This window comes from Solanum tuberosum, unplaced genomic scaffold (genome assembly GCF_000226075.1).
Source record: "Solanum tuberosum cultivar DM 1-3 516 R44 unplaced genomic scaffold, SolTub_3.0 scf00013, whole genome shotgun sequence".
In the NCBI taxonomy this organism is placed as follows: Eukaryota; Viridiplantae; Streptophyta; class Magnoliopsida; order Solanales; family Solanaceae; genus Solanum; species Solanum tuberosum.
In genome coordinates this window covers 2,016,949-2,081,874 of record NW_006238940.1, presented here as the reverse complement: position 1 = coordinate 2,081,874, position 64,926 = coordinate 2,016,949, and the positions used below count along the sequence as shown (strand labels likewise).

At 36.3% G+C, this 64,926-nt stretch overlaps 2 protein-coding genes across 2 annotated transcripts; one reads left to right on the top strand and one right to left on the bottom strand.

Moving 5' to 3' along the window:
- The first annotated feature begins 36,386 nt into the window (after positions 1 to 36,386).
- Positions 36,387 to 39,486, top strand: LOC102602651 (tetraspanin-6). Its single transcript, XM_006339970.2, has 3 exons — positions 36,387 to 37,002; positions 38,253 to 38,566; positions 39,214 to 39,486. The coding sequence occupies exons 1-3, from the start codon at positions 36,511 to 36,513 to the stop codon at positions 39,251 to 39,253; spliced, it is 846 nt and encodes a 281-aa protein (XP_006340032.1). The 5' UTR covers positions 36,387 to 36,510; the 3' UTR covers positions 39,254 to 39,486.
- Positions 39,487 to 40,510: 1,024 nt separating this feature from the next.
- On the bottom strand, positions 40,511 to 41,337 carry LOC107063032 (MLO-like protein 12; the record flags this gene model as incomplete). Its single annotated transcript, NM_001318704.1, is given in 5 exon segments — positions 40,511 to 40,530; positions 40,628 to 40,744; positions 40,840 to 40,997; positions 41,087 to 41,144; positions 41,224 to 41,337. Coding segments are annotated over 5 exon segments (467 nt in total), but the record flags the coding sequence as incomplete, so codon positions are not given.
- Between the last annotated feature and the right edge of the window lie 23,589 nt (positions 41,338 to 64,926).

Here is a 64,926-nt window from a genome sequence, read left to right as displayed (position 1 = left end):
TTTTGGACTTGTACTCATTTTGTTAGTAGCTCTGTACTAGTGACTTCCAAGTTCTGGGAGGGATCTTTATTGTTATATATATTTTGGTTTGCTTCTGCCTGTTTATGTTGTTATCTTAAATTTTGCCTACTCTTGTTTAGCTTCTGCCCTCAAGCTCATTACTTGTTGTTTCGGGTTACGGGTTGGCTTACCTACTGGTGGGTTATAGTAGGTGTCATCATGATTCGAGGAATCGGGTCATGACAGGTATATTATGATACTTGCTCATTTAGTCTATAGTCTTTCATACTCTGTACATTATTTTGTACTGACGCCCCATTGCCTGGGAGCGCTGCATTTATGTATGCAGGTCCCGACAGATAACCACCAATCATGAATAATGATGGGGAGATTGGTCATCTTCTAGCTTACTCTGCTACAACTACTATAACTTCCATGGCTGCTACTAATCTAATAAGATCGAGGGGCTGTAGGCGGTGATTAAAAAATGTTTATTTTATTTGATAAGTAATCAAGGAGCTAATAGTATATAACACTCAGATGAGGCTTAGTGAAAAACTAAACTGATTCAAGTTAGCCCAACCAAAGGACCAGTAGACCTCCTCAGCGGCAGGATTGACTTCTATCTGGTTGGCTAGCCCCTTTCCTTCGGAGCTGCTCGAGTTGGGAGGTTTGTTAGCTTTTGTTGTATATATTTTTATGGGTAGGCTGGGGCCCTATCCCGCCAATCTTTACTACTCTTAGAGGCTTGTAGACTAGTGTGTGGGTGTATAGCTACGTTATGGCCATGCTGGCCTAGTTTATTGGTTTGCTCAAGCTTGTGAGTTGTTTGATGTATTGTCTTGATATATACCTGCTTTCAGTTTTAATATAGAGATCATGGTGGCCTTCATGGCCCAATCAGGACTTCTGTGCTAGTTGACTATTTCTTTATATAAACTCTTGGGAGTAGCTATTTCTTTTATAGATCTGTTGACAGGGGCCTTGCCGCCCAAGAGCTTAGTTTTAAGTCGAGATATACTTGTTTGTTTTCTTTATTGCGTGTGGCTGCCATGCGCTAGCACTACTACAAAAGTAAACTTTAGCGACAATTTTTTTGCGGCAGTCGGCTAATTGCCGCTAATATATTTACGCGAGGCAAAATATCAACGGCTAATGTATAATTGCCAAAAATAAGTATACTTTTAGTAGCAATTAGAAACAATAGCCGCAAAAAAATCTCTTTTTTTCTAAAAATAAAAACTCCCACCTTTCTCTAAATTATTTCCCTCAACCTTTCTCCAAATTCTGAAGAAAAAAGGTTTCCAACACTTTAAGGTAAAACCATAATAACTAAAAAATCTCTCCTACACACATAAGGAAAATAGTTGTACTAAAAAGATCTCCCACGCACATAAGGATTCCTCAACCTAATTCATAAGATTAGCATGTCCAGCAGCCTATATTTCTCTCACAACAACGACGCCCAACAACATTTTTTTTTGCACAGCAACGACGTCCAGCAACAACAACTTTTCAGAAGTTTTCAGGTATGTAGATCGCTTCTCTCGACTCCTCTATTTCTATTATGTTCAATTATCTGTGTTTGCACTATAGATCTTCATTGAGAATTCAGCCCTACAATTTATTTTCTACCATGTTCAGTAGCGGTATTTAGTCATTAATTTGGAAGAAAACAGAAAATACACTTGACAAACTAATCAGTTTTTTGGCATTGATTGTGATTTTAAAGTGATTTAAGATTCATAAAAGTATATTTTGTGTTTGAGTTCTCTTGTTTCTGTTGGTTTGATTGCAATTGATCGAATCGATTCCTCTATTAATATATTTAAAGGTGTGTGGCTGTTACGTTAAGGCGAGTGGTTGTTTATATATTATGGCGCGTAACTGTTTATATACTAAGGCGCGTGGGTGGCGGATGCAGGATTTCCATCGAGGGGGTTCAAAAAGATAAGTAAGCACACTATTAGTATTCATATAAGCGGGGTGGGTGGGGCGGGGCGGGTCAAATATAAATGGGTCGGATCAGATATAAGCAACTAAAAATAATTCAACTCTACCTCAACACAAACAATAAAATCGTGTAATTATATGTTTGACATAACATTAAAATAAGTATGAGAGAATGTATTTTTAATTTTAATTATGAAAACAACGTTATAAGTTTACTTAATTTTATAAAAATGGAAAATAAATTTATTTTTTAATATCTAATAAAATAGTATAAATCTCAATAGGTTTTCAAACAAAACAAAATTTTCATTTATTTAGAAAATTAAATGAAAATCGGCTGAAATATGGGGGAAAACGCTGTTACAGGGAGTCGAACCTGCGACCCAGCACTTATATTGCGAATTCTTGAACCCCCTTTACCACTGAACCAAGCCCTTAGCTTATGTTCAGGGGGTTCATCACTTGGTATTTACATATAAATCGAAAAATTGATCCTATATATACCGTGTAATTTTTCCAACGAAGGGGGTTCGGATGAACCCCCTTGGATCCATGTAGATCCGCCCCTGCGCGTGGCTGTTAATAAATTAAGGCGTGTGATTGTTAATCAATCTGTTTGTTTTACTAAATCTCTTTATGTTAATGATACATTGTAATGTTGAAGCCAATCTTTATATTTCTTGATTTGTTTCATCTCTCGTTTATCAGTTAAAGTTTTTCATCGAACTCTCTCAAATAATAAACACGTTATAACTGTAGGATCCTCAGTTAAAGTTTTCTTCGAACTCTCTCAACTATAAACACGTTATAACTGTAGGTTCTTGCTAACAATGTTCACTAGAATTTGGTCAATGCTTGTTATTTACAATCTCATATAGGATTTGGTTGTATGGTAATCCTACATCACATATCAAACATATACTATACACACAAACTAGTGACAGAAAAAATCAGAACAAAAAAGATCAGAACAACAAAAACTTATCTCAAAATCTCAAAAACTGTACAGATGTATGTTTGTTTTGATTAAACAATAGCTAAATTCTCTCATCCAAAGACTTATCAACAATCAGCTGGTTAGTACAAAAGGAAAGAGACAACCTGGTTCAGATTGTTGATAAGTTAGATATGCTGATGTCATTATTAAACGGGGGTAGTTGCAGCTTGTTACCCTCTTTTTTAGTTTGCTATTTCATAATTGATACAGATTTTCTTTATAATTGTCCCTTTAATATATATTGTTTTTTGTTTTTTTACATTATCAGTAGTAATGTGAAAATTTATGAATCCCCTTATTTAGTAGTAGTTCACTTGCGCAGACACATCATTTGATACTGTTGCTCTAATAGCATGTTTTTTGTTGACAACAGCTCCATAAGACTTGAGCTACAGTACTATTTGTTCATTTCAATCTACTGCTCTAGATGTTTATCAAATGAATAGCACATGTGAAATCTATTGATGATTATATCAACTAAATGGTTTCACTAATAAGTGACGAGAGTAATATTCTTTCCTATAGATCGATTTCTTTTGATTCTGTATAAGGCTTAAAAAGAAACTATGATTAACACCAATATAGTGTTAAAATGGAAACATTTCTTGGTGAAAACTGCATCTTAGACTTCTTTATTTTCAAATCATATTGATTCTCCTCTTATTTTTTAAGTTGCTTCAAGCCGGTCGGTCATATTCATTATCTCTCCCTTCCACATTCTAATTCCAAAGAATATCCATTATTGATTTTGGAAAAGAAAAAAAGAGTTTCCTGGGGGGTGGGGTGTTCTGCACGCCTTATAGATCAGAAATTCATTGTGATATCTAAGAATTACCTGGCCGCTACTAAAATTTTTAGTAGACTGGTAAAAACATGCACCTACTCTACATTCTGCATGTTAGACATCCTGATCTCCATGTCCTTTATTTCAATTCTTTGCTGATCATGATTTAGCATTCAGAAACCAGTGGTGGGGTACTGTCGTGGAGGTTCGGCCAATGGAAGTAATCCCTAACTTATGAAACTGAAGACATGCTATTTTCTTTTATAGTCACCCAAAACATTCCATCCATAGTAGAAAACTAGGTCTATGCTACATACATGCTTGCTTTTAGAGTGGGGCACAAATTTAGCGGATGTGAAAATGAAAGGCAGTGAAGCTTCCCTATCGAAAAACTCATAACGTTGAAGTTTTTTCCTCCACCATTTGCAACTAGTGAAATCTAAATGCTACATGGAAATATGCAATACATAGTTCCGTAAAAGCAAAAGGGAAAAAATATTCAAAGAATATATCTCCTGTATCCTATGTATTTTCATTCTCGTCGAAATCCAAAAAGGTCCTCTTGAACTACTAACAATTTGAAGAGATTCTAATCATTGAATAAATTATGCAACATACCAAATAGTAATATCCTATTCCTAGAAGCCTTCCATCTAGTTTTCCTTTGTGCAGAACTTCTACTAAATTCCCCACGACAATTCCCCAATTCTATTAGAAATCCAAGACACCTAAGTCATCCAAGCAGAAGTTGAACTCCTTCTGCCGGCCTGGTCTCACTAAAAATCAAAATTGTAATCAATCTCGATAGGTGCTTGCTGCTCCATTTGCTGCAAACCTTCCAACGTGTTGCCATCTGCATCGTCCAACTGATATGATGGATTTGAGAACTGATCATCTGCATTTTCACACTTGTATGATGGATTTGAGAACTGATCATTGTCATAGGTAGCATTCTAAAATTGATACGAAGGATCATAGGCATACTGCTCTTGTTTAGGAGGAACAGAGCCAACATCTTGACTTGGAGCCGAGGCATATAGTGGAGTTGAATCTATCATTTCTAACAGCTCCTTTACATCAAACATTTCATCATCCAAACACAAGTTGCCTAGGTCCTCTTGTCTGATGTCCCCCGTATCATAACTACAAGCTACATGCTCTTCTTTAATTTCAAAGGTTTCACTTTTATCGAACAACTCCTAACATTGTCTCTAACTCTCATCATGTCATCAACACATCAGAGAAAGTAGATGATGTATTCGAGTCTGAATGAGATACAGTAGGCAACCTCGGCCAGTCACGTCTTTGGCTTTGACGATTTAATTTTCTTTTATGAATCTCCGTTTAAGCACTCAATCTTGTCCAGTGACGTCTTTGGCTTCCTGCTCCATTTGAGCAAGAAGGTACAATATTAAATTGGTTTATATTATTCCCACGAGTAGAGGTAGTAACAATAAGAGTGCCACTATGGTAAAAAAAATAGAGCAGATATAGGACTGGTGTGCTCCCTGAATTGTGATATAACTGCTCAAGAAACAAAATCCTTAATGATAACCTGCATTAGAAAAGTTGCAAAGAAAATTCAGATCTCATCACCACCATACTGTGAACAAAGTTGATGCAATCATCAATGTATAAGCTAAAGTAGAGAGAAAAATAAGAGGGCATTTGAAGTGGTTGAACAAGATTTTGTTAAATCACAATGTAGTCTTTTGTTTCTAGTTCCTTTTTGGAGGTGCCTATGAGGTCCCCCATCCCCATTTATACAGAAGATTGTGTTCATTTTCTAGAGAGACATACTTAGTTGTAGGTTGTCTTCTTTTCATTATACGGCTTGTATAGGTTTCACTCTAACTATTAGTAATATTCACCTTACCAAAAAAACAATTTAAGAGCTAAAAATAGTTTCTTAGAGCTTAGTATGTAACATATGGAGAACAAACTACTCTCGTTCAGAGAGAGATCGAGAGAATTGTCTTGCTCATATGATGACATGTAGTACATGCTTCTTAGTATTATAGAGCTTAATTTGAATAGTGCAAAAGCAAGAAGGTAGCATATGCTTCTTCTTAGTAGCCTGAGTTTCTACGCTTGTCTTATCTTTAGTTTCCTAAGTTGTTCAAGAGGCCTAATCCTTAGAAGTCATGAGCTGCTCCGCTCTTCTTATCCTTAATTTTCTAGGCTGCTCAACTACCTAAACAATAGTTAGTGTCTCCTATCCTGAAACCCTACAATTGCACTCTATCTTTAATAAGTAATCTACCCTGCCCAACAAGCTAATTGATGAATATAAGTTAGGAACTTTGATTTTGTTCTAGACGGAAAAATAAGGCTAAAAACACTCTAGCCAAGGTCCTAAGGTATTTTCCTTTAAAAATGGGTATGTTCATGGTTTAGGACTTGGTCCAACTCGTTCAGTTCTATGGGGTAGTAGATCGTCTGTAGGAAATATTAATGCAGAGGATTCATCTAATGAGGTTGTACAAAGGTTAGAACATGACATAACTTAGTTAAAGGAAAAACAAAATAAAGAAATAGACCTGATGAAACAAAATAACGATAAGCTGCAATCAGAATTCCTCTAAATGAGACAATTCATGCAAAAGTATGCTCCTAGTGAATCTCTTCTTTCAGATATCAATGGCACATCAAATGAACATGTAACTAAATTTTACAAGTTTTAGACATTTTTAATGAAATTTTAATTACTATAAGTGTATTCCTAATTAACATCGTCATACTTATAGGTTCCCGACCATGATAGTGGTCAAGAATGAGTACTAAAATCATCAAGGATATCTAGTAATGCTGAAATTACACTACCTCAAGTACTACCTCATCTTTATCATTTGACGCTATTGTTTGAGTTTTCTTGCTTCGTAAAATTTTTGGGTTGATGAATCAAATTACTTATGTTGTACTTCTTACTTCCTTAATTTAGTGAATGCTCTTACTTTATTTTGATGAATAGATTTCCAAATATAGTAAATATTTTGTTGAGCTAAAGAATTGAAAGAGACGAAAGATAATAAGGAGAGCATGTGAACTCAATAATTTTGGATGTGAGTATAGTTCACATGTATATATAATCAACCAATCTTAAAGTCTGAATAGTCCCACGTCAACTTTCAGCAATAAGTTGTTGTCCATTTACATAGACTAAAGTACGACCACTCACTCGCTTCTTTTGTATGAAGCAATATTCCTCCTAGAAAGTTAGCTGCTAAAGGAAAATTAATACACTTGTGAAAAATTAATTTATCAATTGGCACCAATTTCCTTGGAACATCTCCTTCTAGAAATGCTCTTTCTTTGAACACAAACTAGCAGTATTCTTTCGATAATTTCTCCAAGAAATGAAAAGATGATGTATTGCTACTTTGGTTAGTCTTATATTTGTATGGCAGTTATAATGAATAGATATTTCTTGAACAAACTTGATGTTGTATGCTTGCGAACAGTGGTGGACCCAGGATTTTCGTTCAGGGGGTTCGAAAAATAAAAGTATAAACGTGTAAATAAGCCAACAAAAAAAATTCAAGGAAGTAGTATATAGTTTATAGGTACAAAAAGTTAGTTTCGTTACAAGAAATCTGAAACTAACATAAGTGATTACAGTGAAACAAAAAGTTAGCCATTTAAAAATATGTCAAATCAACAATAGAATATTATGGGAGATGATTTTAATATTTGAGTTTTTGAGTTTTGAGTGTTGGGGAAGAACAAGAAAGTGATTTAGGGATTTGGAAAGTGAAAAAGTTATTAGCTTTTAGGAGTGGGAGTATGGGACCCTTGAATTTTTTGGGTTTAACACCACATTTTAGCACTTTTTATTTTTTAAAAAAAAACCTAGAAAAAACATGAAAATCGGAACTGTTGTTAAAAAAAAAAAAAAACTGAAAGTAAACAACTAAAAAAAAAACCGCTAGCCCCCAGGGATCGAATCCCTGGACGTCAGGCTTCATATTGAAGGTTGTTGCCGCTGGGCTGTCTCCTTCACCTTGTCATTGAGGGGGTTCAAAATATATATATCCATATAAATCCAGAAAATTCACCTTATATATACAGTGTAATTTTTTATCGAGGGGGTTCGGGTGAACCCCCTGGACAACACGTGGGTCCGCCCCTGCTTGCGAATTGTGATACCAAAGTTTCTTCTAGGAATCAATAGAAATTCACACTTGATTTTTATCTGGATGCTCCTTGCTTATAATTTTTCAAATTAGTTAAACTGCTTGTGATATTTTTATACTTTGTGTTTCATCTATTGACACATTTCTTTTCTTATTTCAAGTATACAATCTGAAGTTCTCAAATTTCATATGTGGGCGATTTTAATATGAATAAGTGTAACAAAACTTATTTGAAGGCATTATTCAATAGGATATATATTAGTTTAAACAATATAAGTTTATTTTTATAAGTTCTGATATTCATATTTTGGATCAATACTTTCTTTTGTCTGTCTAGATTTAAAGAGATATATTCTATTTTATGGATTAATAGTAATATATATGTTTTTAGCATTAGACAAATTTTGTTGGTACTATGAGGCTCTCTTTTGCCAATATGTTTGTTGGATTTCTATATATACATTTTCTCGGTAAATGTAGTAGTTATTATTAATGGTGGTTAAACAATTGTTGTTAAATATTATGATATTTAGCGGCAATTTTAATTGAATTTATCAGCCATAAAATTGATGCTAACAGGGCAAACTAAGACAGTTTTAGAAGGGATATTGTAGCCATTACTCACCATAGTAAAATTGCCGTTAAAACTACTAACTTTTAGCAACTATTTATTTGGATTTATCGACTAAAACAATGGACGATGAAAAACCACAACTAGCCAATATGAATCACCTTTAGTAGCCAACTTAACTGTCACAAACAATTGCCATTAAAACTCGTACATTTTAGTGGCTATTATTTAAATTTATCGACTAAATCAATAGACGCTAATAGACCATAGTTAGCCGATATGAATTACCTTTAGCAGCCAATATAATTGCCACAAACAATTACCATAAAAAGTACTACCTTTTAGCGGCTATATATTTAGATTTATCGACTAAAAAACTGGGCGCTAAAAGACCATAGTTAGAAAATATGAATTACCTTTAGCAGCAAACATAACTGCCGTAAAAGCTAATGGTTTGTAGCGGCAATTCATGCTACCCTTTACCAGCATTTCCCACAATGGCCGGGAAAGGCTTTGCCAACCCCAACATTACCGGCTAAAAACCATTGGCTGGTACAGGTTATCGCGACAAATGTTATTGCCGCTAGAGTCGTATTTTATTGCCACTACAGGGCCCTTTTGTAGTAGTGTAGTAGCAAATGATTCAGCAGGGTCGGCTCGGGCCTGAGTTGTGGTATTAGGAGCCAGTTGCGCCCCTTGAGTTTGGGGCATGACAAACTTGGTATCTGAGCAACTTCGTATCCAGAGAGTCTGCAAGTCGTGTCTAGTAGAGTCTTGTTTATAAATGTGTTGTGCACCACATTCGATAAGCAAGAAGCTACCGGGCATGTTAGAATGACTATCCTTCTTTTGCTCACCTCGTGTTATAGAGCGGTGTCTTAAGGGTTGAGGTTTCTGTCTTATAATTGATATTTGTAGGCAGATAGAGATGGCTGACACCAGACAGACCATAGCTAGCCAGGGGCTAGATACAGCAGGCAAGGGTACTGGCAAGGTAACACAGGTGGAGGTAGCCCATTGTGAGACCCAGGGGAGACATCTTCTCAGCCCTCTATAGCTTATCCCACACTTCAGGAGCCTCCGAGGGCTACAGGACCCCCGACTCCACTAGCAGTACCACCTCTAGTTCCTCATATTCCATTTGACCAGGATTTCAAGAGTGCAGTATGTATGTTAGCACAATTAGTAGCTACACAACGCTAGCCAGTTGCGCCGGATGTTTCCGGGCCTTCTGAAGGGCCCGGACATTCAAGAGTTCGTGAATTTCTTGCCTTGAATCCTCCACAGTTTACAGGGACATATCGCATAGAGAACCCTCAACACTTTGTTGATTAGCTTCATAGGATCTTCAGAGTCATGCATATCTCAGCGACTGAGTCAGTTGAGTTAGCAGCATTTCGATTGCGTGATGTTGTAGTATTGTGGTACGAAAGTTGGGAGAGATCTAGGGGAAAAGATACATCTCTACCCACTTGGGATAGCTTTATAGAAGCTTTCATAGATCACTATTTGCCTCGAGAGATTAGGGATTGCCGGATGGACCAGTTTCTAAACCTCTGACACGGCAGCATGAGTGTTCGAGAGTATGGGCTGAGATTTGATTCATTGGCTAGATATGCACCAGAATTTGTTGATACGATGCATGACAGGGTGCGTAGATTTGTGGGAGGGCTTAACTCAGACTATATCGACATTTGTTCTACAACTGCACTAAATGATAATATGGATATCTCACGAATTCAGGTCTTTGCACAAGGCATAGAGGATCGCCGACATCTACAATATATGAGTGAGAGGGTCGAGAGAGAGAGAGACAGAATAGGGCTAGGCCCGCCGGTTCACCGGGATATTTTTAAGGTGGTCCGAGACCACGATATTCTAGTAGGGCCTAGACCTCAACCACAGTAGTTCCAGGGTAGTAGATTTGATCTTCGGGGATAGTTAGACCCATGTGAGGTGTGACTTCTTAAAAGTTGATAACTAGGAAGAAGCTTAAAAATTGGAAATTTTCATTTTTGGAAAGAATTTTAAAGTTCTGGAAATTTGGTAATGGGAAAAAGGTGAGTTTTTGTCCAACTTTGAGCAGTCATAACTTCTATCTCAGGATGAGTTAGGTGTATTTCCAGTTATGGTTGCGAAGCTCGTGGAATGATCTTTCCAACGCCACCGAGTTTGCTCGATTCCGAGTTTTTATGAGTGAGTTTTTGCCATTTGGAAATTGGGCTGTTGGCAGGGCAGTTAACCCGATTTTGTAAGGGTATTTTGGTCTTTTCCCTAATCAATTGTTTTGGTTATATTAAAGGTTTAGACTGATTTTTAGATCAGTTTTTTTTCCTTTTTAAAAGAGTGAGAGTAAGGGTTTGTGAGTGAAGAGGAGAAGAAGAGGAGAAAGAGAAGATCAAGCAAGGTTTCGTCAAAGATCGTCGTGGATATCGTCGGGGGTGATCCCTACTAGGTATGTGAGTTCATAGTGTTGGGTTGGTTCTTTCCCCCACACGCCAAACTCGTTTAATTTCGAGAAATTGTTGGTTGTATTTGTTGAAGTTGTTGGTTGTGATTTTGTTGAAGTTCTTGTTGATTTGGGACTTGTTTCCGGTGGTGTTTTTGAGTTGAAATCTATTGTATGTTGAGGGGTTTATGATTCTAAGTGTTTGGGGCTGGAACCATTGAAGTTAAGGAGGTTTAGAGTTGGAAAAATGAAGGAGAAAAGTCGAGTTTTCTGGGGAAAGGGGTGGCGTGTCACGCCTGCCAGCGCCCCCCAAAAGAGCTTCTGAGCTTTCTCCATTGGGGCGGCGCGCCTAGCAGTGCGCCCCAGCAGTCCTTCTGAGCTTTGTGGTTTGGCACTCCGCGCCTCTTAGAACGCCAAGGACGCCAAGTTTTCCCTTTCATTCCCTACTTTTTCATACATGTTCCTTGGTAATGTACCTATGTTTTATAGTTGTTTTCACCACTCTAAGGTACATCCTAACATCCCGAATTCATCCGTAAACACGAGATTATTACCCTTGAATCTGTACTCCAATTCGAGGAGAAGTCAAGTTTAGGAGTTAAGAAGCAAGTCAAAGTAAGTTTTTAAAGTTTTTTTTTCAAGAATCTTCATTAAACGTTTTAACTTCGTTTTAAGGCTCAAGTTTCAAGTCAAGTAATGAGTATAGAGTTTCAAGTCAAGTAAAGAGTATAGAGTTTCAAGTCAACTAAAGAGTATAGAGTTTCAAGTCAAGTAAAAAGTATTGAGTTTCAAGTTAGGCCAAGAGTATAGAGTTGAGTTCATTTCTCAAAAGTTATTAGGGAACTATGTATTCCCAAAGAAGTTTCTAAAATGTTTTTACATTTGAGTAAGAAAGGAACTATGTTTCCAAAAGATCCTTTGGGCTAGTTTTCAAGAAAAAGGAACATCGATTCCAAGTGAGCCTTTGGGCTAGATTTTGAGTAATTATCTCAAACTAAAGAAAGTTATGTTTAAAACACTTATGAGCTAAAGTATTTTGGGAGTAGTATTGAGCACCGAATTGGGACGCGAGTTCATAGTTACTCACTCTCCATAAGAACCATGTAGCCAAACATGGGATTTGACGGGTCATACTTTTTAGATGATCACGTAAAGTTAAGCTAGTGGATCCACTAAGTTAAGTAAGGTCCTATATCACGGCAAGGTATAGGATGGTCCTTGGGGCAATGTGAGGTAAAACGTTGTATCATCACTAGGGCTCATAGTGGTGGTTGTCGGTTAAAGAATCTCCCACTAAAGTTATATTACTTTTATATAAGTAAAGTTGAGTTTGTTATTGCTTTAATCATTAACGAGCTAAGTTGTTTTAAATTGTTTTAAAAGATTTATATATATTACATGTGTCTTATTCATGAGTCGAGCAGAGCCAAGGTAAATGTTCTCTTGTACTCCGTTCAAGCTTAAGTTGTGGTTTAGCTTTCCATCTCGCATACTCGTACATTCAATGTACTGATGCCAGTTGGCCTGCATCTTATGATGATACAGACACAGGTACCCCGGATCAGCATCCAGCACGTCGTTGATCCAGCTGAGTACTCCAGAGTCAGTGGTGAGCCTCCTTGTCATCCGGAAGACTGTGTTATTTTGTGTTCTTAATTTTGTTTTGTTAGGATGTTGCGGGATTTGTCCCAACATCCATCTCAGTATTTTAGAGGCTTCATAGAAAGACAGTCAGTCAGTTAGAATTGAGTCTCTTATCTATGTATATATGTAAGTATTCTATTTTGAGACACGAGTTGCCTTTTGGCATGTTATGCATATGCATCAGTTAAGTTGTTTTATAGCCTTGCATGACATTGAGTTATCCTGTTGAGTTAGGTTTCCGCTGAGTTAAGAAAGCCAGGCTAAGGGTTCGCTTGGGGCCAGCAATGGTCTTCGAGTGCCGGCCACGTCCAGGATGTAGGCTCGGGGCGTGACATGAGGGTTCACGAGAATCAAACTCTCAGCAGCAAAAGGGTTTAGGACAGGCTAGGACAACACCGCCGCGTTGCGCTACTTGCGGTAGGACAACATGTTGTTATTCTTGTGGACAATAGGGGCCTGGGTGGAGGAACTAACCGACCATAGGTCAGGGTGGTATAGGTCAGTAGTAGGTTCCTCTTCATCAGCACAGTCTACAGGGCGAGGACCTTAGACTTCAGCAGGTAGAGGCAGAGGCGGAGGCAGAGAGGGAGCATCTAGTTCTGGTAGTGGCCAGAACCGTACATATTCACTAGCCGGCCGACAGGAATCAGAGTCATCACCAGATGTTGTGACAAGTGCATTAATTGTTTGCTCCCATTGTGTTTATGCTTTGATAGATCCTGGATCTATTCTATCTTATGTTACCCCATTTATTGCGGGGAAGTTAAGTATAGTAGCAGAGTTATTAGATCAATCATTTATTGTATCTACACCAATTGGTGAGTCTATTGCTGCCAAGAGAGTCTATCGAGGTTGCACGGTAGAAATTATCAATCGTCAAACCTTTGTAGACCTAGTAGAGTTAGAGATGGTCGTTTTTGACGTCATTATGGGTATGGACTAGTTAGCAACTTGTTATGCTAATGTTGAGTGCCGAAAAAAGATTGTTAGATTTCACTTTCCAGGAGAGGCAGTTCTGGAATGGAAAGGCGATACATCAACGCCGAAAGGTAGGTTTATTTCCTATCTTAAGGTGAGGAGGATGATTACTAAGGGTTGTATTTATCATCTTGTTCGCGTTCATGATATAGATGCAGAACCACCGACTCTTTAGTCTCTTCCGGTAGTTAATGAGTTTCTAGATATATTTCCAGACGACCTTTATAGTATCCCTCTAGAATGGGAAATTGATTTTGCTATCGATATGCTACCTGGTACACAACCCATATCTATCCCTCCTTATAGAATGGATCCTATTGAGCTGAATGAGTTGAAGGATCAGCTGAAAGATTTGCTTGATAAAGGCTTTATCGCGCCCAGTGCTTCACCATGAGGTGCACCAGTATTATTTGTGAGAAAAAAGGATGGCTCACTGAGGATGTGTATCAATTATCGACAGCTGAACAAGGCTACTATAAAGAATAAGTATCCCCTTCCGAGGATCGATGACTTGTTTGATCACCTACAAGGTGCTAAGTACTTCTTGAAGATTGATTTGAGATTAGGGTACCATCAGGTACGAGTTCGGGAGAAAGATATTCCGAAGACAGCTTTAAGAACTAGATATGGGCATTTTGAGTTTTTGGTTATGTCTTTTGGATTGACTAATGCCCCGACAATATTTATGGACCTGATGAATAGTATATTCAGGTCGTATCTAGATACGTTTGTGATTGTATTTATTGATGATATTTTGGTCTATTCACATTCAAAAGCTGAGCATACAGATCATTTGCGAGCAGTCCTTCATGTTCTTCGAGAGTAGGAACTTTACGCAAAGTTCTCTAAGTGTGAGCTCTGGTTGAGATCTGTGGCTTTCTTAGGCCATATTGTATTAGATGCAAGCATTACGGTTGATACAAAAAAGATTGAGGTTGTAAAGACTTGGCCCAGACCCATGACTCCGACTGAGGTTCATAGTTTCCTAGGATTAGCTGGGTACTACAGAAGGTTTGTAGAGGAGTTTTCTTCACTTTCAGCACCATTAACAAAGCTGACTCAAAAAGCAGCTAAGTTCCAATGGATTGAGCATAGTTTCAAGGATCTGAAGGACAAGTTGACATCAACACCAGTTCTAGCATTGCCAGAGGGTTCAGAGGGCTATACGGTGTACTGCGATGCTTCTGGTATTGGGTTGGGATGTGTTCTAATGCAACATGGTAAGGTTATCGCATATGCTTCAAGGCAGTTGAGGAAGCATGAGAAAAACTATCTGACCTACGATTTAGAGTTGGCTGCAGTTGTGCATACGTTAAAAATGTGGAGATACTATTTGTATGGCGTTCATGTTGACATCTTCACAGATCATAAGAGCCTTCAATATATCTTTAGACAGAAGGATTTAAATCTGCGATAGCATCGGTGGCTTGAGTTACTAAAAGACTACGACGTGGATATTTTATATCATCCAGGAAAGGCAAATGTGGTAGTCGATGCCCTCAGTCAAAGATCTATGGGTAGTTTATCCTATTTATGTGTTGAGAAACGTTTTCTAGCACGAAAGCTTCATCAGTTAGCTAGCTTGAGAGGCAGATTGTTAGAGGTAGACGATAGTGGGGTCACAATTCAGGACACAACCGTATCATCTCTAGTTGTGCAAGTAAAAGCACGGCAACAAGAGGATCTTAGCTTAGAGCAGCTCAGAGCCAAGGCTTAGGATCAGCAGTCTTTAGCATTTGATATAGCAAGAGATGGATTCCTCATATATAACAATCGATAGTGCGTTCCGAATGTTGCAGGGCTTCGACATCAGATTATGGAAGAGGCACATCATTCTCGTTATTCTATTCACCCTGGTTTGACGAATATGTACCATGATATTAAGGAGATCTATTGGTGGCACGGGATGAAGAAGGACGTTGTTGAGTGTGTGGCACAGTGTCCTAACTGCCAACAAGTGAAGGTTGAGCACCAAAAGCCTGCTGGGCTAGTTCAGGAGATAGCCATTCCTCTGTGGAAGTGGGAAGCAATTAATATGGACTTTATTACAGGGTTATCTCGATCGCGTCATAAGTTTGACTTTATTTGGGTAATTGTTGATAGACTAACAAAATTAGCCCACTTATTACCAGTCAAGACTACTTTCATAGCTGAAGATTATGCAGGGCTTTACATCCGAGAGATTGTTAGGTTGCACGGTTTCCCAATATCTATTATCTCGGATAGAGGAGCACAATTTACAGCTAACTTCTGGAAGTTTTTCCAGAAAGGATTAGGGACGCAAGTTAATCTCAATACCGCCTTTCACCCTCAGACAGATGGCCAAGTTGAACGGACCATTTTAACACTTGAGGACATGCTATGGGCATGGATGTTGGACTTTAATGGAAGTTGGGATGACCATTTACCTCTTATTGAGTTCGTAACAATAATAGTTATCATTCCAGCATCGGGGTGGCACCTTATGAGGCTTTGTATGGTTGAAAATGTAGATCCCCCATTGGATGGTTTGAGGTAGGTGAGTCAGGGTTGATTGGACCTGATTTAGTACAGCAAACAGTGGAGCAGGTTAAGATCATTTAGAAGAGGTTTCTAACAGCTCAAAGCTGACAGAAGTCATACTCAGATGTGCGACGAAGGGACTTAGAGTTTTGTGTCGATGACTGGGTATTCTTAAAAGTCTCGTCTATGAAATGTGTTATGAGATTTGGTAAGAAAGGAAAGCTTAGTCCAAGATTCATTGGGATATATCAGATCCTTCAGAGGGTAGGGTAGGACGAGTGGCTTATGAGTTAGAATTGCCTTCGGGGCTAGAATCTGTTCATCTAATTTTCCATGTATCGATACTACAAAAGTGCGTAGGAGACCCTTCTAGGGTTGTCCCAATTGAGGAGGTTCAGATCACAGAGGAGTTATCCTACGAGGAAACTCCAGTTGCCATATTAGATCGATAGGTCCGTATATTGAGGACCAAAGAGGTGGTTTCGGTTAAAGTATTGTAGAGAAACAAGAAGAGAGAAGAGGTGACCTATGAAGTTGAAGATGACATGAGGTCCAAATATCCTCACTTGTTTCATACCCTAGGGTGATGGCATATCAGTTTATATTAGTGCAGTGAGGTAGGATACCTATATGATTTTTTATATTATTGCTTATTATTATGTTTGTTGTCGTTGTATTTTGCTCGCACTGTTATTGCGGAGCTATAGTACTTAGCTTTTTATGTCGTTCTGTGAGACGCCTAGGTTAGAATTTTTGCGTTTCAGGTTCTTGGATAGTCACATTTACAAAGGATACTTTGCCTAAATTTTGGCAACTCCTAAGGACTTAACCGCGTGACTCAGATTTTTCATTTGAGGACTAATGTTTCTAAGGGAGGAAGGATGTAACACCCTGACTTTTCAAAACGTCTAAATTAAATTGTACCTTCGTGGAAAGACAAAGAGGGTGAGTAATAAATTAAGAATGATGTGGTATGTCATATTTTAAGTGTTCAAGGATTTTATCTCAAGTTTTGAAGTTAGGTAAGTCGCAAAATAAAAGTTGGCGAAAGTTATCGTAAGTTCTTTTTTAAATATTTCTCTGAAATTTGGGTCAAATGTCTCGGTGGTTTTCTCCCAATATATAAAGATTTATGGGGCCCACAACCTCTAGAACCGAAGGTCTGTGAGTCTAGTTTCCAATTCATCAAACCGTTTGTTCATACGACTTCAGAATAGAGAGATATTTACGTTTTCGTGAGACTGCGCAAGCAGGCACGTGAGGTGGAACCCCTAGGTCGGTGGAACCTTATAAGATAGCATCTTCTTCATTTTTTCTTCTTTCCATCTCGTAAGAAACCCACAAAAATCAGATAATTACTCCTCAAATCATTCTTGTGTGTTCATGATCTCTTCTTGACTCCTTATCGAAAATTGCCCCACGTCGCGAGCTCGTCGTTTTGGTATAGTTTTCATGGTGAATTGAGCGGTGTAGCTCCGTGGAGGTTGTGGCAGCAGGATTTTTTTTCAGTGTTTTGATTTATTCAAGTGTTCTAGGCGTGTAAAGAAAGGCAAGAACCATTTTTTTTCCAGTTTATGGATACCTTAGGTCTTGGATAGTAATTTACAATAGGAATTCGTATCGATTGTTGAATTGTCATAGTAATTCATGTCCTTAATTACTGATTGATTTTACCTTTTTTTAGTGTTGTAGTGGTGCGGATAGAAGTATTTTAAGCATAAATTATAAAGGAAAAGGTATGTTAAGGCTTTTCCCTCCGTTCGGCATGTTTCCTTAGAGCTTGGGAGTGATATAATAGGGTAGTTAATGTTGGCGATCTTGTAGATGTAATTGTGAGTGGTTGACTAATTGAGTGGTTATAAACCCTCATTATAGGGACTCATAATCTGTTAAGAACGACCCTAAGTTAGGACGACTTGGAAACTACATATATATTATTTATAGCAAAATAGCTCGCATTTAGCCTATTCAATTGTTTGTTGTCACCCTTGGGGCTATTGTGGTTAGCTATTGAACTATGAATTGCCTATGGGGGCTATGATGTTGTGTAATAGGACTATGTTATTTCCTAAGAGGACTATGTGTTGCCCACGGGGCTATATTGATGCCAGAGAATGTTATGTGTTGCATACGGGCTATTTTGACACCAAAGAGGGTTATGTGTTGCCTACAGGGCTATGTTGATTCAAAAAAGGGCTATGTGCAGCCCACAGAGCTATGATGTTCTCTAAGAGGGATATGCGCTGCCTACGGGGTTATATCGTTGCCAAAAAGGTCTATGTGACTTCTTACAAAGACAAGGGGCTACCGATAGGGGTATGTAGATTGATTTGCCACCTTCTGGGCTTATGGGGGCCTAGGTAGGTGGTATGTTGTTTGTAGCTACCGAGCTTATGGGGGCTTGGTTTGGTTGTTGTTTGATCATTTTTGTATTTTTAGATTCAGTAGTGGGGTTAGCATGCTTATCTAAATTTTGATTTCCTTACCTAATTGCTTTTGGTATATTATGATACTTGCTCATTTAGTCTATAGCCTTTCATACTATGTACATTATTTTGTACTGACACCCCATTGCCTGGGCGCACTGCATTCATATATGCAGGTCCCAACAGACGACCCAGTAGACCTCCTCAGCAGCAAGATTGACTTCTATCTGGTTGGCTATCCCCTTTCCTCCGAAGCTGCTAGAGTTGGGAGGTTTGTTAGCTTTTGTTGTATATATTTTTATGGGTAGGCTGGGGACCTGTCCCGCCAATCTTTACCACTCTTAGAGGCTTGCAGACTAGTGTGTGGGGTGTATTGCTACGTTATGGCCATGCTGGCCTAGTTTATTGGTTTGCTCAATCTTGTGAGTTGTTTGATGTATTTTCTTGATATATACCTTCTTTTAGTTTTGGTATAGAGATCATGGTGGCCTCGACCGCCCAATCAGGACTTCTGTGCTAGTTGGCTATTTCTTTATATGAGCTCTTGGGAGTAGTTGTTTCTTTTACAGATATGTTGACAGGGGCCTTGCCGGTCAAGTGCTTAGTTTTAATCCGAGATATACTTATTTATTTTCTTGATTGAGTGTGGCTGCCATGCGCTAGTAGCAAATGGTTCAACAGGGTCGGCTCGGGCCTGAGTTCTAGCATTAGGAGCCAGTTGCGCCCCTTGAGTTTGGGGCGTGACACTTGGATGCTTTTTCTCTTTTGACTTTTTCATATTTGTTGAATAGGGGATATGATGATCTCGTGATATCCTTAACCTTCACCCACAAAAAAATTATTAGTTTTAAGCGAACTAATATGTGTTGACTTCTTTGATTGCTTTCTCCTTGTCTCGCCATCTTTGGTTGATTGCTTCCAGTTTCCCACTTCTCGATAGACATAAGACAAATGTATATTTTATACAAAACATTTGATACACACACACATATATATATATATATATATATATATAAAGTTTTAAGGAAAATTGATCTTTGAAAAACCATTTGAGGAGGGTCACTACCATGTGTCATGTCACATTTGAAGTTAACTTGGAACTTCAGACAGTACTTGATGGAATTTTTGAAATTTTCTTAAAGTTTTTTTCCCTAGCTAGACGTCTTGAAATTCATCAAACTGTTTATAAGGAGAGTTGCGAGATTTTTTAGATCTTCTAAACATTTCTGCCTTGCCTCAATTGCATTTTTATGCATCCTCAGTCTTGACTTGTTGGAGAAAGATCTTTCTGTTGACATTTTTTGAGTTCCTCTAAAAAATCCTGCCCTAGTTTCCATTATAAAGGAGTACGGGAATCTTTCAAGGAGTATGACTGAGTCGTTGTTACACCTACATATCCCGTTGAGGCAAAAATCAGGTCAAACGTAGTTTTCCTTTTTGGAAATAAAGAAAATAGGATATTTTAATAAGGAAAAATGACCAAGGTCGACTACGTATCTCATTATTTAGAATTCAGGTCAAACGTAGTTTAAATACAAGGAGTATTAAAAATTTAATAAAAGAGTGAGTGAGGTCAATATAGGCCGCCTATGTATCTTGAGAATTAAAGCAAGATGTAGTTCATTGACATGAAAATATTAAAAATTTGATAAAAGGGTGACCAATGCTGGCTTTGGCCGCCTACATATCTCATTCTTGTTCGAAAACCCTAGCTTTCTCCTCTCGGATCCTTGCTCTAAGTCTTGTGAGCGTGTTAATGAGAGTGTTAGGGGTGAACTATACTAAAAAGAACCTAAAATGGGTGTTAAAACGTCGGGGTTCAGACTTAGAAGAGTTTAGACTTAAAAGAACTAGTACTTCGGCAACGTCCTAAAAGTTCTCCTCAGTCCCACTAAGACATGAATTTTCGGAGTGTTATAGGGATAGTTTGGTAAAATACATATATCAATAATTATTTTTTAATAGGTGTGTCAAGTCAACAGTGACAAGAAACATGAATAGAGGAAGTAGCTTTTATCCTTTTTAAATTTATAGGAGGCAGAATTTTTTTTTAGGAGACAAATGTTTTAATGCTAAGCCTTGTCCATTTAGAGTGTTAGTGACCAATTATTTTAATGCTAAACCTTGTCCATTTAGAGTGTTAGTGACCAATTATTAATAAATTTAGGGACTATATTTTGTCCCTTCGTCAATTAAATATAGATTCAAGATTTACGGACCAAAAGAAATTTGTTCTTACTCTCTCCGTTAATTTTTACTTGTCACTTATGTCAAAAATAATTTTTTATTTTTTATTTTTACTTGTCACTTATGATATATCAAGAAAAGACAATTATTTTTCCATTTTACCCACAACATTAAATATTTTTTCTCCAAATCATTTTCCAAGACCTAATACTCTCTATGTCCCTTACTTGTCCAATTTTCCTTTTTTACTTGTTCATTTTGACAAATCAAGAAAGGGCAATTTTTTTACCTATTATATCCTCAATTAATTACTTTGAAAAATGTAGAACTTCTTGAAAATCTTAAATTTTTATTTTTATCCACTTTATAATTAATAGGGGGAAATGATAAATTCACTATATCAATCATTGGTTTTCTTAATAGGTGTGTCAATTCAAAAGTAGACAAGTAATTAGGAACATATGGAGTACTAAACATTTTTGATAGAGATAGTTTGGTAAAATACCTATATAAATAAAAAAAATTAATAGATGTGTCAAGGAAAAAAGTAACAAGTAAATAATTATAAATGAATCGGGAAATAAATGTATTGCACTTTTAGGGACCATTTTTATACCGGCCGCAAAATATTGGTTACTAATAAATTCTTTTCTTGTAGTGGTTTTTCAGATGTCCATCCCTACTTTGGGGAATGACAATATTACAATAACCCGCATATAATTTATAATAAACCACTTTTTTCTTTATAAGCACTCCCACTATTCTATATTAATTGAATTTTTTTTAAAAAATTATCGTTCAAAATAATTAAATTCTTAAAGTTTAAAATGGATGTTTGAATTTTTTTTCATATTTGTCTGATCACTTATTGAAGTTTTAAATTTTCTAGGAAATAAATTACATTACTTACAAAGCTATATTTATGACTTCACAAAAGACAATAATAAAAATCATGATTTAAATTATGTCCATAAATATTTTTCTTAATACATGTGCATTACCTCATAAATTCAATATGGCATAAACAAAGTATGATGTATTCTAAAATTACTGTGGTTGGTGCTAAACTTAGTATTTGATTAAAGTTAAGAAATGAACTATTTAACCGTACTCCTCGGTGACCATAATGATACACGTGTGCTTGGTATGGAAGAAGATAATTATCTCTATTAGTAAAAATATTTTCTTTCAAAAAAATAATTTTTTTCAAAATAAGAAAAATGATTTATCTAATAAAAATAGGAATAAGTTTCATAAGCAACTTTCATGTTCATTGTCTTATTCTCACCCACCTAACGTCTTCAACCCTCATCTCTTAATCATATTACCACCCCACCCCACTCCCCATCCTATTTCATCTTCATAATGTTTTATTAGCATACATATAAATGTTTTTGAAATATTATCTCTTATTTTTTAATTTATTTTCTAAAAAAATATTTTTGTGAAAAAAATATTTTTCTTCATACCAAACACACCGCACTAGTGGCGTTAAGAAATAGACGGAAACGTCTTTAGTAGGAAAAGCTTGGAATAATATTCTTAAATATGTAAAAGGTTATCCACCATTTGCAGCCTTGAGTACACTTAACTTGACTAAGTAAAGAAAAGTTTAAATGCATTACTTCCTAAAAACAAATTTCTACTACAAAATGGGCCCTAGGAATAGGTGGACCTTAAAAAAGGAGAATAAAAATCTTCTACATACATAAACAAAGGCAAAAAAATGATTGACAATTTTTTTTTTCAATTATTCCATTCCCACTATATACATAATGGAGTTTTTTTTTTTCTATCCTCATTTTGCTTTTAAAAAGGGAGCAATAATGGGGGCCCTTATTTGGAGCTTCTAGTGTTTGATTTGAAGTGACCAAATGGTCCCTTATGCTTTCCTTGCCTTGAGCAATTTGAGTAAAAATTGATGCCTTCTTGACTTCTTCCCATTCTTAATTACTCTCCCCGTTTCATATTAAATAAACATTTTATATTTTATATAGTGGTTAAGAAATTACTCCCTCTATTTTAAATTAATTTAATTGTTCAGATATTTTTTATTTTTTAAATTAACTTAATTGATCAATTTTTAAGACTATTTTTAGAATGTTCTTCCAATTTTACTCCTCATTAGTTAGCATTAGAATTAGTTATTAATTAATCTTCAGTTATTTTAATCATAAATTTGACAATAATTAATAAGGATAGCAATAAAAAGTTATGCCTAATTTATGTTTTAATCTTCTTTTCTTAAATAGTATGAAACACCTCAACAATTCAATTAATTTGAAATGGGGGGTGGGGTATTGATAGACTAATCAATTTTACTATTTTGTTCTTTATTTATACTCCCTCCATTTCATATTAATTGAATTGTTGAGGTATTTCACACCCTTTAAGAAAAGAAGATTAAGACATAAATTAGGTTAACTTTCCATTTTTATCCTTATTAATTATTATCAAAATTATGATTAAAATAGCTAAACATTAATTAATAACTAATTCCAATACTAACTAATGAAGGGTAAAATTGGAAAAACATTCTAAAAATAGTCTTGAAAATTGAGCAATTAAGTTAATTTGAAAAATGAAAAATATCTCAACAATTCAATTAATATGAAATGGAGGGAGTATTAATTAGTCTCTTAAAAAGAGAATTTTTGGATGATCAAAATTTGTTTAAAGTTCCAAAATCATATTAATTGTAGGGATAAAATGAAAAAGAATGTAGTTAAAAAAAAAATGAAAAAGAATTAATTAACTCTATCCGGTTAAGATGTCCATGTAATATGGGACGAAGGTAGGGGTGTCAAATGGGTGGGTTGAGTTGAAATTGGAGAAATTAAAATGGGTTGAAATAGAAATCGGATTGGGTCTTGACCCGCCCAAGTTTATTTTGGGCTCAAATGGGTTAAAAAACGGGTTGGGTCTTGACCCGATTAATCTCAATAATTTTAACATAGTGATATTTAACTTGTATAATCACAATTCGAATTTCAGCTCAAGATTTTTTTTTTAAAAGGTAACAAATGGATAGATAAATCCTAAAAGATGTTAAATAGATAATAATTCATACCTTTAATATAGGAATATATCTAAATAAAAAAATTTAAAACAAATTGAAATTGGAGATCGAATTGAGCTCAATTGAGGATTCTCTTAAAATGAATTAGGCTTGAATTAGTTAAGATTGAACCCAATTTAAATTATGTTGAGTCCAATCCTTAAAATTTTGAACGAATTACCAATGTTTGAGTTCATTTTTGACACCCCTAGACGAAGGTAATATTGTTTCTTTTGGCCCCGTATCTTCTTGGTCAGTTACTTAGCAATAAAGGAACAAAAATTGATCCGACATATATTCTCTTTCTTTTCTTTTCTTTTTCTTTTTTTGTGATTACTTTTTTGAGTATACAATGTTCGACTGCTACAATTATTATAAACTAGCTCTATTGAGCTTAAATATAGATAATTTGCTTAATTCATCTATTATTTTATGGGTTTGATATAAAATAATAAAATTGAGTCAATCAAGTTCTGATCATTTTTCTCTCACTATCAACTCTTTAAGCTAGTGTTTGATCCAAATATTCTTGACAAATAATATTGAGTCAAGTTTTTAGTGAAATTACACAATGTGTTTGGTCTCAAGTTTTCTCAAAAATATGATTTATACTCATAAAGTTTTAAAAATTATTTTAAAAATTCATATATTTATATTATTATTTTATAATGAATATGTCCAGTTAAAAAAGATGACGGAACTACTCTGTCATTTTTTTTCGAGTGTGAATACTCCACCAACATATGGGGTTCAATACTCTTAACATGGATAAAAGGGCCTACACAGATAGGAAATTGGGAGGATGAACTACAATGGGTGACGAACTAGAGGCCATAAAAGTAGACCGCTCGCAGAAATATTGGGTTGGTTGTACGCAACAAGTGTCTACCATATATGGAATGAAAGGAATTCAAGACGATTCTCACAACAGCACACACTTGCTGCCAATCGATTAAAGAAAATTTGTCTCCCCAACTGCACACCAAAGGACATTTGAATCTGAAGTGGAAGCCAATTCTTGATCATTTGAATGCTTACCCTGTCTAGATAAAAAAAATTCTGTAAATATAATATATAGATAGTTAGTTGATCTTTCGAGGACTAGTTCTAGAGTCCAAACAAACTAGCAGTGTACGTATGCTATTTGGTTGAATGAATTATTATTTTTTACAATTTCGTCAAAAAAGAACAATAACAAAATAACAATATAGGCAAGACAATACATTAATCGCATACTCAAATTTTTCATTGACTCGGTTATAATTAAACTCATTAAACACAAATTGTTCTTTTTATTCAATTTTATCACTCAAATTAGAACTCAAACTTTTTCGGAGGAGGTAGTAACAAATATTAGTTGGAATTAATAAATAATGGGTATTTTTTATAAAATATAAAAGCTTGGGATAATTTTTAAATTTTTTAAAATTCCCAAATATTAGAACTTGACTCAAATACTAGTATTTTTTTCTAGTATTTGGGAATTTGATTTGCCAAGTTATATAGCCAAACACCACTTCCCATGTTTTCCCCAAGTTTTCCCAAAAAATTTCCCAAGTATTCTTGGGGTCAAACGAATCCTAAGATTTCTTTTCTTTTTTTCTTTTAGGTTTCAAAGGGTTCACACTTCAATAAGTTTTAGCTGATTTTTTGTTATTTTTATACTAACTAGTTCTCAAGCACGTGTATTTCATGCTACATCATATAAATACTTTAAAAGATCAAGAATTTGGACTAATTATTTTTAGCACAAATAATAATGCAATTTATTTTTATAGAAAATAAGAAGTATTATAGAGAGAGAAAACACACACAAAAAAATAAGAAGAAAAAAATTCAATAAAAAATAAACTAAGATAAAAGAATAAAAAATTGGGCCCACTTAACTCCTCTATTTATAGCCAACAAAGGGTACTATGAACATGTTCTTATTGTGCCTTATCAGAAAAGTCGTAGCCCTTTAGAAAAGTCATAACCCTTCGAAAAAGTCGCAGCTACTCGAAAAAGTTACAACCCATCAATGTGAAAAGGTGTTTATTTTAAATATAATATAATATAATATAAATAAGTATAAATATAAAAAAAAATATAAGATATACTAAATTGGATGTTTTTAGTTGGGGTACTATAGTAATTTAACATTCAACTTAGGGAGTGTTATAATAATTTAACATTCAAGTTGAGGAGTTCATACTTTGAAGGAAATATGTTTAAAAGTGAAAGGAAATTTTTCTATTTATAGTAAAAAAAAAAGGATAGTATGAAATATGGACATATCACATATGCTTATCGTGTCTTATAAGAAAAGTCACAATCTTTCGGAAGTCACAATTATAGGAAAAGTCACAACGCTTTAGAAAAGTTATAATCCTTCAATATGAAATGTGTCTGCTTTTAACATAGTATAGAGATATATTAAATTGTTGTTTTTTTAGTTGGATATTATAGTAATTTAACATCAAGTTAGAGAGTGTTTTTAGTTGGGGTTATTATACTAATTTGACATTCAAGTTATGAAGTTCATATTTTTAAGGTAGTATAGATATAGTCATATAGATTAGAGATCTGTTTACTGTTGGGTTTTGGTTAATTTCAACTGCGCTTGGTTTTAAAATGGATGATTTGAAAATAGAGGACTATTGTATTGAGAATGGGCAATCAACTACTGCTTCAAGCTCATCGATTTCTGAAAATAGAGCAACTAATGTACTAATTTTATGTCTTTGTTTTGTAGATTTTAGCACTTGTTATGAATCATAATAATGAAGCCTCTATTGCAGAGGCTCGAGAAAGTTCTACAAGTTCATCAAAATGAAGGAAAAAAAATTTGAAGCATGAATTTTTTTTGAGAAGTTTCCATCAGATATGAATGAAGATTATAGATTACGAGTAAAATGTAAACATGTGAACTTGTCTTGCTGCATAACTCAACTTTAGGAACATTAAATTTAAATCGACGTCACTGAAAACACTAAAATGAGGCAATCAGTCAAGGTACATCAGTAGATCACGAGCAATATCATGGCTATGGTTAGACATAAGTATCTGTTTAACTTTGTGAAATATCAAGGGATTAGAAATATTCATGTTTTTTTATTCTAGTGTCAAAATCATTTCAAGAAATACTACAAGAGCTGATGTTATTAAGTTGTATGAGAATCATAAAGAAATAGTCTTTGAATGATCATCCTGATATTCCTAATAAAATATGTTTGACATCTGATTATAGACTAGTTAGATTTTTTAAAATAGAGTCTTGATATTTCATTATGTTCCTCCTCCCCATAGTGATCCTATTCTAGGTAAAAAATTAATTAATATGCTTACAGAATGGAGAATTCAAAACAAGATATTTTGATAACTTTAGATAAAGCACGCTATAATGAAGACATCTCATATTGATTGATAGAACATTTTAAGTTGATGAATCCTTTATACTTTTCAATAAAAAATTTATGCATATTCGATGTGCAAATGACATTTTGAATTTGATTGTTAAGCCATGTTTGAAGATAATTTAGACTTTTGTCACATACTTAGACTTCTTTTAAGAACATCATGTAGCACTTGACAACTTGATTACAAATTTTTCACGATCTTGCAAGCTCAAGTAAGCATTTTAATACTAGATCACTAAGAAAATGAAGAAAGACACAAGAGAATTTCTAATAAGGCTTTTATATTGCTTGGAAAATTGCTTGATTTTTTCTTGAAGTTTTACAAATGAATGTCTTCTATTTATACTACTAACTTAGGAGCTAATATGCAAATAATAACTATTATGCAAGTCCCTACATATTTACAAATAAGCCTCCATTCTAGAATGCTCTACATAATTAGAATGTTCTAAGGACTTTCCATGAAATTCTAAGATCTTCCAAGGAAATACTCCACATATCTCTAAAATATTCCATTAAGGCTAGCTTTATTCCTACGTAAGCTCTCCACATGGAAACCTTTGTGCCATGTGGCACCTATAGACATGATGACGTGACGGGTCATGACACTTTGATATGTAACATTAGGAAAATCATAAAATATGTTAAAGGTTCTGAGGCAAAAAAAACAAACTTTTGTAGAGTGTATCAAGAACCTCGGTTAAAAGTTGAATGGGAAGGTGTGTACGTATTGATGAGATGGAATACCATATCCTTGATGCTTAATAGTGTTATTCCTTATCGTGGAGCATTTTTTGATTTCAAGGTACTTGATAATGAGTTTAAATGTTATCCTACACAAAAGAACTAGGTTGAAGCTAAAAGGATGTCACGATCCAAATTATGGGACCATGCAGACACCTACTTTAATCTAACTAGATAGGTTGATCCTTACCATCTTTTCTCATTTAATGAAAAATATTTAAATAAAGTTATCTACATTGACAAGAAAAGCAAATAAGAAATTTCCTTTCAAAAACTTTACAAGAGCAAGGACCTAGTCTAGATAAGTATAAGAGCTTCTAACATAGTACAAACAATATAGAGTATAAATACACAAGAGACAGACACAACTTTCACTTGAGAACAAAGTAAGTAGAAGTTGATGCTATTGTCATTTCACGCTTCAAACAACCTTAAACAAACCTACACCAACAAAAGATGTAGTAAGAATAGTATCAATACACTACACGTACAAAATAGGCATTATAGGTCGACATAAATTAGATCCACATAAAAAAATTACAAATTCAATAGGAACCACAAGCATACATATATCACTTTTAGTTCCTCCTAAATTCATATATTACCCACTTACCTTAATCCTTCGCAAAATAATAAAATTTCATTAATATTTTCTTAGCTCAACTACTAGCCTTGTCATTAATATAAATATATATATATATATATATATATATATATTATAGCGGCATCGTTATTAGTCTCTTAACATGCCATTAGGCATGAGAAATGAACCCAACGTCACAAAAAACCTCGCAATGGGGCTATCGATCTAAGGTGCCGACTAAGGCGCTTCGACCGCGACCCTAGGTCAGGCGGGATTACCCGCTGAGTTTAAGCATATCAATAAGCAGAGGAAAAGAAACCTACAAAGATTCCCTTAGTAACAACGAGCGAACTGGGAACAACCCAGCCTTAGAATCGGGCGGCGCCGTCGTCCGAATTGTAGTATGGAGAAGCGTCCTCAGCGAGGGACCGGGACCAAGTCTCCTGGAAGGAGGCGCCAGAGAGGGTGAGAGCCCTGCTGTGCCCAGACCTTATCGCACCACGAGGCTCTGTCTACGAGTCGAGGTGTTTGGGGATGCAACCCAAAGCGGGCAGTGAATTTCGTCCAAGGCTAAATACGGGCGAGAGACTGATAGCGAACAAGTACCGCGAGGGAAAGATGAAAAGGACTTTGAAAAGAGAGTCAAAAAGTACTTGAAATTATCGGGAGGAAAGTGGATGGGGGCCGGCGATGCACCCCATTCGGATGTGGAACGGTGACGATCCGGTCCGCCAATCGACTCAGGGCATGGACCAGAGTAGATTGGAGAGGGGGGGCAAAGCCCGGGCTCTCGATACGCCTGTGGAACGCGCTAACTATCGGGGTTCCCCCGACCCTTATGATCGACTAACCCATGTGCAAGTGTCGTTCACATGGAACATTTCCCCTCTTTGGCCTACAAAGTTCTCATTTGAATATTTGCTACTACCACCAAGATCTGCACCGACGGCCGCTCACGCCCAAGGTTTTGCAGTGACCGCCGCGCCTTCCTACTCATTGGGGCCTGGCACTTGCCTCGACGACCGGGTGTAGGTCGTGCGCTTAAGCGCCATCCATTTTTGGGGCTAGATGGTACTTAAGCGTGCGACCTACACCCGACTGTTAGGGCAAGTGCCAGGCCCCGATGAGTAGGAGGGTGCGGCGATCGCTGCAAAACCTTAGGTGTGAGCGTAGGCGGAGCGACCATCGGTGCAGATCTTGGTGGTAGTATCAAATATTCAAATGAGAACTTTGAAGGCCAAAGAGGGGAAAGGTTCCATGAAAATGGCACTTGCACATGGGTTAGTCGATCCTAAGGGTCGGGGGAACCCCAACAGATAGCCCGTTTTGCACGTACTCTGAAAGGGAATCGACGTGATGATTGACAACACGTTAGGAAGTCTAGAGACGTCGGTGGAAGCCTCAGGAGAGAGTTATCTTTTTGTTTCAACAGCCTGCCCACCCTGGAATCGACTCAGCCGGAAGTAGGGTCCAACGGCTGAAAGAGCATTGCACGTCACGTGGTGTCTAGTGCACTCCTGACAGCCCTTGAAAATCCGGAGGACCGAATGCCGTCCACACCCGGTCATACTCATAATCGCATGAGGTCTCCAAGGTGAACAACCTCTGGTCGACGAAACAATGTAGGCAAGGGAAGTTGGCAAAATGGATCCGTAACTTCGGGAAAAAGATTGGCTCTGAGGGCTGGGCGACATTGGTCATGGCCTGCACGCATCGACCATGGCTTGCGTGCATCATCTGTGGCCTGCGCGATAAGACAGGCGACATAGGTCGTGGCATGCGCGAATCAGTCAGGCGACATAGGCCGTGGACTGCCCGCATCGGCCGTGGCCTGTGCACATCGGTCAATCGACGTCGGACGTAGCCTACCCGCATTGTCCGTGGCATGCTCATATTGGTCAGCCGACGTCGGACGTGGCCTTTCCGCATTATCCGTGGCCTACACACACCGATCAGCCGACGTCAAACGTGGCTTGCCAGCATCGTCTATGTCCTGCACACATCGGTCAGCCGACGTCGGACGTGGCCTGCACACACTGGTCTGCCGACGTCAGACGTGGCTTGGCCGCATCGCCCGTGGCCTGCACACATCGGTCAGCCAACGTCGAACGTGGCCTACCCACATCGTTCGTGGCTTGCACTCATTAGACGAGTGACGTCGCACGCGGTGACATTGGTCGAGGTCTAGTCTTTAACATGTGGATGCCTATGCTGTACAAAAATCAAAAGAGTGTGAAACACCCTTCATGCATAACAACATATTCATCTATTTTCCATCATCTATTCTCAACATTTTCACCTCACGTGGTTCATTCGTACAAATCTTCATTACTTTTACAGTTCGTACGATATTGAAACATATTTTATTTGTACAAATATGTACTCTATCATTAAATTCACATGTTTAGAAGTGTTTTCACTGAATTTTCTATAATGTTCGGTGACTCGCCGAAACTTCTGTCACTCGCCGAATGGACTGGGCGACTCACCAAATGGACACGGTGACTCGTTGAATCGGTTGGCGAGTTTATCTCTAATATTTTGAGAATTTTGTGTCATTAACCTCATGCAACCGCGTGTATTTTGTTTCTGTGCTTTGACAGTTATGGTCAGACCCAAAGTTCCGGCAAGAGGTCCACCACCCTAGATGAAGGCGAAAGAGGTTTTGATAGCAGTGGAGAGCCTTCCTGAACTACTCGTCCAAAACCCACTCAGGTTGTAGAAAATTATGCCAAACTTTATATATATGAGATAGTTCTCCTACATAGCATTTCTTTTTCCGCTATTCAGATAGAGGTGAACAATTTATAGTGAACTTCTGGAAATCCTTCCAAAAAGATATAGGTATCCAAGTGAGCCTAAGTACCGCATTCCATCCTCGGACTGATGGATAAGTTGAATGCATTATTCACACACTTGATGATATATTGCATAGTTGTGTATTAGACTTCAAAGGAAGCTGGGATGATCATATATAGTTGATTAAGTTTTCTTATTATAATAGTTAACACATGAGTATTGATATGGCCCTTTATGAAGCTTTATATCGGCGAAATTGTAGATCATATATAGTGCAGACCGGTAAATACAGGCCATGGACGATGCTGGCATGTCACGTCCGACGTTGGCTGACCGATGTGTGCAGGCCACGGACGATGCTGGCAGGCCACGGACGACATCGGCTGACCGTTGTGTGCAGGCCACGGATGATGCGGGCAGGCCACGTCCGACGTTGGCTGACCGATGTGAGCACGCCATGGACGATGCGGGCAGGCTACATCCAACGTCGGCTGATCGATGTGCACAGGCCACGGCCAATGCGGGCAGTCCACGGCCTATGTCGCTTGACCGATGCGCATATGACACGGTCTATGTGGCCTGGTTGATGATGCGCGCATGCCACAGCCTATGTCGATTGGCTGATACGCGCAGGCCATGACCGATGACGCCTGGCCGATGCGCGCAAGCCACGACCAATGTCTCCCAACTGATGCACACATGCCATGTCTAATTCGTGCAGGCCTTGGCTGATGCTGCATGTCATTGATCAACGTCGATCGGCCGATGCGCACAGGCCACGTTCGATGCGTGCAGGCCTTGGATGATGTTGCTTGCCATTGGCCGACGTTGCTTGCCCGATGAGCACATGCCACGTCTGATGCGTGCAGGCCTTGGCTGATGCTGCCTGTCGTTGGCCGCCGTCGTTTGTCCGATTCGCACATGCCACATCCGATGCGTGCATGCCTTGGCTGATGCCGCCTGCCGTTTGCTGACATTGCTTTCCCGATGCAGACATGCCACGTCCGATGCGTGCAGGCCTTGGCTGATGCCGCCTGCCGTTGGCCGATATCGCTTGTTCGATGTACGCAGGCTTTGGCTGATACTGCCTGGCCCCGGACGTGGAACTCTCGTGCTGCCTACATAGACCCATATAGTGACGAAGGTATCCCTTAATGGAGTCCTAAAAGCAACATCCACCAATCATTGGTTAACATCGTTTATGGTTGAGACTAGGACGGTATCTGATCGTAGATATTATAATCAAATAACATTATTATTTTACACAATTCATTTCACAATTCACTAACAATTTAATTATCAGAAGTGTTATACTCATAACCCTTATCACTTGTCACGAGATATTCCACTGCCCCAAAAACAATCTTGTACAATAATATTTTGATTAATTATAAAATTTTAGATGATCACAATAATAAAGACACACACATACGTCATAATTATTTCTTGTGGCTTTCACGGATGTCGGTTCAAGGAGACCTCAGACTCATATTTTGACGGTTCCATTGCTTCTGGAACGTCGAGTATAATTTTTTTGCATATGTGGTTTGTGTACGGGGTTTTAAACGAACCTCGAGGGTCCTTTCAATGTTTTTTGCCTAATATTATTTCTAGTGCTGCAGTGTTCGCTTAAGAGGAATTAACCTAATTCTCTTTAGTGATGATCGCTTAAGCGGAACCATGTTTACAAATGTGAGACTGGTCGTTTAGGCGGGGTTAACTTTAGCGATGTTCGCTTAAGCGGAACCTGATTCGCAAAAGTGAGACCCCCAGCTTTTGCGGGGTTCGCTAAGCGAAACCTAGTTTGCTCAAGCGACACCTGAGAGGGTTTTGCTGCCATTTCAGGGTTTAAGCCTCATTTCGCCATTTTTTAGTTATCGGAGCTTTGGGAGGCGATTTGGACTAGGTTTTTGAGTAAAATCTTTTGGGTAACGATTCTTAACTCTAAATCTTCAATTACCCATTAATTGTTTATGGATTTATGTTTTCAAATAAAGCTTTTGAAATGAGAAATTTGGGTTTATCTTCAAGAAACCAAGAATTTAATTAGTAAAATAGTGATTTTGAAGTGGTTTTGATCCCTTTTTCAAAATTATTTTCCCTAATGAGTTCTTAAAGCCTTGAATAATGTCTTCAAATATTGTTTTCTGGATTCAAACCTCCAGTTTTATATTGGTTTAGAGTTGTTTGACTCATTTCTCTATATAATTGAGGTGAGAATTGTTGTTACCGATAGGTGATTGTGAATACTTGATTATTTTAGATTGTTTGACCTTAGAAGTGAATCAGAAAGGGAATGCTCAACTCTTGGAGTGACTGTTTATTGATTTAAGGCAAGTGGCTTTCTAAACTTTGTATTCTAGTTGAATTCGTATACTTCCTTCGTTGCTTGTGTGCTGGGAGTAATGTGGATGACGTGAAGGATTAATTTGTCCACTTGTTACATCTAAATGAATAAAAAGGGGTTGAAATGAAAAAGGTTATGTGTTGAACATGATGATGTGAGTTGCCTTAATGTAACCCTTGTTGATTGATTGATGAAATGCTTGAAAGCATGAATGTGGACTTAAATTATGCAAATTGTTGTCTCTTCGTGTGGTGTGATATTTCTTGCGTGCATTGATTGTGAACACCGTGATGAGTTATGATGCCGATGTTTTTGCCAACGAGTACTATGATGCCGAGGTCTTTTGCCAGTGAATGTTATGATGCCGAGATCTTTGCCGGTGAGTGCTATTATGCCGAGGTCTTTGCCGGCAAATGCTATTAGGCCGAGGTCATTTCTGGCAAGTGTGACTAGCCCAGGTCATTTCTGACGAGTGTTATTTTGCCGAGGTCGTTGACAGTAAGTGATATTGTGCCAATGAGAAATGGTTTCGACTAGAGATTTGATTATGTGACTTTATACCTTGATGCTTATGCGTGACTTGCTTGATACTTGAGATTGATGTACTTGTCTTATGTGACTAAAATACTTGACATTGACATTGACTTATTTGATTAGTTTGATTGTTGAATTATGAAGATTGAACTGTGAGTATTGGGCCTTGTGTGCCGTGTATTGTAGAATTGCTAGGTTTGGCTGATTTCTATGCAGGTTGTAGTTTGAAGAGGTTCGGTTGGTGAGTTAGGGGTATTCGTTTTCTAGCTAGTTACTTTATGTTTAGTAGGTTACTTGTTGGGTAACATGTTGTTGGTACTCACCCCTTGCTTCTACACTTGTGTAGATTCCGAGTCCACACCTGTGTGATCTTCTCCTTCTTCTCCTGACAGTCGAGATTCGTGAAGGATTTGAGAGGTAGTTGCTTGTCATCCTGGCAGACCCTCTTTTCCTTTTCTTTTTAAGCTTTGTTCTACTTGAGAAACAAAGACTCAAACTTGTATTTATCTTTCGAATTCTGTATTTTCATTCGGGGTTTGTAAACGTGACAACCACGTTTTGGGGTATTGTTTAGAATGAATAAGTTTTCCACCTTTGTCTTGTTCCGTTTCATTGCATTTTCGCTTTTTCTTTCGTTTTCGTTGGGTTGAGGTGGGTTGAGGCTGACTTATCTTGGTGGGAATATATAAGTGTCATCACGTCCATTTTTGGGGCGTGACACAATTATAATAGACAGTTCAATAATTTCACATATTTATTCACACAAGCATCATTACTCAATCAATAAAAAATATAGACTATGTCCGAAGACCAATCGATATATTATACAACTCATATCACATATAAGGGACTATGCAAAGTCTAACTCCAAATAAATCTTTAGTTATCAGAGTTTCTTTTCCGATCTTAAAGTAACCAAATCACATTTATCAATTTAAAGAAATTTCTCAATCAAGCTTGACTTAATTTATATATTAAGACTAAACCCTTCTCACTTAATTTTGTTTTCTTTCTTTTTCATGCTTTATCCCTACAACCCATACCACCTCATGAAAATTTTTGATGAAAACCTTACAAAACATGAATGAACAAATTTTAAAAAAATCCACAACACCAGTTTTTTTTTTTGTTTAACGACCCTTGAGGGGGTCAGGGGCTTAGCATAAGCCCCAGGCCATATCATAAATAAAAAGCAAAATTACAAGGAGGTGGCGTAAACCTTACTTCCACCTATGGTGGTTCTGAGTTAGTTATCCTACTAAGGTTAACCTACTCGTCCCCACACTAGTTTTGAATAACTTTATAAAAACATGAAAAAAAAATATATGAATTTATTTTTAAAAAAATAATATATATATATTTGAAGAGCATGTTGTATATCTCATACACATTCAGGCACTTCAAACGAAATGAGTTTTGATAATTTCTATGTTAGCTTGACTAAATTGAGTCCATTGGTAATAGGTAGCTACTAGCTTTTCAGTAAAGTTTTAATTAGCCTTTTATTCAATCACCCTAACTAGTTTTTCAAATTAGTAGAGTTTGATGTTTTAGTTTACTATGTGAAAAATCAGATCTGAAATCAAATTTGTTTGCTAAATTTTGATTGAAATAAACGTTAATCTTGTATTTGAGCTTAAATTATTGATTTTAAGCATTGTTTCATCACTTTTGGATGGAAGAAATTAAGATGAAAATTTGGACTCTATTAAAGCTTATTTGAAGCTTCCTGATATAATAGTTTGTACTTTTTTTAACTCAAAAATCATTGTTTAAGAATTATTTTTGTCAAAAATGTCTAATATCCTCAATTAATTAGACACTTTACACACTATTCCCGAGTATAATATACATTACATAAAAGAATGTCAAAATACCAAAATGACATAGTAAAAGTCTACTACGAGTGTCTAAAAGGTACAAAGCTTACTTGGTAATTTCTTTACCGTATACTCATTACTTTTTTCTTTTTCTTTTTCTTTTTCGATTGGGGGAGGGGGTTGTGGTGTTTTAGAGAAGCTGGTTTTATTCTACTTTTTATCGTTGAGTTTTTGAGTTATTTCCTATGGTTTGGAACTTGTCCGCGCCTACGAGGATAAGATTCTTCACACATAAGCATGAAAAACAAGTTGAATGACTATATTCTATGTGAGAAATATATTTTTACTTAATAGCTAAGAATTCAATTTTTTGTCACTCACTATTATCCAAATAAAAATATTCCTTATTACCCATAAAGTAATCAATCCAATGGCCATGCTCCACTCTAAGGTTCTTTTTATTTAAAATAATTTTCCACCCTTTTAAAAGCAAGTACTAGTAGTTATAAAAAAAGGTGATCAAGAAGAAAAGCAAAATATGTATACTAAAGAAACCCTCCAAACCCAAGCACCTAGTAAACTAGAAAATTAAGTGAAGAAACTATGTATAGATTTAGCAACACAGTAATAGGTTTCTTGAATTTATTCACACTATTAGCATCAATTCCAATCATAGGTGCTGGATTATGGATGGCAAGGAGTAGTACAACATGTGAGAAATTCCTCCAAACACCACTCTTGTTCATAGGTTTCATAATCCTCATAGTTTCATTGGCTGGTTTCATTGGAGCTTGTTTCCATGTTGCATGGGCACTTTGGCTCTACTTATTTGTCATGTTGTTCCTCATAGGGGCATTGATGGGGCTAACTGTTTTTGGTTTTGTGGTAACAAGCCAAGGTGGTGGAATGGATGTGCCTGGTAAAGTATATAAAGAGTATTATCTTCAAAATTACTCACCATGGCTAAGGAAAAGGATTAAGGATCCTCAATATTGGGTCACTATTAGAGCTTGTATTTTGGGTTCCAAGACTTGTGCTAATGTTATTACTTGGACTCCATATGATTATCTTACCAAAGATTTGACTCCTATCCAGGTATGTACTAGTCTCTAGGAACGTGCCTTGAATGTTAACCTCTGACTATTTATTATAAACATCATATCTAAAGATAATAAACTTTTTGTTATGTCTTTGGTCATAAAATATTGTTTCACCTTATCGAGGACATATGACCATAGATTGGAGGGTGTGGGAGTCGTAGATAAGGGTAGATAATTAGTAGGTAGTAGAGAGTTATCTTGCTTCTGATTTTTATCGTCATTTGTTGTTTATGGTGTTTCGATTATTTTACTATTTTGTTGTTGTTACTGTTTTCTTATTAGTTGCTATTTGTTTCCCATTTCATACCTTCTTTGAACTATGTATATGTATATTGATGATTACATGATAAGTATTTACACTAGTATTGGTGAATATTAGCTAAATCCAGCTAATTTTATTACCAAGAACTTGGACAAGTGTTCTTTCTTTTTTCTCCATTTTTGGAAATTATAGGGTGGTTTTGTTTATTTTACCATATAAAAAATGACTGAAGTATATAAAATAACTAGTAGAGGATATATACATCCAAGAAACAAATGAAATTTTTTCTATATTTTGTTTTTATTTTTATTTTTTTGGTTGTTGTCTTCTCTTTTAATTTGTTGAGACTTGAGAAGAAAAATCTTTTGCCTCTTTCCTTGTTGCTAGTATGCTTTTCTCAATATTCTCTACTGGGTGGTGGGGCGGAGGCGATTATATTCCAATATTATACGATTTAAAGTAGATCAAGAATATTATCATCCATCATAGGCCATATCTAATCCAAAATTTTCACTAACAGATTTAAAAAATAGATCAAGAATATTAAATCATTAAGTCAACCTTTATCTTTGTGTTTAGAAAATTCAAAATCTACACATAAAAATTATAAAAAAAAACTTATATATACAATATAATTTTTGACCTAGGGGATTCTGGTGAACATCCTCGACCCCCTTTAAACCCGCCCTAGTAACTGGTATGTATAAAGTGTAAGCGCATTATCTGATTAGAATAATTATATATATTTGCAATTTTACAAGTTCAGTGGACATAATTGGAATTTGATAATATTTACTCCATCTGTCCGGCTGTCCCACTTTATAGGACTTATTTTCTTTTTTTATTAGTCCAAAAAAATGACACTTTAGTAAAAATTTATCTTCACAATGTTTATTTACTCTTATTGAAATGATTTCTAACTACATAAATATTTATGACTTATTTTAGACCATATATTTCAAAAGTGTTTTGTGAATTGACAGTCAGGATGTTGCAAACCACCAACAGCATGCAATTATGGATTGACAACAATGACACAAGAGGCAGATTGTTACCAATGGAACAATGATCCAAATTTGTTGTGCTATGAGTGTGATTCATGCAAAGCTGGAGTTCTTGAAGATGTGAGAAGGGATTGGCAAAAGATATCAGTTCTTAATATTGTCATGCTTGTCTTACTCATTGGAATTTATTCCATTGGTTGTTGTGCTTTTCAAAATACCAAGAGGGCTGTATCTGATTACCCACATGGTGAAAACCGTATGTATAAAGTCCGACCCAGATGGGATTTCTACTGGTATGTCTTGTCACCTACCTTCATTTACCAACATTGCAATTTACTGCAAAATAGTATTATGTTTTCGAACTTGAAAATACTCATCTCTGTCATCTTTTAAGAACTTGCAAAATGTCATTTCTGTTTGAAAAAATATTCATTCATGTAATTATTTGTTAACTGAAAAAAAATCGATTTTGCAAAATCATTTTTCACACGTGGTCAATTATGATTCGGTCACATCATTAATTAAATTAGTTTTTAAAAGGAAAAGACTCAAATATGTAGTATATAACTTTGAGACTAAGCTCATCTATGTCATCCAATTAAAAATTTGGCTCATCTTATGTCATTTCAGTTAACAAATAATGATATGGATTAACCTTTTCTCAAACGGAAATGATATAAATAAGCCAAACTTTTAATGAATGACATAAATAAGCCTTTTTTCCAAAGTTTGATAACGTATTTGAGTCTTTTCCCTTTTCTAAAAAATACTATTTCTGGTAAAACCACTGGAATTGTGATGATCTTGTAGAAACATAAAAATTTCTAAAACTGTTTTTAAATATAACAACAATATGAAGACCCCTCTAAGGGGATATTTATATTCAATGGTGACATTATATTGGTTTAACTTTATTGGTATTTTTGTTTTTGGTTGATAGGTGGAGATGGTGGCACGACAGGAGACATCAGCTTTATTAGACCAAAATATGGCACTTCGTTTGGTGCACATATCGTTTTCCAAAAGCAACATATCATCAAAAGTGATGCTAATTAAAGTGATGCTAATTAGTATTCTCTTTGTTTTCTTTCAATCCCAACAAATATTCCTAGCAGGGTTTTTTCCACAGCTTGCTTTGATCTCCTTTTCTGTACAAAGAAAAAGATTTTACTACTTTATTTCACATTCTACGCCTTCCTTTTCTACCTTTTTATGTTTACTCTAGCTTTTCATTTTTGCAAATAAAAATTAAAGTTTATTGGTACATACATGCAAATTTAAAATGGTTTTGGGAAATGTATGCCTCAATCTTCAAATACAAATCTCTTTAACTGATCGTTTGCTAGATGAGATAAAGGTGGATAATTTCAGATTTTATCATGGGATATTCCATCTTATCCCATTCAACTTATGAATATTTTATCTCAATCTTCTAGCTAGGTGTGATAAATTAATTTAGGAATTAGAATCTAATACTATAATCTCAAGATAATTTAATTAATCCGCCTACCAGACAAGCGCTAAGGTCACATGGTTGGAATCGTAGTAGAGTTTAATGCAATGGTCACAATTAATGATAGCAAATGGGCAAAGGATGAATTGGATTTGGACAGATTAAAATTGAATTGAGTTAATATTGGTGTTTATGCATTTTAATATTAAAATTAAAATACTAAGTACATATGTTAGTGGTATAAGTTGACAAGAAAGTGGTCATTATTTTGGTGTAACTCTTGTAGCCACTATTGCTATGATCTACCACTACGATTCACCCATTATTCTACCTCAGTATACATTATAACTTATGTAACCTTTAGACCACTTATTTACCTACATTATTATCCACATTATTCTTATTCAATACAAAGAAGAATTCCTCCCATATAAATAGTGGTGTTTCTTCCTTTGTGAAGTGTATGTCAAAAAAAGAGGAGAAGTGTGAAAAATATTATAGTGTATAGTGAGGTAAGTATAGTGAAAGAGAGAGTTGAGACAAAATGTGATACCTAGTCCAGTCCCCTTGGATTTCAAGATTTCCTTTAGAGCTTGAAAGGAACTTATGTGATACAAAGATTCTAAACTCCTGTTTGATATCACTACAAGAAAAGACATATTGCCACAAAACTGATTGTAGCTAAATATAAAAAATTTCGTGGCTAAACACTTTAGCTACAATATTTATTTCTGTAGCATTCGTAGCAAGATGTAGCGTGGCTAAAAGTTAGCTACAAACTTTACATGCCCTCCATTTTCTCATCTACAAAATAATTAAGATAGAAAATTACGTATTAAGCAAAGAAGAGAAAGAGAAAAAGAAAATGATATGAATGACGAAAGGTATATAATATACATACCTTTAGTCTGCCCAAAGCAAAAGTTGCTATACAGTACAATACATGAGCAACTGCCAACACAAAGATGAAGATATGGAGCTGGTGTATTGCATATGAAGATGCAAATTGGACTTTTCCCTGCATTAATTTTTAACAACGTAACCCCATAAATTAAAATGAATAATGTAGAGAAAAGCGGTTCATCGAAACCGTTTGAACCCCTACTTAGGTACCTTTTTGTCGCATGAAGTAACCTCATACTCAGACTGGGCGTCTGCCTTTGGCTTACAAGGATGCCATGAATAACCAATACTCTTGGGGACGCATAAGTTAGAAACTGGTTCTTGCAACACTGTCAACAACAGTGATAAGAATCCCAACAGCATAAGTTCTGTTACACACACCAAATATGTCACTATATATATTAATTATTTGATGCATATATATATATATATATATATATATGTATTTTGAATTTACCAGCTTTGATCTTTTCAAGTGCTTCATATAGAGGCTTTTTCCGCTTTTCCAGTAACCACTGCAAATGAAAATCATTCAGATCGATCTAGTAAAAGAAAACAAACAAGTTATATAGTAATAAGAACTTACGTACGTACCTCTCCAATATGATGAATAATTTGTTCAATAAAAATGGAAATAGCGAGCAAGATGAAGCAAACCACAGCAATCGCCCAAGTAGGGGTTGCCTCCATCGACCGTTCTTTAGCCATCAATTCGATACACAAATCAATTAACTCTATAGTACTGTTAAAAGGATATATTTTCTTCCTTTTAAAGAAATTGGAGCATATATATATATATATAATAGGAGTAAGAAGAAGAAGGGGAAATGTCAAATGAAAACTTGTCCAAAGTTTCAAACATTAATTCAAGGACAGCGTAATATTTGCTGCATAGTCTAGTCGCAATAATAATGCAGAAAGAGTCGTATATAAAAAGGTTAAGTATTAAAGTATTTGCATTAAATATTTGTAGGGTATCTCGTTTGACAATTCAACATTTTTTCCTATACGTCCACCTTCAATATAATTCTTTGCATCCCATTTTTTGAGATTATAGAGGGGTAAATATCTTGTGACCTGCTTGAGACTTTCATAATGGAGACCTCATGTTTGAAATTTATTATCAAACAAAAGTAAAGAATTTGTATTCTGGGTGGAATTCATCCCATCGAACTTACCTAGTACGCATTACTTGTTTTGTATGATTTATGACCTATTGCATAGGAGGGGTCTGCTCCTTGTTCACATAACAATTTCTCCATTGAAAAGGGTCAAAACTATCCTTAAACAATTCGAAATAGCTTAAATATACCCTTAAATTATATTTTGGCTCAAAAATATCCTCCCAGTCTAACTATTAGACCACACTTGCCCTTCTGTTTAACAAAAAACAATCCATGTGTGTGCTAAAATGTCACATGGACTCCACATGTGCACGCCAAACACACCCCCACCTCCACATAGACGATTTAAAGCCCCTAATTTCACTCTTTTTCCCTTCATTTTCATCCTTTCCTTATTTGGGTATATCTATATGAATATACAATATACATTGACTCAATTCAGTTCCATTTTATCCCGATACTAATATGTTGCACTTTGAAGATCACAACTTAAACAAAATTTAAATTAATTCTGCTATCTAATCCTTAAATCATCTATATATTGAATGTTTCTTTAACTTTTCACAAAATCTAAAACTTCCTTAACAATCATTTAGAGCATCTTCTAGATTAGGGACCACAAAAGCTCAAAATTTGAACAAAAATAGGGTAATCTGTACAAAAAAAATTAAATTAAGAAATCTATAAAGACTTACTTGGTCTTCGTTGATGTAGTAGCAATCAAAGGTGTCATCCCAACCGTTCGTCAAGTTTTCCTCATTAGCGAAATTGCCGACGTTGATGTGGCGGAGCTCGGTCACCACCTCCAGGGAAGCCATTGTAGGCGTCTTCCTTCTGCCTGGAGTTCCGGTGATAAGTATATTATGTCTCTTACGACAACTGCTATTTTGTGCCATGGCCGTGAGTTGAATCAACAAGAAAGCTTCGCTAAGATTTGTTTAAACAAAATTAATTTATTAAGAGAAATTAAAATAATAATTTAGTGTTAATTGATTAATTAAAATGAGTGTGTTTATATTATACCTTAGATCGTTTCTTTTATTGTGTTTGAAATGGTCATCAAATTGCAATTTTTCTACTTCATTCGGTTACGTATACAAGTTTCCGCAAATATTTTTTCTTTTTTTGGTTCAATATATACTTTACAGGATGAAATGAGGGGAAAAAAGAGTGAAATTAAGGCTCTAAGTCATCTATGTGGAGGTGGTCGGGGTGTGTTTGGCGTGCACATGTGGAGTCCATGTGGCATTTTAGCACACATGTGGATGCTTCCGTTAAACAGAAGGGCAAGTGTGGTCTAATAGTTAGACGGGAAGGGCATTTGAGCCGAAATATAGTTTAAGGGTATATTTAAGCTATTTTGAATAGTTTAAGGATAGTTTTGATCCTTTTTCGTAGTCGTCCATGTGGAGGTGGGGTCTGTTTGACATGCATATGTGGCATCCATGTGGCATTTAACACACACATGGATACTTCCATTAACTAGACGGGTAGGTGTGACCCAATAGTCTGATGAAAAGGGTATTTTTGAGCCGAAATATAGTTTAAGGGTATATTTAAGCTATTTCGGATAGTTTAAGGATAGTTTTGACCCCTTTTCCGTTTTTTTATTATTGTAGACTAGGTTAAGATTGGAATCAATCAAATTTTTGGGTTATTTAATAAGTTTGGAATAAATCAATTGGTCACAATATGTAGCAAAAATTATTTTGGTTTGATATGGATACAGATGAATAAAGAGAAAGAGTATGCATAGCAGTGATAGCACCAATGATTGGATGTATATTTTTGAATATACAACTATACACGCCTCAAGTTTATACACAATTCCCTTGATCTGACGTTTTCATATTCTTTTAAAAGCGGTCTTTCTCTTTTTTTTTTCCTCAACTTTTTGAAGAAGACTGCACTAAATTGTGGGCGGAATGGTTCGCAAGAAGAAAAATAGTAAGAGAATAAATGTTTGTTTGGAAAGAAATGGTAATGGCAAAGGTCTAAATGCTGTGTGTAAAAATCAACGGAAAATGGTCAAATATACCCCTTTACTATAAGAAATAGTTTATATATACCCTTCGTTATACTTTTGGACCAAATATATCCCTCTCGTTATACTTTGGGCCAAATATACCCTTAATCCATTAAATATGTGGGTCCAAACCTTAGAAGAAACATGTGAAAGGTTGGGATTAATTTTAAAAATCCAAATCATTTTTATCTGGTTAATTCCCAAAATATGTAATTATGTGAAGGATTGAGATTAATTAGAAGGACCCAAATAATTTTTGTCCCTGCCAACAACAAAAATAACCCATAGCCCAACCCCAACTTCAAATCTCAACAATGGAGTAATGTAAAAGTTTTTTCTTCAAATCAGTTTTGATCACTTCAATAACAATAATTTTCAATACTCGATTGACTTACAACAACTTTCAATCACAAACTTTAAAAGTTCATCGGCCATAAATTCGAAAGACAAAAATCCAACAACTTTATTTTCAACTTCTCCACCTAATGTGCCTTCTAATTTTAACACATCAATCCAAATCAATGGAGTTTCAAGCACCACCTTAATTGACACGTAGTTTAAAAAAGAAAGACTAGTCAGTCTCAACCCAACGAAAATGAAAGAAATAAAGCAAAAACAAGACAAAGGCGGAAAACTTATTCATTCTAAACTTGATTGTCACGTGTACAAGTTATTAGATACATAAAGTGCGGAATTTAGAAATAAGTACAAGTCACAATCTTTATTTGTAAGAACAAAGTATAAAGAAAAGGTAAAAGAGAGCCTGCCAAAGTGACAAACAACTACCTCTTCAATTCCTCGACAAGCCTTGAAATAAGAATAAGGAAAAATAGGTCACGCGGGTCCGGACTCGAAACCTACACAAGTGTAGAAGCAAGGGGTGAGTACCAACAACACGGTACCCAACAAGAAACCTAATAAACAAGGTATCTAGCTAGAAATCGAATACCCTTTACACTCCAATCGAACCTCCTGAAACTACAACATGCACATAAATCAGCTCAACCTAGCAATTCTATAATACACGACTTACAAGGCCCAATATTCACAACTCAATAGTCACAATCAATGATCAAACAAATCAAGTAAGTCAATCTCAAAGTCAAGTAGCTCAGTCACTCACAACAAGTATATAAATCACAATTAGCAATCAAGTCACGCATAAACATCAAATGCATCAAGTCACACTAATCAATCTCTTGTCGGAACCACTTCTCATCGGCACAATATCACCAGCCTGAACCATTTCCCATTGGCTTTATATCAATTCATCAGCCGGAACCATTTCTCATCAGCTTTATACCACTTGCCGGAAATGACCTCGATATCACAACACTCACCGATAAAGACCTCGACTTCATAGCACTCACCGGTAAAGACCGCATCACAACACTTGCCGGCAAAGACCTCGGCAACATAACACTTGCCGACAAAGACCTCGGCTTCATAATTCATCACATGTCTCATAACAGTGTTCAAAGTCAAAGCATATAAGCAATATCACATCACACAGAAAAGACAACAATTCACACAATTCAAGTCCATATTCATGCTTTACAAGCATTTCATCAATCAATCAACAAGTGTCACAATAAAACAATTCACATCATCATGTTCAACACATAGCCTTTTTTCATTTCAACCCCTTTTTATTCATTTAGATGTATTAAGTGGACAATTTAACCCTTCACCTCATCCCATTTCTCCCGACACACAAGCAACACAGGAAGTACAAGAATTCTACTAGAAAATGAGCTTTAGGAAGTCACTTGCCTTAAATCAATCAACAATCACTCCACGAATTGAGTCTTTCCCTTCTGAATTACTTCCAAAGCCATAAAATATATAATAATCAAGTATTTACAATCACTCATCGAAAACAACAATTCCCACATCAATTATATAGAGAAATATGTCAATCAACTCAAAATCCAATTTCAAAATGTTGGTTTGAATCCAGAAAACAATACTTAAAAATAGTGTTTAAGGCTTTAGGAACTCATTAGAGAAAACCATTTCGAAAAACGAATCAAAATCACTTCATAATCACCATTTTATTAATTTCCCGGTTCTTGAAGATAACCCCAAATTTCTCATTTCGAAATCTTGATTTGAACACATTAATCCATAAATAATAACGGGCAATTGAAGATTTAGAGATAAGAATCGTTATCCAAAATATTTTCCTCGAAAATATGATCCAAATAAACACCCAAAGCTCCCAAAACTAAAAAATGGAAAAATTGGGCCAAAAACCCTCTCTGATGTCGCAAAAGCGACCAGGGGTTTGCTTGATTCCTAAAAATGCAGGCGTCGCAAAAGCAAAGCCTCCTTCGCAAAAGCAAAGGTTGCTTAAGTGACAGATCCTTCGCAAAAGTGAGGCCTGCAGCACCAGAAAGCACAACCAAAATTTAAAACATCGAAAGGAACCTCGAGATTTGTTCGGAATCACGTACACACAAACCACATATGCAAATCAATTATACTCGACGTTCCGGACTCAATGGAACTGTCAAAACACCAATATGAGGTCTCCTTGACCCGACATCCATGAAAACCATAAGAAACTAACTCACGCCTACAAAAGCTAAAACAAGCTTGAAACTTTTCAAAAATCAACCAAAACCTCACCTAAGCCTAAAATCAACCCCCGAATCCAACAAAACTCTCGGAATTTCGATCCAAGCATCTGAACTCCGAATGTTGACCAAAGTCAACCCAAAAGCTAAAATTTCATAATTTCACAACTTGAAATCCTCAAAAGACTCGGAACAACTCTCACAGATCAAATTTCACATTCCAAGACTAATGACGACACTCAAAACTCCAAAAGACACAAAAAACCACTTTCTTAACAACTTAGCTTTCCAAACTCAAAACTAACCAAAATTCTCAACATTAAACTCAAAGTTCATAATCAGCTTTTCTAAACTCAATCAGAGAATACCCGGGGTTAATACCGGGAGGGAAAAATGGTAAATTCATGAAACTTTCCAAAAATGACCGACTGAATCATTACATTATCCACTACTAAAAATCCATGTTCGTCCTCAAACATAAAGCAAAAGAAAGTACTTGGAGCCTCGAAGAGATGAGGATATTTGGCATGCATATTCGACTTTGTCTCCCAAGTCACCTCACCAATTGAACGATACTTCCACTGCACCTTCACTAAAGCAATTTCTTTAGTCCTAAGCTTCCAGACCTGCCTATCCAAAATGGCTACAAGCTCCTTCTAAAAATATAAGTATGGACCCAACTCAACTGAATCAAGGGAAAGTATATGAGACTCATCCGGCATGTACTTCCGAAGCTTGAAACATGAAACATAAGATGCACAACTGACAAGCTAGGTGGCAAGGCCAACTTATAGGACACCTCTCCCACATGACTCAAAATATTAAAAGGTCCAATGAATCTAGGGATAAGCGTGCCCTTCTTTTCGAACCTCATCACACCCTTTATGGGTGACACTCAGCCAAACATGATCATCCTTTGAGATATAACTCCAGGTTGCTGGTGCTCACACTTAACATGTTGACAAGTCAAACACCTCGAAACAAAGTCTGCAATACCCTATTCATACCACACCACCAATAGTGTTGGCTCAAGTCATGATACATCTTCGCCACACCTGAATGGATGGAATATCGGAAACACTGAGCCTCCTCGAGAATAAGTCTAATCAACTTGCCCACCTTGGGCACATAAATCTTGCCTCTAATCCGCAAGACACCATCAGAATCAAGGACAATCTCATTGGCTATCCCTTTCCTTAGCTTATCTCGAATGAGACAGCCTCTCATCGTCAAACTAACGCACACAAATCTGCTCAACTAAGGAATTAAGAACGAGCCTCAATAAAAGCAATCAAACCACCTGTCTCCTCAGAAATCTGTAATCGGATGAGATTATTGGCTAACCTCTGAACATTTTTAGTCAATGGTCTCTCATCCACACTAATAGCTGAAAGACTTTCCATGTTAGAAGTCTTCCTACTCAAAGCATCGACCACCACATTGGCCTTCCCTGGATGATACAAGATGGTGAAGTCATAGTCCTTAGTAGTTCAGGCCATCTGTGCTGCCTCAAGTTCAAATCTCTCTGAATGAAGATATGTCGAAGACTTTGATGGTCCATGAAAACCTCACAATGAACCCCATACAGATGATCTAGCCATAGCTTAAGCACAAACACTATAGTTGCAAACTCTAAGTCATGGGTAGGGTAATTCCTCTCATGGGTCCTCAACTGTCTGGAGGCATAGTCAATCACCTTGCCTTTCTGCATAAGAACACCACCTAATCTAACTCTAGAAGCATCACAATACAGGGTGAAGTCCACACCCTCCCTGGGTAAAGTCAAAACTGGAGCCGATGTCAACAAGGTTTTGAGATTTTGAAAGATCTTCTCGCACCCATAAGACCACTGGAAACTCACACTATGCCGAGTCAATCTAGTCAAAGGAGATGCAATGGTAGAAAAGCTCTGAACAAATCGTCGGTTATAGCCTGCAAGTCCCACAAAACTCTGGATCTTAATAATCGATGTAGGTCTAGTCCAATCCCTCACTACCTCAATCTTGGCTGGATTCACCCAATTACTATCCTTGGACAAATACGTGTCCCAAAAATGTCACAGAATCAAGCCAAAACTCACACTTCGAGAACTTGTCATAAAGTTTCTCTTCCCTCAATCTCTAGAGTACAATCCTCAAATGTCGATCGTGATCCGCCTCGGTCTTGGAGTACACCAATATATCGCCAATGAACACTATTACAGAGGAATCTAGATAAGGTTGGAATACCACATTCATTAACTTCATGAACATTGAAGGGGCGTTAGTCAAGCCAAAAGATATCACAAGAAACTCATAGTGCCCATAACGGGTCGTGAACGCTGTCTTAGGGATATCTGATGCCCTAATCTTCAACTGGTAATAACCGAACCTCAAATCAATCGTAGAGAACATAGAAGCACCCTGAAGATGATCAAACAAATCATCAATGCGAGCAAGAGGATACTTGTTCTTCACTATCACTTTGTTCAATTGCCGATAATCAATACACATCCTTATGAATCCATCCTTTTTCCTCACAAACAATACATGAACACCCCATGGAGAAACAATAGGGTGAATAAACCCCTTACTTGACAAATCTTATAACTGGTCCTTCAATTCTTTCAAATCAGGTCAAGCCATACGATAAGGAGGAACATAGATGGGCTCGGTGCCCGTCTCCAAGTCAATCACAAAATCAATATCCATATTTGGAGGAACACTTAGAAGATCAATAGGGAACATATCTAAAAACTCTTGAATGAAGGGCACACAATCCATGGGAGATGGCTCAACGCTAGTATCCCGAATGAAAGCCAAGTAGGATAAATACCCTCTCTCAAACAATCTATGAGCTTTAATGAAGGAGATATCTTTGTTAGGGTAGGAACCACTAGCACTCATCCACTTAACTCTCGATACACCTGACATTGCTAAGGTCGTAGTCTTAGCATAACAATCAAGAATAACATGATGCAGAGAGAGTCAAGCCATACCCAAGATGATATCAAAGTCTATCATTCCCAAAATGATCAAATCTACCCAAGTATCATACCCGGCCAAAGAAACAAGACATAATTGATACACTCGATTCAGCACTAAGGATTCACCCACCGGTTTAGAAACATGAATAGCCACATGCACGTAATCAAACAACATATCAAACCCAATAGAAAGATAGGTGGACACATATGAGAAAGTAGATCCCGAATCAAACAATAGAGACACAAGTTAATGGAAAACTGAGATGATACTTGTGATCACAACATTAGAAATATCAACCTCAGGCATCACTGGAAAAGCATAACACTATCCCTTATGGTCACTTGTTGTCTGAGTAGAACCTCTACCTCCACCCTGCGGAGCTGGAGTACCCCTACCAGAAGTCATGCCACCTCTATCGGATTGAACTGTGCCTCAACCCCTGGCGCTGAATCCCTAGCTGGAGAAGCTGAATAAGAACGTTAGGATCCTGAATGAGTTTGAAGAGGACACTGTCAGATCATATGACCTGGATCCCCATAAGAAGGTAAGACATCGGCATAGATAATTGTTGCTTCGTATCAGATGAATTACCATGGCTACCTCGGCCATAATTATAAGATCATCAGGTTGACTGCCTACTCTCAATTATTGGCATAGAAGCATGAACCGATCCACGATGCTGAAATGATTCACTAACTCAATCTGAACCCTTGTCTTCAGATGAGGCACCAGAAAACTGACAAAAAGAATGGGTCCTCTTGGGCTCAACAAACTCCTCTAAAAGCATCAACTCTCCCTCATTGGTGGTGCTCACAATTGACTGAAAGAAAGCCCCCCCACCCTTTGGCTGCTCGGATCACATATGACCTGGTAGAGAAAGTCAATCCTCTCACAAATCTGCAAACTCTCTCGCTGCCTCATCGGGAACAATAGTCATAGCATGCTTAGAAAGCTCATAGAAATGGGTCTTATACTCAGTCACAAACATACTGCCTTGGGTCAACCTCTCAAACCTTAATTGACTCTCCTCTCTCACGCTCCATGGTATGAAGCGATCTTGGAATGCACTAGAGAACACATCCCACTCAATCGGAGGAGACCCAACTGGTCTAGACCTACTAAAAGTCCTCCACTACTCTCTGGCATGTCCATGCAACTGAAGAGAAACAAATTGAACACCACGAGCATCCACCATACCAACTGCCTCAAGCATCTCATGGAAAAAATTCAAGAACTCACGAGCATCCTCGCTCTTACCACCCTAAAACTGGGTGGTTTCATCTTCTAAAACCTTCCATAACATTGCTACTTAGTTGTCATCAGAATAACATCAAGGGCAATCTGAATACCCACAACTGGTGCCGAAACCACTCGTGGCTGACCCACCTGATCCTGAATACCCGGAGTCGGTGCTTCTAAGCCAGTCCGAGAACCATGTGGTGTACCTATCGTACCACCCTAAGAGAAACTCTCCATCACACCAAGCATCCTCAACAAGTTCTCCTAAAACAAGGAAGCTCTAAGCATAAATAAAAATTAGCAATCAAGTCACTCATAAGCATCAAATTTATCAAGTCACAGTAATCAATCTCTTGTCGGAACCATTTCTCATCGGCACAATATCACCGGCAGGAATCATTTCCATCGACTTTATATCAATTTATTAGCCAGAACTATGTTTCGTTGGCTTTATACCACTTGCCGAAAATGACCTCGGCATCACAACACTCGCCGGTAATGACCTCGGCATCAAGCACTCACCGGCAAAGGCCACGACATTAGAACACTTTCCGGTAAACACCTCGTCATCATAACACTCACCGAAAAAGATCTCAACTTCATAAGTTATCACATGTCTCATCACGGTGTTTAAGGTCAATGCATATAAGCAATATCACACCACACCAAAGAGACAACAATTCACACAATTCAAGTCCACATTCATGCTTCAAGCATTTCTTCAGTCAATCAATAAGGGTCACAATAAGGAATTTCACATCATCATGTTCAACACATAGCCCTTTTCATTTCAACCCTTTTTTACTCATTTAGATGTATGAAGTGGAAAATTTAACCCTTCACCTCATCCCCATTTCTCCCAATACACAAGCAACTAAGGAAGTACACGAATTCTACTAGAAAACTAGGTTTAAGAAGTCACTTGCCTTAAATAAATTAACAATCACTCCACTAGTTGAGTCTTCCCCTTCCGAATCACTTCCAAATCCACAAAATTGATAATAATTAAGTATTTACAATCACTCATCAGAATCAACAATTCACACATCAATTATATAGAGAAATGGACCAATCAACTCAATATCCAATTTCAAAATAGAGGTTTGAATCCAAAAAATAATACTTGAAAATGGTGTTTTGAGGCTTTAGGAACTCATTAGAGAAAACTATTTCAAAAAAGTGATCAAAATCACTTCAAAATTACCATTCTACTAATTTCTTGGTTCTTGAAGATAACCCCAAATTTCTCATTTCAAAATCTTAATCGAAACACATAAATCCATAAATAATAATGGGTAATTGAATATCTAGAGATAAGAATCTTTACCTAAAAATATTTCTCAAAAATTTGATCCAAATCGTCACCCCAATGCTCCCATAACTCAAAAATGGTGAAATGGGGGCTTAAACCCTGAAATGGCAGGACAAATGCCCTCTCTGATGTCACAAAAGCGACAAGTGAACACCGCTAAAAACGTGGGCGTTGCAAAAGCAAAGGTCGCTTAAGCGACGGGACCTTTGCAAAAGCAAGGCCTGCTACATTACAAAACACAGCCAAAATTCAAAGCATCGAAATGACCCTCGGAATTCGTTCAGAACGACGTACACCCTGGTCACAAATGCAAATCAATTCTACTCGACGTTCTGGTCTCAAAGGAACTGTCAGAATACGAATTTGAGATCTCTTTGACCCAACATCCGTGAAAATTTCAAGAAATGAACTAATGCCTAAAAAGACTAAAACAAGCTCAGGACCTCTCAAAAATCAACCAAGACCTCACCTAAGCTTAAAATAATCCCCCAAATCCAACGGAACTCTCGAAATTCTGATCCAAGCATTCGTACTTTGAACGTTGACCAAAGTTAGTCTGAAAGCTTAAATTCCATAATTTCACAACTTAGGACCTCGAATCCTCAAAAAGACTCGAATCAGAAACCGACAACTCTCACAAATCATATCTCACATTGCGGGACTGATGGAATCAATGGAATTCTATTTCGACACTCACAACTCCAAACACATCAAAAATCATTTTTTAACAACTTAGCCTTTCAAATTCAAACTTATCAAAATTCTCAATTTTTAACTCAATGCTCAAAACCAACTTTTCAAAACTCAATCATAGAAGATTCAGGGACAATATCAAGAGGATGAAATAGTAAATTCATGAAACTTTCCAAAAATGACCGACCGGTTTCATTACACAAAAATTGTAAAATGAAATTATAGAAAATAAAACAAAGACTGACTTGGGCATGCAGTTAGCAAATATAGTATACATGAATTGACCAATATCAAAATTGATCATTGACAATTGATGCATCTTTACTAGTTACAATAGCATTTGATGTGTACGAGTCTAATAATATTTAATTTTTGAAAGGTTTTTTTAAATATACAATCATTTAACTTATATAAAAATATAGGTAAAAAATTACATTACAAATTTTTAGCCAAAAAAAAATCTAGTATACAAAATTATACATATGATATACAATAATATACAAAAATGTTAATTCTTACAAAAATATTTTAAAACTTAATACACTAAATATACAATATTATATAAAATTGTAAAAGATAATATTCACTCTTATACAATAATATACAATGTAATACTTTATTAATAAAAAAATGAACCTCGTCTTTTTCCTTGAATCCAAGCATCAGAGTCATCCAAAAATACCTCAAAAGCTACATGAGATCATTCAAAATTTTATGTTTAGGTTCCTCAACACGTAGTTGATTTTTTGCAACATGGTTGAAGGTACTTCTATACTCTCACTTCTTGAGGCATTTGATTCTACTCTTATGGATTTGAATAATATCGAGGTTGAAGTTAATGATTGAGGTCAGATCGTCTTATTATTTATTTTTTTACCCCAATCATTTAAGCATATTAGATATACTATGTTTTATGAAAGGGATAATATCTCTTATAGGAAAATTACATATATCTTAAAATCAAAAGAACAAATAGATAAAAAAATATTACCGGAAAAGTAGTGAAATACATAAGAAAGATTTATTTGTAAGAAATAGATCTAATAATAAAGAATCAAGTAGTGAGAGGGTCTAAATCAAGGTCAAAGTTCAGATACAAAAATGTGGTGTGCAAATATGTCATAAAAAAAGGTCATATTATATCTGAATGCTATAAGTTGAAAAACAATGAAAAGTATAAGAAAAACAAAAACAAGCACCAAAATATTGTCCCTGTTAAAACAAGTGTAGCTGCTGCTAAGTCTGAGGGTATTTAGCTACTAGTAATATTTTTAAATCTAATAATGAGTAGACATCAGATTCAGATTGTTCTTATCATATGTGTTCCAATAGAGATTTGCTTACCATATACAAATTTGGTGGAGGTGGAATTGTCTTAATGGATAATAATGCTCCCTACAAAATTTTGACAAAAGGTACAATTTGTATCAGAATACGCGATGATTTGGTAAGAACTCTCATTGATGGTATATATTTTCCCAACTTAAATAATCTCATCTCATTAGTCATTCTAGAATTTTTTTGGTGAAAATACACAAGTGAAGGTGGAGTTATGAAAATCTCTCTAGATGCTCTTGTGATCATGAAAACACGTAAATCTGATAAGTTCTACACTTTACTAGGATCCATTGTCATAGGTATTGCTGCATTTTCTACTTAATTTTATTATGACATCACCAAATTGTGGCATATACAATCGGGGCATATGAGTGAGGTCTTTCCATTCTCAGCAAAAGAGGTCTCTTTTGTGGACATACTATCATAAATATGGACTTTGACGAATACAGTATATTCATGAAGCAGAAAAGAGTCAATTTCAAATCTATAATAACTCATCGAACAAAAGCTACTTTAGACTAAATTCATTCAGACAATTGGGATCCTTCTAGTCCCTCGTCAAAAGGTGGTACTAGGTATATGTTAACTTTCATTGAAGTATTCAAGGAAAGTTTTGATTTATTTTCTAAAAAATAAAAGTGATATTTTCTTAACCTTCAAATAATGGAAAGTTTTGATTGAAAAACAAGTAGGAAAACATGTCAAGTGGCTTAGATTAAATAATGGTCTGATATTTTGTAATGATAAGTTCAATAAATTTTATAAAAAATAAAGAAATATCTCGACATCATACTGTGAGGATGACTCCTTAGCAAAATGGTGTTGCCAAAAAGATGAATAGAACTCTTTTGGAAAGAGCTCATTGCATGATTAAAATTTTTGATTGACTAACGCATTTTAGGCAGATGATATCTCTATGTATTGTTATATTATCAATCATGCTTCTTTTGCACCTCTGAATTTAAGACTCCGAAGAAAATGTGGTCAAGTACTCTTGCTTATTAATCTGATTTAAAAATATTTGATTATCCTACATACATCATGTGAATGATTGAAAACTAGATTCGATGACTAAATTATTCAATTTCACATAATTTAATAATAGTTTTACTCTTTTCTAAAAATTATAAAATAAAACAAAGTTCGATTTGGGCACACAATTAGCAAAATAGGATATAAAAATTAAAGCAATATCAAAATTGACAATTGACAATTGATGAATCTTTCGTACTAGTTACAATAGCATGTGTTGTGTACGCATTCAATAATATTATTTTTAGATTTTTTAAAAATATATATATAATTATCTAACTTATGTTAAAATATTTGAAAACGGACAATTTTGACCTATTTAGTAACGATAGAAACATTTTAGGATCAAATTATTAGAGGTAGAGATATTTTTGGATCAAACTAGTGACGTGATTCATGTTTTTAGACCAACTTATTCAGTGAAGACATTTTATTCACTTTCACATAATTTAAGAATATTTTTACCCTTTTCCGAAAAGTGTAAAATAAAATTTTAGAAAATAAATCAAAGACCAATTTAGGCATGGAATTCAAAAACCAGGATACAAAAATTGACCAATATCAATATTGACCTTTAACAATTGATGCATCTTTCGTACTACCTACAATAGCATGTGATGTGTACATGTGTAATAATATTATTTAAGAAAAAAAAATGTAACGGCCTGATTCCGTCGTGAAGGAAAAACCAATGGGGAAATAATTGGACCAGAAATTTTTTTGAATAGTAACTTGAAATTTCCTAGCTTAGTCTAGATTTGGACGAAATCGGAGTTAGACGAGTCTAGGAAAATTTGGTAATGAAGAGAAGTGTAATAATGAAATTGATGGCATGAGTGGATAGCTAAGACGTTAAGGAATCCGTATGACTTTACGGAATTGAATTCGAGTGAGTAGAACTCTTGAAATTGATCTTAGCGTGAATGGGTGTTTTTTTGAGTGTCGTGGGATGAAGGTGTGTTGTGAAATGGGGGTTTGGAGGTCTTAATTCGACATTTTGTTTCCATGCAAGCCGTTGTGTCAGGATTATTCCCGCCAGGGAGGGACCACTGTGGCGGGTTGGGGGCCGCCATAGCGGGACAGTCGTGATATAAGTCGGAAATTAACCCCAAAATCATTTTATTCTGCAAGTTTCGACTTTGAGAGTTAGGAGACGACCCTAGGTGCTTTCTTGGCAGTTTTCCACCATTCTTGAGGCTAAAGGTATGGTTTTAACTCCTCGAATCTGTTTTTCGATCCGTAGAATGTAAGTTCATGGGTGATTATCGATGGGGAGGGTGTTGATCTGGAAATTATGGTGGAAAAAGCCCTAATCTACGTATTAGGATCTTAGGTTTGGTCTATAGTTATTGGGTTTGTTATAATCCGGATAATTAGACCTTTGATTGTTGATCCTTGCGTATATTAATTGTTTGTAGACCTAGAACAAGAGGAAAGAATTCGGAAATGGAATATATCAAGTGCCTTAGGGGATTCAAGCTTGGATTCGAGGTAGGTGATGGTTGTGATTTCATGTTGGTGTGATATATGTTTGTAATTGCTCATTATAATGCATGTATGTATGCGAATGTTGCATTATTGATCACCGTAATCGTAAATGAGGATAATTGAATAATTGTATGTCATGAATCATCTCTTGTTGTATGATTGTGAGAACATACATTGTGATTATGATTGTGGTTTTGTTGAATGGATCGGGTGTTACGTTTCGACACACTAACTTGGATCGATTGCCACGTTCCGGCATAAATATGGGATCGGTTGCCACCTTTCGGCATAAATATGGGATAGGTTGCCACGTTCCGACATAAACATTGGATCGGGTACCACGAACTGGTACACTAACAGTTTGGGTTTGGGTTCCATGAGAAGACCATTGAATTGGGTTCCGTGAGAGGACCATTGAATTGTGTTGTGTATCTAAGACTGCGCAACAGACCGGAACAGAACCACTGGACCGGACCGGAACGAACTGATACTGGACCAGAACGGGACGGTTTAACCGATTTGTTGACCGGTATCGGGATGAACCGGACCGGAATTGAGTTCTACGAGCCCTCCACCAGTTCAGTAGTTGTGGTATACCTTCCTCGTTTGTAATATTATCTGAACCCTGTTCAAAGATATTTAACAAATTCACATTTATTAGAATAGTCAAGACCAAGTTTATGTTTCACTCTACCATGGGTAGCTACTCGAGGCATAGACATTTGAGGATTTTCAACATTATCTAAGGAACAATATTTATCATACATTTCTTTAGCAAGTAATTTTATACTATTTTGACATGTTACCAAATCAGGTTGTTCTTCTGGTTTAATATCTAAATTTTGATAAATGCATTCAACTAAAGCTTTTGCACCATATTCTTTATATTCAGGATTGAAAAGAATTGCAATTAAATAAATTTGAGGGATAGGAAAAAAATATTTCTTAAATTTTGTAATAATAACTTCAATAGCACTAGTAAATAATTCATTTGTTTTATATTCAGAAAAGAGATATGAAATCTCACATATATGTATTAAAATTTCAGAAATAATAGGATAATACATTCCAGAATTTTTTTTAGTAGCATCATAAAATGATTTCAAAAATATTATAAGTTCATTTACTTCATCTCAATCACTATCATTAAGTTTTAATTCAGGATAAGCATTATGACTATTAAATTGCATAGTAATAGGTTCTCTATATATATAAGCAACTTCAAGCATATCATAAAAGGAATTCCATCTAGTTTTTACATGTTTCGGAACTTTTTCTAAACGGAAGTTTACATGCATTACAAATCTCTTTAAATTGATTAATTCTACTACTACTATGCATATGAAAAATATAAAAACAAGCATTATCAACTTTATCACAACTATTTTCAAATAATTTCACACCATCACTAACAACCAAATTTAATACTTGCGCAACACATCTAACATGAAAAACATATTTACTAATAGGACAAATTATAGGTTCTAGCATATTAATAACATTTAAATTAGCAGAAGCATTATCTAAAGTAATACTAATGACTTTATCACAAAGACCAAAAAAATCTAAAATTTCCAACACATTAGTAGCAATATACATTCCAGTTTTTTTTCTGTTGACAAATTTTTAGAACCGATAATTCTTTTTTGTAAATTCCAATTATAATCAATCCAATGCGCAGTAACAGTGAAATAATCAAAACCATTAGGACTACGATCCATATCAGTGGTAATAGCAACTCTACAATCCATTATTTCAAAATAGGCACACAAAAATTGACAATGTTTTTCTTGAAATTCAAAAATCTCTTTTTACCATGCTTCTTGATAAACCTTTAAAACTAGGATTATATGTATCACGAATATATGCAATAAAACCCGGATGTTCTCCAAAACTAAAAGGTAAACCACAAACGACAACCATTTTTGTAAAATTTTCACAATCATGATCTTTATTATAGGTTCGATGTGTAAGAGGACCACTTGGGTTCGAAGTATTTAATTCACCTTGAACCATATTTGACCCTCTAGCCGATGCTCCAATGCTAGAATCTTCACAAACATTAAGAGAAGATAAATATGCAAACCACTCTTGACTATGTTTTTGCATCAGATGCTTTTTTAATCCCCCCGTTGAACCTCCAGCCCCACTAGATTTATATTTAAAATGTTGTTTACAAATACTACATATACTAAAAGTTTTTTCTTCATTCAAATAACAAAATTTCCACACATTTGATTTTAAAGTACGTTGTACCTTGGTCTTACCTCTAGTTGGAACAATAGGGAGACGACTAGTTCCAACCGGAGGATTGTCCTCCTGAGGTGGAACTTCAATACTATTGAGGTCGGGACTAGTTGGTGTATCATCTAAATCTACTTCTTCATTTTCTTGATAATTATCATAATGTCTTTCATAAACCTCTTCGGGAATTATTTTCAACTATCCCAAAGCATCACCAAAACTCATAATAACCTTACCGGGTTCTAAAAACAATAGAGGTCTAACAACCATGCATCCGAACCCTACCCAAGTTAACAAGAGTAACTCTATGGGACAAGGAAATGTGACATCTTATATACACCCTCTTAGCCACCATGGAGTCAGTAATCGGGGTAGAAACCGAAAAAGGTTCTAATAACTCTTCCAGGGGAACATCAAACCCCATTGCCACATAAGGCATCACAAAAGATAAGGTAGTACCGGGATCCAACAAAGCATACACATTACTAAGAAAACTTTTAACCTATCGGTACCTTCATTCGGAGAGCCTTCTAAGTTACTTTTAGACCGGAGTGCATAAAAATTACCTTGCCTTGGAGTACTAGTACCCGAACCACTTGGAGGAGCTTGTTTCCTCTCTCTTCCTCTAGCCATGAGTATCGGGCAATCTCTTATTTTGTGGTCACTTCCACCACAACCATAGCAACCCTTCGCGCTGACTAGACACTTACCATCATGCCTTTTTCCACACCTAGAACAAGTAGGCCTAATCACATAAGATCCACTACCACTCACTCCTTGAAATTTTGGGTTAGACACCCTCTTTTGGTTAAACTTTGGGGGAACCTTGGAAGAGTTTTGTCCATAAAACCTTTCTTCAGAGGAATTTTCATCATCAAATCTATACCTCTTTGTTCCTCTAGACCTCTCTTCAAGTTTCTCCCTTTCAAACCGTTGAGCATGAATCACAAGAAAATCAATATGCATATAATTATCCAACATAGCCATACGACTTTCTTTTGCTATCAAGTCGGACACACCCGACACAAACTTACTCATCTTCATCCTAAGGTCGGCCACTATAGATGGAGAATATCTTGACAACCTAGTGAACACCCGAGCATACTCCTCAACACTCATCCTACCTTGGTGAAGGTTAATAAACTCAAGTATCTTAGCCTCTCTCGTCTATAAAGGGAAAACCTAACAAGAAACCCATTCTTAAATCTTTCCCATTCCATGGGACCCGCTTCTATCGGCCTTGCTTCTTTCCATTGGTTAAACTAAAGTTGAGCAACATCCTTCAATTGATAAGAGGCCAATTCCTCCTTTTCTACCAGAGTCACTCCCACAAAATTCAACACCTTAGAGATCTCATTTATGAACTCTTGAGGATCTTCCTCCATCTTTGACCCATAGAATTCTGGAATTTCTATCCCGACTTGAGTCAACAATTGAAAACCATACCTAAACTTCTCATTAGTCATTAAGTCAACCGAAACTTGAGGAGCTTGAGGAGGAGCTCCTTGATCAACATTGTCTCCTTCAAATCCACCGGTGAAAGCTCCTTGAGTATTCATATCATGTGGAGCACCAGATAAGGATTAGAAGAAAGACCATATAAAGTTAAACTCTGTCACATAACTTAAGAGTAATGAAGAAGTGGAATTTCCTAAGCATCTTGTAGTCTCTCATTCATAAATGTGGCGTGCTTTACACTATGAACAGGACTCTACTAGACGTGGTTTATGAGACGTCATCCTTGAATCATTCTAAACCTTGTGCTCTGATTACCAAGTTTGTCACAACCCAGGGGTACCCCTATATGTAACACGGCGTACTCGACCCCGAAGGGATCTCATACAAGCCCTTAGAATATCATGACATAAGATAAATAGAAATGATGCGGAATTTAAAACTTTTTGCAATCGAAGTCTTTTCATAAAATCAAATGGAAGTTTAGACATTGTCTCGTTAACCATCTAATATACTCGAGTATCAATAAGGGTCACAACCCTTTACAACATAATCTCAAAGAGAATGTAAGAAAGACACTAGAAATGAACAACTTCCGTCCTTGAACCATGAGGACTCACCAAAAGCGTGGAGAGAATCAATCCAAGCTCTGAACAATAGAAGAAGCACACCTCAACAACCGGGCCCTACACTTATAGAAAAGGTAGAAATATGAGTTAGTACAAAAATGCACTAAGTATGATAGCCATGCATAAAAATTCTTAAAACATGTTAAAAGGGACATTTTAGTTGAAACCATGCTATATGCCAATTTTGAAAATCATCTTTGAAATAGTTGGGAAATGTAACTAATAAGACAACTCATGTACAATTCATCATAACATAAAGGATATCAACATAATTACAAGAATAGCCCCCAACATAAACATAATGAATACCCCAATCATCACAAGACCTAGTTCACATACATAGTTAAATACCAAGGTGGTCATCATCATAGTAGAACCATCACATAAGTAACCCTAAGTTATACTTGTGCAATGAATAGATAAGATCCCATAATCCCATCTACATTAAGTACCACTCTTAGGCCACCATTCTCATACTTAACATGCTTTGATCTCATCCATAGTTAATACACATAGACAAGGAAACATTCATGTTCATAGCTTATAACAAGGAAAGCCACTCTTAGCAACAATCCATATCATACATGCATAAATTCATATATCTTCATAGCATAAAAAAACCACACCATAACCCCCTTCAAAGCTTACTTATGCATTGCATGAATGAAGTCCCATACTCCCACTCACACTAAGTAGAGCTCCTTCAGAAGTTATAAGTATAGTTCATGTTCATGTTCATAATTCATATAAAGCATGCATCAACTCATAAATCATCATATCATAAGAGAAACATACCACGACCACTCTCAAAGCCTACTTGTGCAATGCATGAATGAAGTCCTATACCCCCACTCACACTAAGTAGAACCTCTTGAGGAACCATAGTACATCACTCATGTTCTTGTTCATAGTTCATATTCTTGTTCATGGAGGGAAATAGCCTTAACCGACATAGACCATGTGAGATACATGTAATTTGGTGTACTTCCCCACACCAAAAATAGGTGTCCTACTTGCCTAAGGTAGAACTGAAGTTTATTAGCTTAGGTGGATCCACTAGCTAAAGACCTATGTGGGCACATAGTTATGGGATAAGGAGATTGCTTTGAGAAACCCGAACTAACTAAGGTAAAAGTTTTCCATCTCATGAGATAACTGTTTTGGGAACCCGGACTAACTGGTGTAAAAGTTCCCATCTCATATTCATATCAACTCAGTGCTAGGCATAATTCCCTTTAAGTTTATGTTAAGTCTTGACTGAAGTTCATGTTTATGAAAGAATGACTTAACAATCAATCCAACACAATATCATGATATAGCTTATAGATTCAATAGGTGAGAATGGCCTTTTAACCTTAGAATTATTAATATATGAGTAAACCTTTCACATCATGTTCATAGTGCGTTTATGAGAATAGCCTTTCAATCAACACAACAAGATTATCATGGTCATGGAAATTTCATTCATAGACATATATAAGGGTGTATGTGAGCATAGCCTTTCAACAACGCCATAGTTACATCATAATCACCTTCATGCATGGAGTGTGTGTGTGAGATTGTCCTTTCAATGACACTACCACAATATCATCATCATAGACACTTCACTTTCAAAGTGTTCATAAAGCATGCACATAATATCACAATCATGCATAATCCTCATATCTTGCATTCAAGGATCATAGATCACATCAAACAACCATATCTATCATTCACTACATTAGACAAAGATATAATCACAATTCAAGTAGTTTAATTACTACATACACAATCTCATGTACTCATGTTATAGGTCATGTGGATCAATTCCTTCCACAATAATGACATATACAATTCAACACACATAATAGCTTCCCTCTTAAAGTCTTAACATTCTTAGCTTATTCATATTAGCTTTTACCCTTAAATCCCTAGAATTCATCTTCATACTCCAAACCTTACTCTCAAGAAATGCCTCACATGATCATCATGTATACCTAATTCTCAAGGTAATCTAACCACATGCTTCATTCTTAACCAATTATAGTCATATAGCATCATATAAACTCAATCTCAATACTACTCAACCATGATCCATCATATAAGCCCTAATCTAATCAATTTATGTCTAGAAGCTTTACTTTTAAGCAATTCATATCTAGGTGCTCTAATCTCAAGTAATTTATAAAGAAGTTCATCAATCTTAGAAGGTCACATCTAAGCCCTCAATCCCCTCTTTCAAGGCATAACACTAATTATATCAATTTCACCCTAGAATCTTAGGTTAATCAATGATACATGTATAATCATACTAAAATCATGAAATTACACCATAGAAAATCATTATTCACTCAATTGGACCAATATACCACAATATTCAATCATAATCCATCATAAATCAACCATTAAAAACATTTTTGGAAAGAACCCATAAGATTGAAATCAAACTCTCAATTTTGGGGAAAACACTAGTTTTGAAATTGAACTTTGAAGGGGCTCTATGGGTGAAGGCTACCCATAGATGAAAAGCTACCATACTTTAGGGTAATTCCTCAAAGAATTTGAGTAGGGAAGATCAGTCCTTGAACCCCAGACCTTGACTTCTTCTTCTTCTTCAAGGGAGGTTTTAGTGAGAGAAATATTTGGGAGGGAATGAGTTTATTTTGGGGTCTTGGAAGAATGAATTAAATGACTTAGTTTAGAGGTATATTAGGTTTATATAGGTAGTTTAATTAATATTTAAAATGACCCTACTAATTAATTAATTAACCCTAAGATCCTCCCTTAACCCCCAACTTAATAACTAAAGACCAAAAAATTGCCCTCACCCACGGACCGTGAATGGATCCACGAACCGTACTGGTCAAACGTGGGTGATGGTCTGGGGCTATGAAAATAGGGAAAGGTCCAGCCTTGACCCATGACCCCCACCTACGGGGCGTGGGTCCATCCACGGATCGTGGATGCCCTTCGTGGGTAGGCTGCATTTTGACCGCATTTTGGGTAGTCTCAAGGGAGTTCTCAAGGACCTTGGTTGGTCCTTGGGGGTCATACCTTGACGTCTACACCCAAAAACACTTATATTAAGTACTGGATGTTATTTTACGACTCTAACCTTTACGTTAAACCCCAATTAAGCTACTAGTTTACACATTAGGCTCTAGCTTAGTTTACTACACTTTTCGGAGTGTTACATCGATGGGGGAGGGTTTTGATCTGGAAGTTATGGTGGAAAAAGCCCTAAATTGGGTATTAGGATCTTGGGTTTGGTTTAGGGTTGTTGGATTTGTTATAATCTGGATAATTAGACCTTTAATTGTTGATCCTTGCGTATATTAATTATTTGTAGACCTAGAACAAGCAAAAAGAATCTGGAAAGGAAAGATTCAAGTTCCTTAGGGGATTGAAGTTTGGATCGAGGTAAGTGAAGGTTGTGATTCTTAGGGGATTCAAGCTTGGATTCAAGGTAGGTGATGGTTGTGATTTCATGTTGGTGTGATATATGTTTGTAATTGCTTCATTATAATATGTGTATGTATGTGAATGTTGCACTATTGATCGCATTACTTGTGGATGAGGATAGTTGAATAATTGTATGCCATGAATCACCTCTTGTTGTATGATTGTGAGAATATACATTGTGATTGTGATTGTGATTGTGGTTTGTTGAATGGGCGGATGTCACGATCCGACACACTAACTTGGATCGGTTGCCACGTTTCGGCATAAATATGGGAGCGGTTGCCACGTTCAGGCATAAATATGGGATTGGTTGCCATGTTCCCGCATAAACATTGGATCGGGTACCACGAACCGGTACACTAACAGTTTGGGTTTGGGTTCCATGAGAGGACCATTGAATTGGGTTTCGTGAGAGGACCATTGAATTGTGTTGTGTATCTACTTGTGTATGGTGATTGAGGTTGAAAGACTATTTGTTGCTCTAAAATGATAACCAATGGGTATTACTGAGAACGTGGAATGCTACAATGATCCTGAAAAGATGACTAATATTGTATATGTTTGGTATATGACTGTTTTATAATGTTGTGGTTACTTGCATGTGTTTCACTTATTGGGATAGCCGCGTGATCCTACCAGTATACTGTGGTTGTGTACTGATGTTGCACTTGCTTGTTCTTTATTGAGTATAGGGCATCTTCAGGCGGCTATTGATAGACCTCAACTAGGTG

What these genes read in the sequence shown, in the direction of transcription:
- LOC102602651 (XM_006339970.2), top strand. Translation starts at nt 36,511, where the DNA reads ATGTATAGATTTAGCAACACAGTAATAGGTTTCTTGAATTTATTCACA. An exon ending in AAGATTTGACTCCTATCCAG is followed by an intron (nt 37,003 to 38,252) that starts GTATGTACTAGT and finishes GTGAATTGACAG; the next exon opens with TCAGGATGTTGCAAACCACC. An exon ending in CCCAGATGGGATTTCTACTG is followed by an intron (nt 38,567 to 39,213) that starts GTATGTCTTGTC and finishes TTTGGTTGATAG; the next exon opens with GTGGAGATGGTGGCACGACA.